This window comes from Chionomys nivalis, chromosome 9 (assembly GCF_950005125.1).
Source record: "Chionomys nivalis chromosome 9, mChiNiv1.1, whole genome shotgun sequence".
Taxonomy (NCBI): Eukaryota; Metazoa; Chordata; class Mammalia; order Rodentia; family Cricetidae; genus Chionomys; species Chionomys nivalis.
The window spans coordinates 51,713,891-51,785,979 of record NC_080094.1 but is presented as its reverse complement, the minus strand read 5'-3'; positions in this window follow the sequence as shown (position 1 = coordinate 51,785,979).

Below are 72,089 nucleotides of genomic sequence, written 5' to 3'. Positions count from 1 at the left end.
TTTCTAATAAAAATTGAAAAAGTCATCTGGGGAAATAACACAATTGATGGGTATCCCTGGCTGAGACTGAATAAGCACACATCTTCAAAAACTTTAAAGTGAATTTTGACCTGAAGCTGGACCCTGTGTGGGGATTGAAACTCATTATGTGAAATGAGCAGAAGAGTTGGGGCAAGTTATTGACCTCTGAGGCTTTTCAGGCTGCTCCTCTTGGTTTTAGGGAACATTTTCCTTAAAATAAGTAGTAGACGCTTGATTTGGCTCATCAGAAGGTGAACACCATGGGTGAAAGGAAACACCTTCCTTCGTTCCTGATCCATATGGTAGGGTGGTTTCGCAACACACTGTGCTGTATGCCACTGAAGCTATCAATAGCTAGGCGTGTCATGCGACTTTGCAGCCCACCCATTAAAGTGAGGGGCATCCCTAGTCTACTGATCTGGTTGGCTACACAACTTGCCTTGGCCCATGAACTATAGGTGGGTTTGGAAGCATAGCTTCACGAGGTAACATGGCTTATTCGCTTATGCTCTTGTATTGATGACACTGTACTCAAGACAAAGTTATCTAGACTCTGGTCCAAAAAGAACAAGTGTTACACGAAACTGACCTGATCCCACTGTAGTCTGAAGTAGCCTTCCACACAAGCTAACCTGTAGTCACAAGGAGACATGGGGTGAGTCTCTGACCCAAATGTGGCCAACCAATAATTTGCAATTGATTCATTATAGCTTGACAGAGAGGCAGGTGCTGGTGGGTCAGCTAGTTGTCCTTTGTGGAGCTTATGAGTGAATTAGATAGAGGCTGGTACCATGGTAGCACGTGTCTGAGTATAGCAAGCTCTGCAGAGATGGGGTGCATAGCTACAACTACTGCGCTGGAGGTGGGTCTTGCAGAGAACGGGGTGGATAACTACAGCTACAGTGCTGTAGATAGCCTTGAGTAGTTTATTGTCAAGTCAGGGTCTTCACTTAGCCTCACCATACCCACTGCCCACCTCTCTTGTTTACCAGGCTTTCTAGGATTCTGTGAGTCAGTCAACATCCTTGAAGCTGATTCCTTTTTGATTTCATTTACCAGTGATATAGTCTGCATTTCCAGTCAAAGACCCTGGTTAGAACAATGGGAATTAGAAATAAACTTAATTCTGTTATGATTATATCCTTTTGCATGACCATTTATTATATGTTACATAGTCTTAAATTATCTTATGCAAGTCTCCCAACAATCCCCCTTTGCCCCAGTATGTCAGACTGACTCAGAGTTCCCATCTATAGCCCAGTTTCCCTTTCAAACCACTGTCTCACGGGGCAAGTTGTGTCTTAGTTTTCTTTGATCAAACTAAGGATAAAATCCAATGGTTTGTGTGCAATTTGAAGGTGATTTAAATATTTCCCATTCCATGACAAACTTCCAGAAAGCATTAATATGAAGAGTAGAGGAGATGACCGACATGATGGGTGATGATACTGTTAACTTGTGAGATAGTGATAGCTGTTGTCTCCTTTCACCAACCCAGGTGCAAATGGTTCTCTCTCCATCATTTCAGAGATTGACAAGTCCCCATAGTGCTGTGGCTCTGAACCTTATCCTAAGTGGCTCACATAGCAATAGCACTCTAGTGGCCATACCTAGATTCTGAAAATACTCCTTTGTATGTGGAGGTAGTGGTGCTTAAATCCATGTTTTCTTTGGTAGCACACCTTAGACCTTTATCTTACTTTTCCTTCGGATCTCCATGCCCTTACTCAAGAATGTGTTTAGAACGATATCCGATTTCCAATGGTATTTGTATTTTCTATCTTGGTGGGTTGACTCGTGAGAAGATAGGGTGATTAACAGAAAATTGGGTGGATGCTGCAGGACAGTGTTCTAATGGTGGTAGAGGAAGGTGTGTCCCGAGAAAGGACACTGGAAGATGTAACCCTGAATTCATCAGGCTGCAGAGGAAGTGCCCACAGGTAGAACTAACTTTCCTGGTGGAAGAGTCCAGAGAACTCTCCACTGCAATACCATGTTACCAAAGAGGCAACCTGGTGATTCAAGGATCCTGCTGGTACCAAGATAATCTTGATAGTTCTGAGCTATCACTTACCTTTAAGTGATAGTTTCTATTTTTTATGATCCAGAACCACTTTTCCTTTGGCAGATAGCTGATACACAGTCACTCTGAATCTCTTCTAGCACTGCAACCTAACATCTACTTCATGGATGTGGGTCAAGGTTCGAGGTGTTCCTACTGCAGGCTGGATTTGGGACATTGGACTTGGTCAACCCATTATGATGAAACTGCTGCATCTCTGCCCTTCTGGCAGTTTTGGAGGCTGAGCATTCTGGGCTCTGGACATTTGTGGCGTCCTAAGCCTGTTCTAGGGTATCATGTGCCCCAGAGCATTTCCTCTTGGGGCCTGGCTTCTTCCTTCACTTTATTGGCATAAGCTAGGATATGGAATCCTATTGAATTTGGACACAGGTCCATCTCTCTGTTTCCACATCTCAGGAAGACCTTTTCAGTCTGGTGGTCACCCTCCTGTTTTCCCACATGTGAGTCTGTCACAGTCCTCTGACTCTCCTCTGCTCTTCTACTTCCTTCCTGCTTCTTCTAGAAGCCTGTTAGAATTCTCTAAGGATAATTTTATTTTTATTGTATTTTCATCTTTAATCACCATAGAGTAATAGTAAAAAAATTCTGGTCTGCAACATGATGTTTTGATACATGTATGTGTTATGTGATAATCAAATCGAGGACAATTAACACATCCATCAGAGCAATCGTTTGTCATTTTCTTGTGACAAAACATTTATGATCTTCTTTCTCTTTAGCTACTTTGAAATACAGATTTTATTTTATTTTTTTAACTCATACAGAATTAGTTTAATTTGTTTGTTAACACAATGCTTTTCCTGGAGCAATGAGCAAAGCAGAGAGCTTTTCACTTCTTTGAATGAGGATGAAAGGAATATGAAAAACTCTGCCTTGGTTTCAGTATTGCCTCCACCTGTTCTAGCCACACGATCTCCAGAGCTGATGAGCAGGCAGTAGCTGTAATCACTGCCAGTCAGTTACTACACAGGCCAATCTACTATTCTGTGCCTCAGTTTCCTCATTCGCAAATCGTGTTTCTGCCAATCACCTAAGTTCAAGTCAGCTAAGTAGATGGATGAAGGAAAATATAAGTGCCTGGAGAAAGGATTAAAACAAAACCCCAGCTCCCACAGACATCTGGAATTCGTATAGGAAAGCCTCAGGACTGCAATGAATGCTGGAATATCTTGTGTTGACTTGTATTTTGATGTTGAGTGTGTGGGGAAATATAATCACTGAGGAGACTTTGAGGAAGTGAAGAAGGAAAGCAAAGCATCATATAAAAAGATAATAATGGCGTTCCTCACATCCAAATCATCTCCAAACTGCCCGTTTTCCTCTCATCAAACAATTGATGGGCAACGAGACTGTGCTTATTTGCAGTTAAAGGGATGGCAATGCTGACAATTAAAAGTACAAGCGGAACAGAATAAATGGGAGCAGTCCCATTTGTCGCCAGTGTTAGTTATTTTCTCGACAGGGTACAAAGAGTGTGCGGTCAGGCTCTGTGCCGCAGGACTTGCCCATGAAATGTGTCTTCTTGCAACTTGAAAGTGTTTGCTTTGGGCCATGGTGCACGCTGGTTGCTGCAGTCACTCTTGGTTAATGGTTCTAAACCTCCTTCCTGTATTTGCTAAAGAAAGTACTGATGTGGAAGAGTCTTCCAGCACAGCTATCACCTTTGGGCCCCGGGAGTTTCCCTGCGTTTGCAAATCAGTGAGTTAAGAAAGTCTTGGGGTCATAGCCCTTTATCTTAATGACTAACAACAACCTCAGGTGCAGCAGTCAGAAGGAAGGCATAAGTCCATGCTCTTGAGGTATACTTCTCATTCAACTTGGTCTCAGCAGCAGCTGTGAGAGACAGTAGCCTGCAGGCTGAGAACTTGCTTCCCTTTTGTTAAGCCTTACAGCTTTCTTTGGTACTGTTTGAAGTTGCTGTACTACAGCAGGCCAACTGGGAGGGGATGCGAATGTTTGAGCATCTCCAAAGATGATGCTGAAGCAATGGATCTTCTCAAACAGTCGGGGAAGGGCTAGTGTCTAAGTCCATCCTCACACTTCTCAGTTCAGCATCTCTCAAAGGTATGGCCCAGCCCAGTAGGCCAGCCTCACTTGGAAATTTGTTGGAAATATTCACCTGCTACTCCCCCAACCTGCTGCTCTGGAAACGTGGGTAAGCAGGTACAGCAGTCCATCTTAAGGAGCTCCAACATGATTCTGCTGCATGCCAAACTTTAGGAATTGCTATGCGGGACATTTCTAGGCTGCTTTCACATGTGAACCACGGTTGTTTGCAGTGGTTATCTGACCAATAACTTACCCTCTATTGACTCTCCCTTCTCCATCTTTCTCCACTTTCTTATCTGTACTTTGAGCATCCTTTCACAGATAAACCATGGAGTCCAAACCCTATTAGGAAGAAAGCCACCATCTGTGTTAGGTGTTATGATGGCTAAACTTCATTGCCAGCTTGACAGGATTTGAAATCACCCAGGATACAACTCTAGGCATATCTGTGAGGGTGTTTCTAGAGAGACTGAGCCAAAGAGGGAAGATCTACTCTAATTTATACAGCACCATCCCAGGGGCTGAATAAAAAGAGAACAGAGTGGAACACTAACATCCATCTTTCTCTGCCTCGTGATCCCGACACAGTGGTGACTAGCCACCTTGACTCCTTTCCCATGGTAGAATGTATCCTTTCAAATCATGAGCTAAAGTCAGCCCTTCCTTGCTTGCCTTCTTTTGTCAAAACAAGGAAAAGAAGGAACGCACACAGGTGCTGTCCATTTATAACCACATGTGATGATATTAAGCCCCAGTAAGATCAGATGGGTTATCAGGGCTCACCACTTGCTTATAAGTGGTGCTGTTGCCTTTTATTCTATTTTCAAAACTCATTTAAAATCTATTCTTTTCTCATACAATGTCTTGACTACAGTCCTCCCCCCCCCGACTCTTCCTAGCTCCTCTCTATCTCCCTTTCCCTCCAGATCCACACCTTTTCTGTTTCTCATTAGAAAATGACAGGCTTTGAGGAGATAGAAACCAAACATAATAAAGTATGATAAGATAAAACAAAAATCATCATGCCAAGGCTGGGCAAGAGCACGCCCACGAATCAGAGACTCCTGTGTTCACATACTCAGGAGTCCCATGAAAATACGAAGCCGAAAGCTACAATATCTATGCAGAGGACCTGGTGCAGGCCCAGGCAGGTCCTGTGCCTGCTGCTTCAGTCTCTGTGAGCTTGTATGAGCCTTGCTCAATTGATTCAGAGGACCTTGCTCTCCTGGTGTTCTCCATCCCCTCTGACTCTTATACTCTTTCCACCTGCTCTTCGAGAGTAACTTGTTAAATCCTTTTCTTACTAACAGCAAATTCATCCCATGCTGACAACTACAAAGCCAGAAAGCACATAAATAGACTGGCTATGAGCCTGAGCTCTGCAGACAGCGATTCACAGTTCCAAAACCCAGATCTAGCGCTTCCTAATCATGTGACTTTGCGAGACATCCTTCACGTCTCTGAACTTCAGCTCTTTCTTCTGTGGGCACCTCACAATAGCACTCACCTCAGCGTTCAGAATGTTCTCCACACTGGGCACTTCCTCCCTCTCATTCCAAAACAGGCAGGATCCCAGGACAGAGGCGCCAGTTGCTACTGAAAACAGAGCCTCCACACAGCCTTGCTCGTGCCTAATTGCTCTGATTCCAACCCTCACCTCCCTCACGCCTTCAAGTGCCTGTAGCAACAAGAACATTGCTAAGATGTTTATTTCTTCTGTTTTCCCAAGAGGATTAATTTGTTTTAAAGTAGTGTGGACACGGACTTTTGAATTACCAAAGTGGCTATGTGTTGGATAGTGTTATAAAACAGAGTGGAAGGGCAAAATCTACAAGATTTTATCTAGGGGCTGAGGAGGTAACTTGGTGGGTAAAGTGTGTCTTGCAAGCATGAACACGTGGACTGAATGCCCGGAACTCTGTAAAAAGGAGCAGGGTGTGATGATGTGAGCAGGGTGTGATGATGTGAGCAGGATGGGATGGTGTGAGCAGGATGGGATGATGTGAGCAGGATGGGATGATGTGAGCAGGGTGGGATGGTGTGAGCAGGGTGGGATGGTGTGAGCAGGGTGGGATGGTGTGAGCGGGATGGGATGGTGTGAGCAGGATGGGATGGTGTGAGTGGGATGGGATGGTGTGAGCAGGGTGGGATGGTGTGAGCAGGGTGGGATGGTGTGAGCGGGGTGGGATGGTGTGAGTGGGATGGGATGGTGTGAGCGGGATGGGATGGTGTGAGCAGGGTGGGATGGTGTGAGCAGGGTGGGATGGTGTGAGCAGGGTGGGATGGTGTGTGCAAGGTGGGATGGTGTGTGCAGGGTGGCATGGTGTGAGCAGGATGGGATAATGTGAACAGGGTGGGATAATGTGAACAGGGTGGGATGATGTGTGCAGAATAAAATGGTGCGAGCTTGTAATCCCAGTTCTGGGGAAGCAGGAACAGGTGGATCCCTAGGACTCATTTGCCAGCCTACCTCCACAGGAGGTTTAGGCCAATGGGGAGCTGTCTTTCACACACAAAAGAAGTTGACAGGGCCTAAGCAATGACATCCAAGTTTGTTTTGTGGCCTCTGCATACTGGAGCACACATACCTGTACACACACACACACACACACACACACACACACAGAGAATTTTATCTATTCTTAAGCCAATAAAATGTGACCATGTTAGACTAACAAAGAGAAAAACTAATATTTCCGCATGGGGTCTTTCACATCTCATCAAATCCTCCCAGAGAGGTTAGGAGTGCAGAGACGCACATGAAGGCAGCATCTGAGAGGCAAGGCAGAGCATGGTGTAAAATATTATCGAATACAAAGGGAAGAGAGCTATTTATGGCTTTGCCATTTATAAATTTGATCAACCCTTTTTGAACCTATTTCTATTTCCTGTGGGTAATGAATTCCACAAATTTATTGCCTGCTGTGTGAAATAATGCTCCCACCAGGTGTACTGGGAAGCCAGGTCTTCCAGCAGGGAAGGTGACTGAACTTCTTGCCACTTATTTCTGCTCATTAAGTGTGGCAGGCCATTTGTGAGGAAGAGGAGTTTTCTGAAAAATCATGTCATTGTGGTGCGTCATTTTCATAAATTCTGTCCCTAGCAGATTTAGGAAGCTTAAGCAATTGGAATAATTCTCTCTTATGGACACTGAATTGTATTTCCATCTTTGGAATGGTTGCTAGAGGGTAGAGCAAAATCTATGGACTTGGAGCTCAAACAAGGGACTGTATGTGTGTGCACCTGTGCGTGTGTATGTGTGTGTGTGCATCTGTGTGTGCACACCTGTGTATGTGTGTATGGTGTGCTACACTGTGTATGATGTGTTGTGTTCCTGTGTGTGCATGTGTGGTGTGTGTCTGTTAGTCTTGCTTCTGATCATTTTTTTTTTTAAATTTCTATTATTTTATTTTTATGCCCTCCATCAAGGCATCTCTTTCATTACTCTCCTCATCTGTCCTGCCCCTAACCCACCCAACCTGATCCTCATGTTTCCCCTCAGCCCCCACCCAGGGTCTTTCGGTTTTCCCTTCTTTCTGTCATCATCCACAATGACTCTAAATTACCTTGCTTTCATGCATGTGACAAATCCATTTGAACATATGATAGGAATTGTCAAAGGGCAGATACACACACATGGGTGGAGGGAGGGAGAAGCGTGAGAAGAGACGTGGGAAGACACAGTGGGATCTAGGAGGGCAGCATGGGAATAATACAGCACCGATTCCGTGGGGCTTACGTGATTCATGCCACCCCTAACCTCAGATACGTCACAAATAGAGCGTGCTTACATTGTTCTGAAGTCTGAAATTTCAATAAATCAGTCTCCGAAGAGTGACTAGCAAGTGATAAAATATTTTAATGACTTGAGCAAATGACAAGCTTGTGGCTAGTTGCAGAGAAGCTTGCTCATATCCCACTGCATTAAAAAAAAGTGAAGTCAGGTTTACCTAGGCTGTGCTTTTTGTTTGTATGATTGAGTGCCACCAAAGGGCATACCACCTGGAGTGAACCTGGACGAAAAGCTGTCCTAGGAACAATGGAAATATGGGCAGAAAAGATGCCAGGCAGGGCTGTTAGTTCTAAACAGCAAAGCTCTCTGTGTACAGATTGGGGGCTAGGTTTGTGGCTCAGAGGCAGAACATTTACTTAGTGTGTATGAGACCCTGGCTTTAGAAAAATTGGTTTTCTTATTTCTTAGCTGTTTCACTTTCTCTCTCTCTCTCTCTCTCTCTCTCTCTCTCTCTCTCTATATATATATATATATATATATATATATATATATATATCCCCCTCCCTCTCTCCTCCTCTGCCTTCCTTCCTTTCTTCCTCCCTCCCTTTCTCCCTCTCTCCCTCCCTCCTTTCCTTCCTTCCTTCCTTCCTTCCTTCCTTCCTTCCTTCCTTCCTTCCTTCCACCTTCCTCTTTTGCTGCTTCTTAGATTTTCTTCCTGATTTTTCATAGGTGCCTGCTGTAACCACTTCTTTTCAGGTCTCTCCCCAGGACACTCCCTCCTCTTAGGCATATAATTCAGTTCTTCTTTATTCTGGCCTGGCAATGGTGACATACTTTAATCCCAGCACTTGGGAGGTAGAGGCAGACAGATCTCCATGAGTTTGAGGCCAGCCTGGTCTACAGAGCTAGTTCCAGGACAGGCTCCCTGTCTTGAAAAAAAAATGTCTTTCTGTCTCCTGGAACCTTGTCTTTTACTTCATATTTAAAGGTTTTCCAGCACACTACAAAACCCATCTTACTGATTACGCTTCTCAGTGTAAACAATGGAACACAACTTCAGCTAATCTAACCAGCAAAAAACATTTGTTGGAAAGTACAGTAACTTTCAGTGTGACACAGGTTCTGGAAGCAGCAGCAAATAAGAGAAGCTCAACAGCCAAGGACTTTAGAGCCACCAGCCAGGTGTGACCTCACAGTAGACCTGAAGTTACCTGGAAGAGGAAGGGATCAGTGGGAGGAAGGTCTAGTGGGCAGAAGGTTTAGGAGGTGAATGTGTCAAAACACACAATTGAATAAAAAATATCTTTGCGAAATCCATCACTATATACAATGAGTATATATCAGTACAAAACATGTTTAAGAAAGGAGCAGTCTGATTAGGATACTCCTGTGGGTACCACTAGAGATGGACTCCTGCTGTTAGTGGTGAGTTTACTGTGTGCAGCATTATGGTCACTGGTGTCTTGATTTCTAAGACCTTAAAGGAGTGAGATAAAAACACCAAATGGACAAGCCTGGCTAGGTCATGTGACCTCCTGCTGGAAGGTAGAGTGGGGAACGAGCAGTGTTGGGTTGGCTCCCTTTCTTCTCTGTAGGTATAGCCTCATACTGAGAATCATGGTAGAGAGTATGAATGACTAGATAGATTCTGAGAAACAGAAGATGCAGGTTTCCTATGGCAGCTTCCTCTTTATTTCCTCACTGTTTCCCATCATATAATGTCCTGCAATTGTGCAATGACCCTTCAAAAGTATACAAACCACTGAGAGGTTTAAGGAAACAAGGACACAGTGTGCTTTATTTAAACAGGATAAGGGAAATAAAATATAATTTGTGGATGGACTGGGGGTTGGTGGGGGTGGGGACATGAGGGACCAGGCTGGGGGAAGGGGGATATGGAGAGAGAGAACATGTCAAGAAATAACTGTAATTAGGGAAATTTGAGGGTGATGTGGAAACAGAGCAGTGAAAACTCCCTGAAATCTACTGGAGTGATTCTAGTGAAGACTCCCAGTAATGGTGGGCATGGAGATTGAACTGGCCATTTCTATAGACAGGCAAGGCTTCTTGCAGGACTGGGGCATCAACTTAGTTACAAAACCTTTGACCTACAGTCTATTTTGCCTGCAAGATATACTGGGATAATGGTGCCACAGAACTTGTGTGAGTGCCCAACCAATGACTGGTCCAACTAGAGGCCCATGTCATGAGAGGGAGCTCATGCCTGATAATACCTGGATATCCAGGAACCATAGGCTGGGTGGCCCAGAGACCTAGAATAGAACCAAACAGGACTGACAAGAAAAAATAAACTCAATGAAATGATCCCTAATGGATATTCTTCTATGCTAATAGATCAGTACCTAGCTCGATTGTTGTCAGAGTGGTGCCATTCACCCACTGTTAGAAATATGCAGAGATCCATAACCAAACACTATGCAGAGCCTGGGGAACCCATCAAAAGAAGGGGAGGAAACATTGTAAGAGCTAGAAGGGTCAAGGGTATCCCAAGAATATGACCCACAGAATCAACTGAGCAGGCCTCCTAGGGACTCACAGAGACTGAAGTGACAATCAGGGAATCTATATGGGTCTGAGCCAGGTCCTCTGCATAATGTTATGGCTGTGCAGCTTGGTGTTCTTGTGGGATTCCTAATAGTGGAAGTGGAGGTATTTCTGACTCTTTCGCCCACTCTTGGTATCCTTTTCCACCTACTGGGTTGTAGCCTTGACATAAGAGTTTGTGCCTAGTCTTATTCTAATTTTTTATGCTGTGTTTGGTTGATATCCCTGGGAGGCCTGCTCTATTTTTTTAAAGAAGGAAATGAAGGAGGAAGAGATCCAGGGGAGAGGGGACACCTGGGAGTGCAGGGAGGAGTGGAGGCCTCGAGGGGAAACTGCAATTAAGATATAATGTATGGACATTGAGACTATAATTCGTGATTCTAGAGAAGCTAAATAAGAAGGTGAACCCAAAGAAAAACATATAAGCATCCTCCTGAATATTAACCTTCATCAGGCGATGAAAGAAGACAGAGACAGAGACCAACATTGGAGCACTGGACTGAAGTCTCACGATCCAAAGGAGGAGCAGAAGGAGAGTGAGCACGAGCAAGGAACTCAGGACCGCGAGGGGTGCACCCACACACTGAGGCAATGGGGATGTTCTATCGGGAACTCACCAAGGCCAGCTGGCCGGGGTCTGAAAAAGCATGGGACAAAACCGGTCTCGCTGAACATAACGGACAATGAGGACTACTGAGAACTGAAGAACAATGGCAATGGGTTCTTGATCCTATTGCATGTAATGGCTTTGTGGGAGCCCAGTTAGTTTGGATGCTCACCTTAATAGACCTGGATGGAGGTGGGTGGTCCTTGGACCTCCCACAGGGCAGGGAAACCTGCTTGCTCTTTGGGCTGAGGAGGGAGGAAGACTTGATTGGGGGAGGAGGGGGGAATGGGAGGTGGTGGCGGGGAAGAGGCAGAAATCTTTAATAATTAACTAAATTAATTAATTAATAAAAAAATAAAATAATAATCTCATAAAAAAGATATAATGTATGAGAGAAGAAAGGAAGGAAGGAAGGAATGAAGAAAGGAAGGAAGGAAGAAAGGAAGGAGAAAGAGAGAGATCAGCCTGTATTTGTAAGTACAAAGGCTGGCCATTTTAGAAACATGAAGTTGCTACTCCCAAGTACATGCATGTGAACTTGGGCTAGTATACAGAATTTCTAGTTATGTGGTGGACTTGGGTCTCCTCATTCAGACTTCTTTATACAGCCAAATTCCTTGTGTATTATTATTTGAGAAAATTTTAATTCAGATTACACTGTGCATACATTTTAGCCTCAAGTCCCTTTGATGGCTTCCCAACAACCAGTCTTGTTCCATTATCAAGGGAACAAATGATAATTAACTTGACATCTCAGAAAAAAAAAATCTGTTCTTTTAAAATGTCTCAGTCCTGGTTTTGCTTATTCTTGCCATTGTGTCTTCTGTTTGCTGAATTTGTTTATTCTCTGTGTGGTAATAGATGTGACCTTCCTAAGAAGGTTATTAGCTTTCATATTAGCTTAATGTTCCCTAAGTTTATATACTTAATAAAAGCTAATTACCTTGCAGTTTTGTTTTGAAAACCATCCCAAGAGAAGTGGATGGAGATGGATTATCCCTTAAGTTAGCAAAATTTCTACTGCCTTCCTTTGCTTTTCTATGGCCGCAGCTCTCCTTTCCTCCCCTTATTAAAAGAATTATTTCCTTAAGTGTAACATTTCCATGTGCCCTTTATTTTTATTCTGGATAATATAATAGTATTTGAGAGTGGGACTAATTTATTTTAATGTACATATTTATAAATGTAAATAATATTTAAAACTATATATTGTGATCAGTTTTGAGGTAGGGTCTTGCTGTGTAGTCTGAAGACTGGAGTTGACTTTGTAATTTTCCTACTTTAGCCTTCAGAGAGCTTTGGATTACAACATTGAGCACTAAGAGGTGCCCAGAGGTGAGTGGACTGTATAGAAAAGTTAGTTTAAGTGTTAGTCATTTGACATTTTAAAGTTAGCATATAAATAATCCCAGCACTTGGGAGGCAGAGGCAGCCGGATCTCTGTGAGTTCGAGACCAGCCTGGTCTACAAGAGCTAGTTCCAGGACAGGCTCCAAAACCACAGAGAAACCCTGTCTCGAAAAACCAAATAATAAAAAAAAAAAGTTAGCATATAAAATAATTGACTTTTTAATGGAATTTTCATATAAATATGTTCATAAGTTTTGTTCATATTGATTTTTCAATCCCCATTGCCATTCTCCACTTCTCTGAAATATTAGTTACTAGTAAACACAAGTGATTTGATTGTTCTTCTTTTACTAGTGGTGCTCTGGTGCTAATTTTCTTTGACACAACCCATAGAGAAGAAGAGAGAAGAAGTTGCTAGGGTTTGGAAGCAGAGAAAGGGGAGCAACAAAAGGTGACTTTAAATTAGGAACTACGTGTCAACAGAAAGAAAGTGGAGTATGCTGACAGCAGGGTTGAAGGAAAGTTGTCTTTCTCTTGGGGATGATCTCTTGACTGGGAATATAACATAAAAGCTATCATGAATATGATTATTAACATCTATACATGAGGTTTTCCTATCCACAAATCAATACAGCCATTTAAGCTAAAATTATTTGTAACTTCTAGTTCATAAATGCGCCACATATATTCACCTCAGGAGGTTTGCATAATACAACAAAACATATTTTGTAAAACTTAAAATGCTTTATAGATGCTGCTTTATAAATGTTGTAAAACATGTCTGTTAATTCTACCATGATTGTTGTAGTAATGGCCATTTTGTTTGCTTTCTTATCATATAGAAGGTTTGTGAAACTCATTTTTGATCACTTAAAAATAATGTCACTAGGATATATCTTAGGAGAAAAAGAACTTGCATGTATAGTGTACATCCCTCCTGGGACAAAGTCATTTCTATCAATTCTAGAGCGACACACCCAATGAACTATTGCTTTGATTGTAGACAGTTGTGATGGCCTGCCTTCTGTGGAAAGCCACGTTTAGAAACATAAAGCATTCCTTGTGTTGTAAGAGGGTTATCTGCCTTCACGTAATCACTAATGTTCTAACCCAAATAACTCCCTTGAGGAGATCATTGTAGTTTCACTGCAGATAACATGCCACTGTGTATTATTCATTGTGTGTCTACTTTCCATCTTTTGCCGGTCACCAGCATGTCTATCTTGGGTGACTGTAATAGCCTCCCGATGGTCTTTCTCTTCCTACTCTTTCTTACCCTTCAACCCACAGCCAGAATGATCTTTAAACACATAGATAACTTTCAAAAAAACCTCAATATTGTTATGTCCTATAGAGTGAAACCTAAAGTCCCTGCAACAGCCCATCAACTATGCACAATCCGGTCCTCCTTCCTTTTTCCAGTGCTGGCCCACCCTTACTCATGTTCATGCTCCTCCCTGACCACCAACTCCCTTGAGCATCGGGGCTTAACAAGCTCCTTTCCATGTTGGGCCCTCTGCACTTGTGACCTTTTTTGTTCTTGAACCATTTATTTTCACAACTGGTACTTCTCAGCCCTGAAGCTCAAATTATCTCCTTGGAGTCTTGGAGTCTTTTTTTTTTTTTTTTCTGGAACAACCCAGGCTCTCTGCATTGTCATGTGTATTAAAAACAGTAGTCCTTTTGTTTGTCTGTTTCTTTCCTTGTTTAGTTTCTATAATACAAACTATAAGAATACTAGTCGACTTTCTATGATGTGGGAGGGCAGTGCCAGGCTGGGGCTGGTGGTCTTGGGTTGTGTAAGGAAGCAGGCTGAATGAGTCAGGTGAAAAGATGGCAGACTCAGGGGTAGGAGACAAAGAAAGGGGTTTATTTTTTTAGAAAGCAAAATTGGAGTTTAGTGAGAAAGGGTTTTCGTACAGATTTAAGCATGGACATTAGCGGCGAGAGGGAAAGATGCAGTGAAGGACCGCATACACCCCTGTGTGGGAGTGCGCTTCTGAAGCAAGCCTTGTGCGTTTATTCCTACTCTTTCCTCTGGGCAGGAGTGGAGATGGTGAGGTAAGAGACCTTGAAAGGTAGAAAAGATATAAAAACTGCTGATGTGAGGGCCGGGAAGGGGACGCACAGGCGGGTGTCCACAGGAAACTAAAGACCTTTGGCGTCTTCCTCCACTCTCAATAAGAAGTGTGTATGTATGACTGGATAATAGTTCTATTGTGTAGATAAGGAGGCAGTCGTCAGCACTGGGCTCTGCTGAGGATTAGTTGGGTTTGTGAGGCAGCCTTTCTTCAAAATCTAATTCTAGAAAAAGAAGAGTGGCACAACCGTTATGGGAGCAACCAGACACTATTTGATCAGATTTAAGACCCGTTCCAAGGGATGGAACCAATACCTGACACTTCTAATGTGCTCAAGAACCTGAGACTAGGTAGGTCGTGAGCCTAGAGAAAAATCTAATGCTATTGTCCTGCTTAAGGAACAAGGTGTTATTCCCAGAGACCAGTGTTCCACTCAACTCTAATCAGAGTTTTTTTCCACTAGGTAGTAATTAACACAGAGACCCACTATTGGGCAATCTGCAGAGAGTGAGAGACCTTGGAACACTCAGTCCTAAAGGAGATGTCTTCCTCAGTACCCCCTCACCCCAGGGCTCAGGGCTCTATGTAGAAAATGAAGTTAGATGGGTAGGAAAGTAGAAGTCTCTGGGAAGGGCTGGGGGAGGGGAGATACGATCAGAATACTATATAAAATTATTATTATTATTTTTTTTTAATCTGTGAAAAGTTTATTTCTTAAAAGATGTTTCATTTTTTTGGGGGGGGTGAATGAAGACCAAAAACAAGGAATTGAAATCAACAAGGTTATTTTTAAAGAAATTATACTTTGGGTGACATGTGGTCCACTAGAGGCTCTCCATTACTCAAAACACAATATATCCTGAAAGACAATTCAGAGTGGCTAATGTTAAATTCGTGTTTTAATTAATTGGTTGATTCATTTTAGAATATATTTATTTCTTTTTGTTGCCTTTTCTTTTTTTTTATTTTTTATTTTTTATTTTTTTTTTACTTATTTATTTATTTTTATTCTTTTTTAATTAAAATTTCCACCTGCTCCCCATTTCCCATTTCCCTCCCCTCCTCCCAAATATTGCCCTCCCCCCACTTCCCTCCCCCTATCCCCACTCCTCTTCTCCTCCCCCCACTCCATTCCCCCTCCCTCTCGTTACTGAAGAGCAGTCCAAATTCCCTGCCCTGCGGGAAGACCAAGGTCCTTCTATCTACGTCCAGAAAGGTGAGCGTCCAAACAGGCTAAGCTCCCACAAAGCCAGTTCATGTATTAGGATCGAAACCTAGTGCCATTGTCCTTGGCTTCTCATCAGTCTTCATTGACCGCCATGCTCAGAGAGTCCGGAATCAACCCATGCTTATTCAGTCCCAGACCAGCTGGCCTTGGTGGGCTCCCAATAAATCAGTTCCACTGTCACAGTGGGTGGGTGCATCCCTCGTGGTCCTGATTTTTTGCTCATGTTCTCCCTCCTTCTGCTCCTCATTTGGACCTTAAGAGCTCAGACCGTTGCTCCAAATTGAGACTCTGTCTCTACCTTGATCCATCGCCAGATGAAGGTTCTAAGGTGATATGCAAGATATTCATCAGTATAGGATAGGGTCATTTCAGGTTCCCTCTCCTTAGTTGCCCAAGGTACCAGCTGGGGACATATTCCTGGACACCTGCGAACCCCTCAAGAGTCAAGTCTCTTGCCAACCCTAAGATGGCTCCCTTAGATAGGATATATACTTCGCTGCTCCCGTATCCATCCTTCCTATATCCCAACCATCCCAATCCTCCGAGCTCCTCCCATCCTCCCCTTCTCATATTTCTCATCCCATTTCCCCTTTGCCCCATGCCACCTCACCCGCAAGTTCCCAGTTTTTGCCCTGGAATCTTGTCTACTTCCCCCTCTCCATGCGGATGACTATATGATTTTCTTTGGGTTCACTTTCTTATTTAGCTTCTATAGGATCACACATTATATGCTTAATGTCTTTTATTTTATGGCTAGAAACCGATTATGAGTGAGTACATCCCATGTTCCTCTTTTTGAGTCTGGGATACCTCACTCAGGATAGTGTTTTCTATTTCCATCCATTTGCACGCAAAATTTGAGAAGTCATTGTTTTTTACTGCTGAGTAGTACTCTAATATGTATATATTCCACACTTTCTTCATCCATTCCTCCATTGAAGGGCATCTAGGTTGTTTCCAGGTTTTGGCTATTACAAACAATGCTGCTATGAACATAGTTGAACAGATACTTTTGTCATTTGATGTGGCATCTCTTGGGTATATTCCCAATAGTGGTATTACTGGATCTTGGGGTAGGTTGATCCCAAATTTCCTGAGAAATCGCCACACTGATTTCCAAAGTGGTTGCACAAGTTTGCATTCCCACCAGCAATGAATGAGTGTGCCTCTTTCTCCACAACCTCTCCAGCAAAGGCTATCATTGGTGTTCTTGATTTTAGCCATTCTGACAGGTGTAAGATGGTATCTCAAAGTTGTTTTAATTTGCATTTCCCTTATCGCTAAGGAGGTTGAGCATGACCTTAGGTGTCTTTTGGCCATTTGAATTTCTTCTGTTGAGAATTCTCTGTTCAGATCAGTGCCCCATTTTTTTATTGGGTTCATTAGCATTTTAAAGTTTAGTTTCTTGAGTTCTTTATATATTTTGGTGATCAGACCTTTGTCTGTTGCAGGGTTGGTGAAGATCTTCTCCCAGTCAGTGGGTTGCCTTTTTGTCTTAGTGACAGTGTCCTTTGCTTTACAGAAGCTACTCAGTTTCAGGAGGTCCCATTTATTCAATGTTGCCCTTAATGTCTGTGCTGCTGGGGATAAACGTAGGAAGTGATCTCCTGTACCCATATGTTGTAGAGTACTTCCAACTTTTTCTTCTATCAGGTTCAGTGTGTTCAGACTAATATTGAGGTCTTTAATCCATTTGGACTTGAGTTTTGTGCATGGTGATAGATATGGATCTATTTTCATTCTTCTACACGTTGACAACCAGTTCTGCCAGCACCATTTGTTGAAGATGCTCTCTTTTTTCCATTGAATACTTTTAGCTCCTTTATCAAAAATTAGGTGTTCATAAGTTTGTGGGTTAAAATCAGGGTCTTCTACTCGGTTCCATTGGTCGACTTCTCTGTGTTTATGCCAATACCAAACTGTTTTCAATACTGAGGCTCTGTAATAGAGTTTGAGGTCAGGGATGGTAATGCCTCCAGACGATCCTTTATTATATAAGATTGTTTTGGCTATCCTGGGTTTTTTGTTTCTCCATATAAAGTTGATTATTGTCCTCTCAAGATCTGTGAAGAATTTTGATGGGATTTTGATGGGGATTGCATTGAATCTATAAATTGCCCTTGGTAGAATTGCCATTTTTACTATGTTGATCCTCCCTATCCAAGAGCAAGGGAGATCCTTCCATTTTCTGGTATCCTCCTCAATTTCTTTCTTCATTGACTTAAAGTTCTTGTCAAATAGATCCTTTACATCCTTGGTTAGGGTTACCCCAAGATATTTTATGCTATTTGTGGCTATCGTGAAGGGTGATGCTTCTCTGATTTCCATCTCTGCTTCCTTATCCTTTGTGTATAGGAGGGCAACTGATTTTTTGGAATTGATCTTGTATCCTGCAACGCTACTAAAGGTGTTTATCAGCTGAAGGAGTTCTTTGCTGGAGTTTTTGGGGTCGCTTATGTACACTATCATATCGTCTGCAAATAATGAAAGTTTAACTTCTTCCTTTCCGATTTGAATCCCTTTGATCCCCTTATGTTGTCTTATTGCTATTGCTAGAATTTCAAGCACTATATTAAAGAGGTATGGAGAGAGTGGACAACCTTGTCGTGTTCCTGATTTTAGTGGAATAGCTTTGAGTTTCTCTCCATTTAATTTGATGTTAGCTGACGGCTTGCTATAAATAGCTTTTATTATAGTTAGGAACGACCCTTGTATTCCTAATCTCTCTAAGACCTTTATCATAAAGGGATGTTGAATTTTGTCAAATGCTTTTTCAGCATCTAATGAAATGATCATATGGTTTTTTTCTTTCAGTTTATTTATATGATGGATTACATTGATAGATTTTCGTATGTTGAACCAGCCCTGCATCTCTGGGATGAAGCCTACTTGATCATAATGGATAATTTTTCTGATGTGTTCTTGGATTCGGTTTGCCAGTATTTTATTGAGTATTTTTGCGTCGATGTTCATGAGTGAGATTGGCCTGTAGTTCTCTTTCTTGGTTGTGTCTTTGTGTGGTTTTGGTATCAGAGTAACTTCAGCTTCATAAAAGGAATTTGGCAATGACTTCTCTGTTTCAATATTGTGAAATACATTAAGGAGTATAGGTATTAGGTCTTCTTGGAAGTTCTGGTAGAATTCTGCATTGAAGCCATCTGGACCTGGGCTTTTTTTGGTGGGGAGGTTTTTTATAACAACTTCTAATTCTTCGCGACTAACAGGTCTATTTAGATTGTTCACCTGGTCCTGGTTTAACTTTGGTATATGGTACTTATCTAAAAAAGTGTCCATTTCTATAACATTTTCCAATTTTGTGGCATACAGATTTTTGTAGTAAGATCTAATGATTCTCTGAATTTCCTCTGAGTCTGTGGTTATGTCTCCCTTTTCGTTTCTGATTTTGTTAATTTGCGTATTCTCTCTCCGCCGTTTGATTAGTTTGGATAGGGGTTTATCAATCTTATTGATTTTCTCCATGAACCAGCTTTTTGTTTCATTGATTCTTTGGATTGTTTTCTGTGTTTCTATTTTGTTGATTTCAGCCCTCAATTTGATTATTTCCAGTCTTCTACTTCTCCTAGGTGAGTCTGCTTCTTTTTTTTCTAAAGCTTTCAGGTGGGCTATTAAGTCTCCAATGTGTGCTTTCTCCGTTTTCTTTAAGTGGGCACTTAATGCTATGAATTTTCCTCTTAGCACTGCTTTCATAGTGTCCCATAGGTTTGAGTATGTTGAGTCTTCGTTTTCATTGAATTCAAGAAAGACTTTAATTTCTTTCTTTATTTCTTCCTTGATCCAGGTGAGGTTCAGTAGTTGACTGTCCAGTTTCCATGAGTTCATAGGCTTTCTGGGGATAGCATTGTTGTTGATTTCTAACTTTAATCCATGGTGATCTGATAAGACACAGGTGGTTACCGATATTTTTTTGTAACTGTGTAAGTTTGCTTTGTTACCGAGTATGTGGTCTATTTTCGAAAAGGTTCCATGAGCTGCAGAGAAGAAGGTATATTCTTTCCTATTTGGGTGGAATGTTCTATAGATGTCTGTTAAGTCCATTTGATTCATTACCTCCCTTAATCCTCTTATTTCTCTGTTAGGTTTCTGTTTGATTGACCTGTCCATTGGTGAGAGAGGAGTGTTGAAATCTCCTACTATTAGTGTGTGTGGTTTGATGACTGCCTTGAGTTTTAGTAACGTTTCTTTTACATAAGTGGGTGCTTTTATATTAGGGGCATATATATTCAGGATTGAGATTTCATCCTGGTGAATTGTTCCTGTTATGAGTAAAAAATGTCCATCTCCATCTCTTTTGATTGATTTTAGTTTGAAGTCAACTTTCTTAGAAATTAGTATGGCCACACCTGCTTGTTTCTTAGGTCCGTTTGCTTGATAAACCTTTTCCCAGCCCTTTACTCTGAGTAGATGTCTGTCTTTGTGGTTGAGGTGTGTTTCTTGTAAGCAGCAGAATGTTGGATCCTGTTTTCGTATCCAATCTCTTAGCCTGTGCCTCTTTATAGGTGAGTTGAGTCCATTGATATTAAGTGATATTAATGACCAGTGGTTGTTAACTCCGGTCATTTTTCCTTTCTTTCTTTCTTTTCTTTGGTAGTAGAGTTTGTGTGTTTCCCTTCTTCAAGTTGTGCTGGTGAAGGGTCTTTAGATGTCTGAGTTATTGTGGGCATTGTTGGACTCCTTGGTTTGTGATTTTCCTTCAATTACTTTCTGAAGGGCTGGATTTGTGGCTACGTATTGTTTAAATTTGTTTTTATCCTGGAAACTTTGTTTTCTCCATTTATAGTGAACGAAAGCTTGGCTGGGTATAGTAGTCTGGGCTTGCATCCATGGTCTCGTAGTTTCTGCAGTATATCTATCCAGGACCTTCTGGCTTTCATGGTTTCCATAGAGAAATCAGGTGTAAGTCTGATAGGTTTACCTTTATAGGTAACTTGACCTTTTTCCTTTGCAGCTCTTAATATTCTTTCTTTATTCTGTATGTTTTGTGTTTTGATTATTATATGACGAGGAGATGTTTTTTTTTGATCCAGTCGATTTGGTGTTCTGTATGCTTCTTGGACCTTCAAAGGAATATCTTTCTTAAGGTTGGGAAAGTTTTCTTCTATAATTTTATTAAATATATTTTCTGGACCATTGAGCTGTACTTCTTCTCCTTCTTCTATCCCTATTATTCTTAGGTTTGGTCTTTTTATTGTGTCCCAGATTTCCTGAATGTTTTGTGATGAGAATTTGTTGGTTATGCTGTTTTCTTTGATGAGAGTGTTTATTTTCTCTATGGTATCTTCAGTGTCTGAGATTCTTTCTTCTATCTCTTGTAATCTGTTGGTGGTACTTGTCTCTGTAGTTCCTGTTCGTTTATTCAAATTTTCCATCTCCATCCTTCCCTCGGTTTGTGTTTTCTTTATTACTTCCACTTCGTTCTTCAAGTCTTGAACCGTTTCCCTTACCTGTTTGATTACTTTTTCTTGTTTCTCTTGGTTTTCTTGGGTATCTTTGAGATATTTATTCATTTCCTCTACCTTTTTGTTTGTAATCTCTAATTGGTTGTGGCAGTTTTTCACCTCCTGTTTAAGGTCCTCTATTATTTTCATAAAATTCACTTTTGAGTCGAATTCTTCTAATTCTTCTGTATTAGGGTTTAGACTTCTCATTTCGGGATTCCTGGATCCTGGTGATGTCACGTTGCCTTTCAAGTTGTTGGGGGAATTCTTGCATTGGCGCCTGCCCATCTTTTCCTTCAAATGGAGCCAGGAGAGGCCTGATGTCTTGGACCAGTCTTTGCTGTGACTAACTCTCTAGGTGTATCTCCTCAGTGTAGGGGCAGGAACCGTTCCCTTCCAGGTGAACTCCTCAACACCAAAACATGGATGCGTGGTATTCCAATGACCCGCGTAAAGAAGGCCGAATGCAAGGGGTCGGGCGGGGTCCAGTAGAACACAGGCGACACTGCAGTACAAGCTGGAGGTGCCTGCGCTCCCTTTCGGGGGTTGCTGAGGCCTGCCCGCTGCTCTGGTTGGGTAGCCTTAGTGTAGGGGCGTTTGTGCTCTCTACCGGGACCGTCCGCCCCAGGATAGTACACACTCACCCGTCCCGATGAAACTTCTTGGCACCTACACAGGAACTCCTGGATGCCCCAATGAGCCAGGGACTAATGGAAGTAGGGCGCAGGCAGAGCAGGTCCAGCAGATCACAGCAGAGACTGCAGCCCCAGCAGCAGGGGCCCGCTTTGGGACCTTGAGGCCTGCCCTCTAGTCAGGGACTCACTGCTCTGGGTTGGTAGCCTTAGTGAAATGGCAGGAAACTGTTCCACAGCTAAGGACCTTGCAGACAAGGCAGGTTTGGGGGTGGGGGTGGGGGCGGGTGTGTAGGAGAGCAAGCCCTGCAGCAGGAGCTGGGGGAGGGGTGTTTGTGCTCTCTACCTGGACAGTCCGCCCCAGGATAGCACACACTCACCCGTCCCGATGAAACTTCTCGGCACCTACCTATAAAATTATTTTTTCAAAAACAGGAAAACATCACAATGAATCAGAACATTAAAACAGGAAGGACTTTGTCCAGTGTTAGATACTCATAAGACTCAGCTGCTCCCTGACAGAGCATGGTAGAATTCTCTGCAGATGGCTTGAAAACCTAGAAAATAAGGGAGGGGAAAGTGTAAAGCCTGGTAATTCCAATTGGGCAGGAAGAATGCAAAACAAAGTGATGGACTCTACGAACAATGGCATCTAGAATTATTCCGGATACGCTGTACATTTCTGCAGTGGAGCTGAGGGATTTTTCCATTTACCCTTCAGTTTTCAGTCAAGAAAGGGCCTAGTGAGAGGAATGACATAGTCAGGAAGTGTGTAGACCTAAAGGGACAGTTGCCTATCAGGTAAGGACATATCAAGAAGCCGGGGTTGTCTGGTTCTGATACTGCCCTGAATGTTATTGCCGTTTATTGCGGGTTTACATAGACTCAAAGCTTGGCATAGAATTTTGAAGCTGGGCGGAATACATGCACATTTGCATGCCAATCTGGGTGGAATACATGCATATTTGCAAGCTAATCTGGGTGGACCAATCTGGGTGGAATATATGCACATTTGCATGCCAACCTGGGTGGAATACATGCACATTTGCATGCCAATCTGGGTGGAATACATGCACATCTGCATGCCAACCTGGGTGGAATACATGCATATCTGCATGTCAACCTGGGTGGAATACATGCACATGTGCATGCTAATCTGGGTAGAATACATGCACATTTGTATGTCAAGAAGGAGCTTTATTTGCCTTTTGTCTCCTAGGGATTGACTTCTGGTCTCTCCAGAGGCTTTCTGCCTCTTGCCTGTGGGACCTTTTATTGACCTGCCTGATCCATCAAGCCCATGGCTGGTGACTGAACTTGAGTCTGTTCTGGCCTGCTTAAGATGTACAGACGTAGTCTCTACAGCACTGAAGCTCGCCATATGGAGAGCTGCCCCTCCTTTCCTCTCCCCCATCTCCACACAGTTTTTCACATTAGATAAAGGAAGGAGACAGGACTTGGTTAATCTCTCCAGGGGTGTGACAGGGTATGAAGAAGTAGTAGGCCCCAATACCAGCAGTACCAGAAGGCTGCTAGCTGGCTCCTCTCACTTTACATCTTCCTGCATGCCTCAGAAGAGGCCTGGGATGATGTCGTTTCTCTTATAAATGCCAAGAACTAGGTGCTTGTATCTGACATCCTTGTATCATCATCCCTGCATAATATCATTACATTGGTAATAGCAAAGAGTTCTCACTAAAGGCTTGGGAATTTTGATATAGTTAAGGTTTGGCCTGTGGCCATAAATTCCTGTCCTACCAATTCCTGGCTGAAACCTTGTTAATTCTCACAAACTAGTCTGAGCAGGAAAAATCTAGTCAAGGCCTTTGGGGGAACTCAAGGAACCAGTTTGACTGTCAGTAGATGGCACTCTGTCCTGCTGGCTACGACCATAGCTTTGCCTTCAGAAGGAAGGTGCAGCATCCTGAAGCAAGAGATCAAAGGAAGACTGCCTTCTAATCTGTCAAAAGCTGGACATCACCCAAGTCCTATCTTATGGCTATTTGAGTGTCAAGTAATGGTTAGCTGTGAAAGCAGATCTAAAAATATCTGGCCAGGACTTATGCACAGAAGTTCAAACTTCTGCCTTGGCCAAGTGAAGGCCCAGCTATTTCTTCAGGCATTCTAGATAGTCAGAGGGGAAATTTTACTGCAATATTTTCAAATTCAAAATTCATCTTTACATATTTAAAACACAAGATACAGCTTAGATCTTACAGGATTTTTGCTGCTTTTATAGGTGTGAATGAATGTCAATGCCGCAAATGTGAGTGTTGGACATCAGATCTTTCCGGTGAGCGTATTTTACTGAGCCTAAGGAATGATATACATAACTTTGTTTACAGAATAATTTACTTCTCACAAGTTATTGTATAGTCCTGGATTTGGATGCCTCTTACTTTTACCCCAGATACATCACCAATTTCTCTGACATCAGGCAGGAATTCTGGGTTAGGAATGATGTCAGTCCAGTAGTAAGTTAATTAAAGAGGAATCTGTTTTGTTTCAGGCGGAATAATTTACAAGATTGAATTTTTGTGTCATTTGGTACTCTGCGTTCACTGTAGGGGAATCAGACAATGCGATAAGTGAAAAGTAAGCTCAAACCTACATGCGGTAGCTTTAAAGTAAGTTATTCAAATTTTTCTCCTTGCCTTTTTTATGTTCTATTTTCTTATCCTCTTCACACACACATACACACACACACACACACACACACATACACACACACATACACCACAGTCCGGGTCTGGCCAGAGGCAGATGGTACATTGCCTACCACACAGCCTAAGACTCTTCACAAAGATGTGGCAGGGCTAAGGGAAACTGACCGAACTTGGGGCTGCAGGGATGGGGCACTGCCACTGGCACAGATGGACTGCATCTGTCCTGCCCTTTGCCTTCTGACTGAGCCTCCTTAAAGTCAGGCTCTGGCAGAAGCTCTGCGGGCCTGGAGGCTGAGGTAGGTGCTGGCTCCCAGGCTTCCAGCCAGACACGGGGGTTGGCTGTAGTCTGCTGCTGGTCCGGCTGCTGTTAAGACAAACTTCTCCACCTGGCTCTTTGGACTCGAGTAACCTCTTCATCTCATGCCTTTGCGGTTCCTCTACCTCTTGATTTTCTGGATGTCCTGCTTTTACCTTATACAATAGTCATAATTATAGCTCTACCCATAAATTAGCATTGTTCAACTTCCACCAGAAAAGCTTTTTTATCCCTAGTAGATTGAGATTAGCACAGAGTTTTACAGCTCATCAAGGAACAGAGAACAAGTGTCTGAGAAATTGTACCCCTAAATGAGGCATCTATATTACACCCCATCTTCAAAGGTGGGTGAATCATTGTGGAAGACAGGCTGGGAAGACAACAAGCAGGAGGAAGTGGATGGCTTCAAGGAAATGATGTTTTCTAGACACTGCAGGGCAGTGGTACATCGAAATTCACAGAATTCATGACAGTATGCTTAAGACCTGTGCAAACTCAAGCCAGACAAAAATCCCAGCATGGGGCGAGGAGGCAGGCAAAGTCTCACCCTGAGTTGAAGAGTTAATAGCAATTAGTAACTGCTCGGAGAAGAGTCAGATTTTCTATTGTAGTGTGGTAGGTCAACCACACTCCAGTGGAAGGGCACACACCCAGGAGTATATGGGCACAGTGTAGCTTGATGGATTACAAATGGAGAATACAGACTGGGGTGGGTAGGGAAGGGGGCAGATCTGAAAGGAGTGGGAAGGGTGTAGGTATGATCAAAGAACCTGGCATGAAATTTTCAAGGAACTAATAAAAATAAATAAAACAGTCACTTTACTAAAGTCGTTTGCATATTGCTGTCTGTAATTTTTTTTGCCTTGAACTCTAACAAATATCCTCATGATTTTTTAATCAGTCCTCACAAATTCTCAGTCATTATATGATTATTGTTATTACCTCATTGTCTAATTTCTCCGCTCTTAGAATTCCAGTAAGATGTATTTTTAAGTTTCTCCTGTTTTCTCTTTGTGTCTCATTGCTTTGTTTCGTGTGATTTCTTCATATCTGTGTTTCTGACAGCCGTCTAGAATTTGTTCTTTTTATCCTGTCTACCGAATTGCTCATTTTCACTCAGAAGTTTTCAGTGGTCAGTTCCAAGTTCATCAGTCTCTCCCCAATCCCATAGGACCCGCCCTTTCCTTGTTTTCCAAGTTCTTTTCTTTTATCACTAGCACATTATTTAATCATCTCTTTTGGGCCCTTGCTAAGGTGCACGCATCTCTTCCTGTCTGTAGTGACCCTAGATCCCTCCTGACAGTTTCTGCTTTCTCCAGTATTGTGAGCCCATTTCCAGCTAGAATGTATTTGTGTATGTGTGGTATGTGTTTGTGTTTGTGTGTGTGTGTGTGTGTGTGTGTGTGTTTGTCTCAGAAAGGACTATTTCTTTGTGCTTTAGAAGGCTTGCTTTGAACAGTTTTGTACTCTTTGTTGGAAGCCCAAGGGGCTTCACTTATTTGGGGTTCATTTTGTACAACAATCTGTTCATTGCAGGTTCCCAGAACACACAGGGAGTATAAATTTAGGCTCTACATATGTGTATGGAACTGGCTAGGGTCTGCTGTGTCTAGTGGGGAGGTCTTCCCCTCATGAAGATGAGTTTTCTTGCTACATCCCTGCCTAGCAAGAAGGAGCTAGGCTCTCCACTGAGGGATAGCTCTTCATGAGCCTTGACTTTATGGTCCCAGTGTGTATTCTCTCCACTGGGTCTTGTGAGGCTAAGAAGCTTCTTCCTCTCACATGCTGGCGAACCGCACACCGGGTTCATCAGCTTATGGATTTAGCTTTATGCTCCTTCATTTCTGGCTAGCGGGGAACTTTGTTTTGCATTTGTTATTTGTATAAACTTACACACACACACACACACACACACACACACACAGAAAAATCACACACACATAGGGGTTGGGGAGAATTCTGATTTTTATTAGTTGTTCTTCCCATTCACAGTCTCTCAATGACCAGTGTATTCAAATGCCAAGTCAATAAATTACTTGGATCAATACTTTGTTCTCTTTTCTCCTTCACTGTGTTTATGGAACTCATTTGAAATGTAATTGGTTCATTTGTTTTTGTTGCTTTGGGTTTCAGGATTTTCCTTCCCTCTTTGTGTCATTGTTGATTTCCTTTTAAAAATTTTAATATGCTGAACATTAAAGTGCTTTGTCAAAACTTCACTACCATGTACTTGGGGCATGTGAGACTACCTCTGAATCCCTCCCACTCTTTCTTTGATCTCATACTTTGTAAGTAGCCTGATCCACTGTTTGCTGGTTGATCTGTCCTGCAGTTCTCATTGTAAATGCTAAACAGATGCATGTATGCTCTTTGGTTTTTCACTTACTTCTTATGCAAAAAATGCTCGTGTATTTTGGGAAAACTCTTAAAGGGAAAGCAAGAAAGAAGGGAGCGTTGCCATCTTCTCCACAGAAGTCTTTGTTTTAAGTTGTACACTTGTGCCTCTCTCAACATGTGTACAGGCAAGGAACAGTCATCTGAACTCAGTGTCAACTTTAGTGTGCACACGAGTCACCTGTGAACTGGTAGCCACAAACACAGCAGGACGTTGTTGCTAGTCTGGGGTATGACTGGACAGCGTCATGCACAGTCTTGCTTGATTTCACCAGGGTTCCTGAAGTGTCTCTCTGGAAACAGTCCCCAGAGTTGTCTAAACTGGTGTGTTTTCTAAAGAGGAGAACATGGCTCATCCATGTGACTGGCCTTTTGTTTGGGGGTGATGGTCAGATACACTGGAACAGATAAACATGAAATGCAATATCCTATTTTGATGAAGTCTAAAAATCTTCCTCAATTATTTTCTCCTTCTGACCCTTTCATACTTCTCTATCCAGTTGATTTGTAAAGTGTGTATTTCCTGACTAGATAGTCAAATCATTTGAACCGAGGGTTTGGCTATAGAACAAACACACCAACACTATTCTAAATGAAAAACAAAAACCAAAATCTGAGCAAAACATGATGTGACTGATTTTATATTGTACTGTGACAAAAAAAAGAGCCCACTTTAAAGCTTAGGTACTTAGGCTAAGCTGTGACCCCAGTCTCTTCTTGTTCTTTGGGTTCAACAACATTTTGACTCTACTTTCCCCAGGAGTTACAGTTCCATGTTTCCACCCTGGACCTCCATTCTCCCTCAGAGCTTTCCCAGCCACTTTTGGGGTCCAACGGTCTCAGGTGTGCTCAGGCTCAGGTTGGTCCGTACTTATTTTCTGCATTCCCCTGGGGTTGATAAGCACATCATTTCCATTACCCACCCTTTACCCAATCACCAGCACACAAGCCCTGGGATTCCTTAGACAAACAGAACAAACCACAAACTGGATTTGCCAACGAATCGGTGTACCAGTTGTGCAAAGGGTAAAATTTAAATGCCAATTTGGGCTAATTCTATGTTAATTTGTTCTTATCGCATTGGAGATCAGAGCATTTTTAGCAATTATTAGCTTTGGATTGGAGAAAGATCATATCTAGACCTGCATTAAGCATGGTCAAGTCAGTTTCATTCTATGAAATGGCGACAGTGGTTGTGCTGGACCTGTGCTTTCAAATTAGCTGAGTTCCTTTGGTGCTCACCACTTCCCCCAATAAACAAGAAGGTCAAGTTGTGACAAGAAAATCCCATGCCTTTTTTTTTACTATGGAATGAGGTTTAAGAAGATAACTAGAGTGCTCGCTCACTGTGTGGGGCTCTTCAGTCCCTAGAGGACAATAGTCATAATCTAAAATCTATTACATGTAATTTCAACATCATTTAGCACAGCTGTCAATCTGCCAAGACAGAGCCCACAAACTGAGCTTCCATGGAGACCAAATCATCTTCCTTCTGCAGATGTCACCTGCACAGTAGGCTGGAGGTCACTTGGAAGAGAGCACAGGGGATTTTGGTTTGTGGTCTTTTGTTCCCAGCAACTTACTGTCTCGCAGAAAAAAAAATGCTTCCAATTTGCAGACACGTCAGCATAAGCTCCTCCAGCAAGTGCAAATATTTACTCAGATGAGAAAAACAAAATAATGTCTGAACCAGAGCTTTTATTTTCTGCTAGACTTTGATGTTATTTTTTTATTTGAAGTCCAAGGAGAATAATAAATTGAATTCTTTTGTAGAAGTGAGGCACAGCAAAGGCTGCTAAAAATCCAAGCTCAGTTTGTAAGTTGGTCAAGGGGAAAATGCTGCCTTTCACGAGCATATGGGGGATCTGTGTGTTGTTTCTTTAGCACCATCTTTTAAAATCTATCTTGAGGGAGTGGGGTGGAGAGAAATGCATTTAGTATGAACAAGTGAATGACTGGCAGAGTTCATGGATGGTGCTTTTGAAGCGAGAACAGTCTAATCTTGGAGACATAGACCCACCCACAGATGTCACACAAGATCTCAGCTGTTAATGCTGTCAATACACCACCTTATCTTATTACTGTTCTCTTTCATTCTGGGCTTTCGCCAGTCATTGTTCTTCAAATATCTGGACTAAATGGTAGATGACGTTTTTTTTTTTTTTTTTTTTTTTTTTTCTGTAGGCAAAATTAAAGATAAATATTGTATGTCTACTCAGATCATCTGAGGAAAACTTAGTAATTTAGAAAGGGGTCTTGGCGGTTACACCTCTCTGTGATCAGCAGCAATAGAGAAAATGAAAATGGTCCCTTTAATGTGTAGTGATGGAATGCCAGGACAAAAGCAACTCAGGACGTTCATATCAGGAGGGACAAACGAAATAAAAAGTCTTGGGTTTTCGGCACTAAACCGTTGGGGCCTTCACAATTCCAAGCCACAATGCACAGAAGCCCTAGCATGTAGACACTCTCTAGCAGTTGCCTTGGTAATGAGGATATAGCTTGGGCATCATGTGGGCACTGTTGGAGTTCAGACTTGCCTGGGCACATCTGCTGCACTGCTAGGATGGGCTGTGAGCAGCTGGCTTTTTGGAGTTCATTTGCATGAAAGTATGTTGTTTGCACTAGTTGTAGAGGTTGAGAGAAGCGATAAGGGAGAAAGAAGAAAGTTGACTGGATTTGGGTGGAAGCTAAAGGAGAATGGTCTTCATGGTTGAGTTGCTGACGGGAGGAGACTGAATATATGTTCTCTGCTTAAAATGTGAGCTTGGGGGCAAACATCTTTCCATTTCTCTTTGACCCATGGTGGGGCTCTAGCATAGGGAGAGGGGAAGTAATGCGCCATTTGGCTGATTGGAAGCTTGGCTTGGTGACATTGAATGTGACACTCTCAAGGGTCAGTCAATGCGATGAAAACCAGATGTTTATAGTAACTGTACTCAGAGCACGTAGAGGCTTTAGAAAAGTCTAGTTATATCACTCAATGTTTTTGCTAACAACTTAACATTGTAATTCTAGGATTAGTGTGGCTTATTCTCTAACACAATGTATAAAATTTAGAGCTGATAAAAAAAAAACCAAGGTGAGGGAGTGTATCAAGCCCTTCATGTACCATCCTGCCTCCTGCTCTGTTGGCCCACCTCTTTCCTGTGGTTGCTGTGGCAACCATCCGTGCTTAGCTGTCATTTGGTCCCATCCTACTTCGGCTGCCCCTTTCAATACCTGCTTTCGGTTCTGCGACATCTCTACCAGTTTCTCACAGGACACCCGAAGAAACACTCCTGCTCACTTGGCCATTTAAAAATTTAAATTAAACATTTAAAAATGGAATGGGAAAAAGCCCATAACCTTTTCCCATGGCTGATTTAGTAAGCACATGGATTAACTGTCCTATCATTTGCCCTGCAGGACATTTTGGAGTAATGTTTATTGTGAATTTCTTGAGGGTATCCCCAATTATTCAAGAGGGAACTGTCTTGATGATGCAGCATATTTCTGATTTTTTATTTTCTGCCACCTGCCGTCATTACTGTTTCCATCAGCTCTTCTCTTGGGTTCCTCTTTTGGGGATGTTTATAACGGATGGGGGAGAAATCAGCTCCACTTGTGTTGGACTCTTTGTTTTCCCAGAAATGGGAAAAGAGTTAGGGCGAGTGGAAAGAGGCAGGATGCTGTCTTATTTAGGGTTTCTATTGCTGTGAAGAGCCACCATGACCATGGCTACTCTTACAAGGAAATCATTTAGTTGGGGTGACTCACGTACAGTTTCAGAAGTTCAGTCCATTATCCTCATGGCAGGGAGCATGGTGGCATGCAGGCAGACATGGTGCTGACTACATCTTGATCAGAAAGCAACAGGAAGTAGACTGTGATTCTGAGCTGAGCTTAAGCAAAAGAGACCTCAAACCCCACCATCACAGTAACATATTTCCTCCAATAAAACAGGCCTACTTCAATAAGGCCACACCTCCTAATGGGTTTATGGGGGTCCATTTTATTCAAATGACCTCAAATGCCCAATGTCCTGTTGATACCAAAAGTCTACCATTGATAAGCTCAGAGGATATTTATATGCTCTACTTCTTTGATCCAGGCCCTGCTTTTATTCAGAAATCCCCAAGGCAGATCCCTGCCACTAGTGAGTTCACACACCATTTGGGGGAGGCAAAGATAGACATATCTTACAAAGTGCAAGGAGCCAGAGAGGGTTGACATGCTCTAAGTGTGCGGAGAAAAAAACGGTTAATTCTTTCTGGGAATAGAAAACCTCTGCAGAGGAGAAGGCATTTGAGTTGGACCCTGAGAGATGAAAAGGCTATTGAAGACAGTGAATTGGAGAGTTGGGAAAGCTTAAAAGGGGTCTGACTGAAATGGAATTGGGGTGTGCTTTACTGTTCTTCCTGCTTAAGGGCTAGAGGCCTGCAGCCCTAATTCCTCTTCCTTTTCTTCCTCTAAATAGTTTTTGATTGCTGCCTTACAACCTGCCCTCTCAGAGGCATCTGGCTCTGCCTTTTCTCTTGGGATGTTTCCTTTGTGTGGGAGGGGTCAACCTGCAGTGCTCCTTACTGCCTGTGCTGGCTCCTGAGCCCTTACTAGTGACACTGGACCCTGAGAAGAGGCTTACTGGTTCTGAGCAGTTTCCATACCTCCAAGAAGTGCTTTAGTCCAGTAAAGCTCTTCGTGCTCGACTACTTAGCACATGATTCACCAAGTCCCTGAAAGAAGCATTCAGGGTCAGGCCCTGTCAGATTGAGGGTGTGTATTTGGGGGGACACATTTGTGGTTTTACTTCGTTTGATTCCATCTTTGCTGCTGCTAATCGTGCTTGGGGGGAGGTTCTCATAGCACTGAAGAGATGATGTCTTTGATTTATTTTCAGATAAGTAGGAGAGATGCATGAATTCCACCAGGTGTGGAGACACCAGAACCAGGAAGAAAGGGCGGACCACACTGTCCTTCACACTTTGCGGTTTCGCCTGATTCAGCCTCTTTCTGACTGTTCTGTCTCACTGACATTCAGATAACAAATTTCGAGTTTAAAATTTCCCAGCAAGGGAAACAGGACTGTTCTACAGGGCAAACTAGAGTTTTATGGCTAGAGCTGTCTCTGCTCAGTCAGTGCTAATTAGCACAAACAGCTCTGGATTATGGGTTGGAAGCTAAGGTAGATAACGCAGGGGGTGCTGTGCCCTATTATGCCCCTCCCTGCTGTGCACGCACCCTTCTTCCTCTGTGTTTGAAGATGCCTGCCTCATGCATGTGTGTCACTGGTGCTAATATTATTTTGCTACTATAAAATAATAAAGTTTGATGAAGCTTATTTTTTAAAGGGACGATTTATTCAAGTTGAGTAAAGCCAAGCCTGTGAATATGAAACTCAGAGAATATGGGGCTGGTGCGGTGCTCCAGAGCATCAACCACTGGGGCTATTGGAGGGGGAGGCAGAACAATTTATAATCAAGGAACAGAGTCAGCCGGAGGCAGCCCTGCAGGCAGGCATCCAGGAAAATACTGATGTTGCTTCCTCAACCCCATTTTCTAGAGGGTGTCCAATGGTCAAAGCTCACCACAGCCAGAGAGCACACAAGCCAGGTTCACAAGCAGCATACACTTCAGCTTCTATGAAGGGAGCAGGGTAGAGAATGGATGAGAGGGGTGATTGGCAGAGGCATTCAACACTTGCTGAAAACAGAGCTCGGTATGAGAGTGCCCACCAGCGTCTGCCCCGACAGTCTGCCATTGCTGTCCAGTCCCCTTGTTTGTCTATAGGGAGTTGCTCGGGTGAAACCTTTCACCCTTCTGCTAGTGGTCGAATAAAGTGAGGTGTCACCAATAGCCCCTGAGAAATAAGCCGTAGCCGGCATTTGTACTAAGCTTAGACTTAGCATCAAGCCTTTCTTAGCATAAAGGTCCAGAAGCTGCCCCTAACTGATTTAAGGTGTCCACCCTCCCAATTTACCATCTTTCACCTATCCAGAAAATCTGCTGCCTACTCATTCTATATACAATAGTGGAGTAAAATGGAATACAATTAAGGTAATAAAAATGGAAAAAATCTTTATATTATTAATTTATTCATTTTTATGAGTTGAGTCTTATTATGTGGCTTAAAGCAGTCTCAAATTTACTATGTAGCCTTGTCTCACCATTCTCCTGTTTAATCTCCAAATGCTGTTTCCTAGAGCAATTAACTAAGAGCCACAACAGTTTGGTTCTGGGTACTTAGGTGCCCAAGTGAATTCTAATATGGAGCCCTTGAAATGAGAATTTCCCACTTTGGGGATTGAAATATTCTAGCCTGTAAGAAAGCTTCTTAAGACTAAAATAACTCAAAACAGCTTCAGGGAATCCCTAAGACTGACCATATTCTGCAGGCCCCTTCCTCCTAAGAATATGCGCTAAAGACCACTGAGCATCACTCTCAGACACGTCAAATTGTGAAGAAGACTGAAAGACCTTTATGAAGCCGAGACCAATGAAGCAGCCGCAAAGAGGCTCAAGTTAGCTGAGTCACTTGGAAAAGACACTTTCCAACCTGGTAAGCTTCTTATAGGCTGTGCAGGGTGTGCCAGGTTCCCAGCTTTGCTGATTGGTCACCCATGCTGGCAAGGGCTTTGGTAAAGAAGCAATCTTTGATTCATTTCTTTATCTGTAAGTGACCCCTCACACAAATTCCTGTAAGCAACCCTAATAATACTCATTGGTTCACCAAGTTTGACTTTGGTGATATCTATATTTTATTTTGTTGTGACCTCCTTATTTTGCGGGGGGAGTAGATTGTATGTGTGTGTGTCTTTGTGTCTGTGTGTGATGTTTCACCAGGAAAAATATATCACACAACACTAGCTTCATAAAGTACACCACCTTTGTGCAGGATGGGAGTCAGAGCTGGGCCTCTGATCAGGCCTGAGGGAGGATGAGGCAGGGAAGGTATTCTGGAGGCAACAGATGAGCTTTTTGGAGAACACTGTTAGCCAGGAGGGAAGGGAAGGCAATACACTCTTGTTGAGGGAAATGTATGTCAGCATGAGTAGACCATGGGTCTGGAACCCTGCAGGAGATGAAGTTAAGAGAGGAAGCCTGAAGGTTGGAACAGTAGCAAGTGAACTTCTTTATATAGAGACTCTTTTTGTTTTCTGGAAGGGGTGGATGAATCTCAATATGTTGTAAAAGCAAAACTTGCTTGGGGGTTCAGTGCAGCCCACTGAGCCTACAACAGATTCCTTCTTATGTACCTGGAAATCAAAGATGAAGATAGTGTCTATTCCATTTTCAGGAAAAACAGCCTGGTCAGATGACCTAAGAACTTAAGACGACTGAGGCATCTGGAAAGGACCTCTTCAACTTGTTAAGCTGTTGCAGGATATGCAGTGTGCTCCAGGTTCCCAGCTTTGTGAGCTGTCAACCATAGTGGGGTGGCCTTCGCTGATGCAACTGAATTTGAGTCGTTTCTGCTCTTAGAGATGACCTAAGGAAGCAGAGTGGGAAGTCCAGTGAACGCATAGGGAGGTTGCTTCCTTAGTAGGCTGTGCTTGGGAAGGCAGCCTTCTGAGTGGCCACAGAGAGGCCGGGTGCTGGTGCTATCTGTGCAGTGGGAGCAGAGACTCAGAGCTCATGGTCTTCTTGGGAAGGCAGGAGGTAGCAGAGGGGCTGGACCCTGGAAATCTATCAGGCCTAAAGAGGACCTGGATATGTACCTTCATTTGGGAGGTTTAATCCTCTGAAATATAATTGCTATTTGAATAGGTGTGAATTTAAACTGTTGGAATTTGAAACAGATCTTATTTCCAGAACTTTCTCCAATATGATCACTGCTCTCAGTGCCCCTCTCATTCCTCCAACCTAATTCATGACTCAACTTGTGAAGTTAGCAAAGATTTAGAGTAAATTCCAGCATCTTCACCAGCAATTGTTTTGGTGAAAGCTGGACGGGAACAAACCTGCCCTCTGTATCCACCGATGCTGTACATGGAACCCAAGCTTGGACTGAGCTCTTCTGTGTCGCTTTAGGTCTGTGAACTGTGAGCCACCTGGATGTAGTAGCATATGCTTGTCATCCCTGTATTTGGGAAGCTAAAGGAGGTGGGTATAAAGTTCAAGGCCAGCCTGATCTACATAGTCATTGAGAAGACGGTAAGATCTTGATTTTGTTTTTGTTTGTTTAAGTTGAACTCTTTCTATATGTAAGGCTCACGGGAACTTGGACTCTCTGCTCTCCATTATGGGGGCCTCTGTGACTTTATGCTGCGGCCTCTCTGGGTGTGTTTGGAGGTTGAATTCAACCGAGATTGATTCCTTGACTGTTTTCTGGGCTTGTGCATTCCTGTGGGGTTTCTGTCTATATTGGGTGTTGTGCCAAGTTACATGAGTAGGGCAGAGCATCCAGACAGAGCTGGGAGGGGGGGTCTCCTTTCTATGCCAGAGTCACAGATGAGTGTGTGCCCTTTCCATTAAAGATACCTATATCTACTACACTGCCCCTGTTAAACACCCAGGAGTGGTAACATTTGTCAGATAAACATTGGGATTAGCTTCTATTTATTTGTGCTGTGTTGAGCTTAGCTACCATCCCTTTAAACCAATTTTTAGGGGCATCTCTGGCTTTCATGAGAACACTGAATAGACTGTTCATACTGTAATAGTGAGAAAATGACCTTCAGGAACCCATGTGGGGAAGACGAAGAGAGCAGCCTCTTTGAATTTAGGTTAGTTTATGCTAGTTGATTTTTCAGGAGGGCTTCAGGGAACAGGAGGCACTTCTTGGATGCTATCAAGGAACAGAGAACTTTGGTGGCAGGGTATCTTGATGAAGTTTGTCAAAATATTGATGAGTTAGAGGCTGCAAATGGAAGAGAAACAGTTCCTTGTGCTGAGACTTTAGTTTGTTTTGTTCCAGGCTATGCAGCCATAGCCTTCTCTGAACACTCTTTATAGTCATTGTTTACATTTATTGTGGAACAGCACTGTGTTGGCTTGGCTTTGTTTATTTTTACTATGGCTTCCTTTTTTATAAGAGCAGTGTGCAGCTGGGCGGTGGTGGCTCATGCCTTTAATCCCAGCACCCGGGAGGCAGAGGCAGGTGGATCTCTGTGAGTTTGAGGCCAGCCTGGTCTACAGAGCAAGTTCCAGGATAGGCTCCAAAGCTACACAGAGAAACCTTGTCTTGAAAAACCAAACCAAACCAAACCAAAATATATAAATAAATATTTAAATAAATAAATAAATATAAAAAGAGCAGCATGCTTAACAGCTTTAGAATTGTGTGGCACAGCCTTTTGTGTGTGTGTGTGTGTGTGTGTGTGTGTGTGTGCAGCGTGACTGGGGCTCCTGAAGCAGTTGTTTACCGTGACCTTTACATTTTGGGGTTCCATGTTAAATAACATTCCAAAAGAAGCTTCTTTGGCTGGAGGAGAGCCTGTTCCCTGCATGCTAATCAGCTCTAGCTCCCTTGACTCACTGCACAAGAGTCAAAGCCTTGGTTTGACTTTCAGCTGTGCCACCACTTTATTTATTAAATTATTTACATTCCTCCCCACTCTGTGTCCAGATTTCAGAGCACTGCATCTAAAGGGCTCTTAGAACAGATACACTGGAAACGTATATGAATGAAAGTCACCGAAGCTTCGCTCACGGTTAAAAACAAGACTCAGATAAATTTGGCCCAACAATTTGGGAGGACAAGAGTGAGGGAAAGCTAGTAATGGATCTGTCTTTCTCATTTATCAAGTGTGGGCTGGGAAATCAAGAGCTTTGTGTTAGTCTATGATTCATCGGCCAAAATTCTCACAATTTGGCACAGACTAAGTTCATTTTTCTTTATTTTCTGTCCCTTTTGGGAATAGTTAAGCTTTGTTAACATTGCAAGACTTGTAAGACTCCCCCTTGCATATTTCTATCATCAGCTATGTACTTATTCCTTGGCACATTTTGTCTCTCTGTACATCTGAAGTCGTTTGGGAATTCTAAAATTTTATGGTTCCAGTTTGTGTCTTATTATGATCATTGACCAGTCTAGCAATTGGTAGATTCTCCTCCGATCTGGCCTTAATTTGGTCTTCCTTTGAGCTGATAATGACATGATGTGCTAGGATGTGCAGTAGTGATGCTGGTTGATTCTGTTTGGCCTGGTGGTTTAACGGTGGGCATTACCTCTGTTTCCTTTGTTCCTTCAGTTCTGAGATGGCAGGCATTTGAATGGTTATGAACTTGGGCACTAAGGGGCAAACACGAGACTAATTTATATCTGATCTGAAAACCAGTGCACCGTGTGAGAGAGAACTCTGCTCCTAAAATGCAGCCTTTAGTTTTCTTCTTTGGACCAGCTTACTAGAAGGAAGCCCTGTTATAGGTTGTTAGACGACTGTTCGGGAGAGGGTGGCTCGACAAATAACAGGGGGAAAACTAGGGCGTACTAAGCTGCGATTCTCAAGGAAGGATTCAGAGAATCACTTCACAAACAAGATCTGTTTAAACTCCAGCAGAGCACAGCAATCTGTGGCACATGCGCTCATCCTCTGGCCTTTGTGTATGCCCCTGAGCAAGAATGAGTGAAAAACACAAAAACAAAAGCAAAAATAAGACTGCTTTGCGAGATGTGAAAATTACTTAAAATCTGAATTTCAACATCCATACAAATGTTTATTAAAACTCCAGCCATGCTCATTGTGGTGGTCTAAATGAGAAATGCTTCCTATTGGCTCATGTTTTGAATACTTGGTCCCCAGTGGAAGGCACAGTTTGGACAGGACATGGAACTTGTAGGAGGAGGTGGTCCCTTGATGGGGAAAGTACAGCACTCTGGATGGGGTTTGAGAGTTTGTAGGCTTACCTCACTTCCTGTCCTCTCCACTTCCTGTGTGAGGATGAAATATAACTACCCAGTCTCTTCCTGCGGCCATGCCTGCCTTTTCCACAGTTATAGACTGTCCCTCCAGACTCTTAAGCCAGAATAAACTCCTTATTCTATTATTTGCTTTTGGTCATAGTATTTTTGTTACAACAACAGAAAAATAACCAATATACTCAGTCATTTCCATTTTTTTCTATTAAAGCTCTTCCTTATCAACCAGAGCTAAGCAGCTGAGAAACAGATCGTATTAACTGCGAATCCTAAGACATTTATAACTTGGCTTCTCTGGGTAAAACATTTGCCAACCTTTGGCTACATGATAGCATCATCTCTCATTGATCTATGACCATCCACTAGTGAGTTATTCAACAATTTCTGGGTGTGTGTTTGATTAGTACATCCTGTTTTATAAATGGGTCCAGAGAAAGCTTTATTTATATTTCTTCTACTTCTTTTTTTTTGTTTGTATTTTTTCCATTCATGGCTATGATCTTTGCTGCTTTTATATGAAAGTAGCATTCTGTATCCAAGTGATTCATTTTTTTCATGACTATTTTGTGCATAACCAGGTTTGTGTACAACAGTTTAACTCATAAACCCTGTGGAAGTAAATGTGTCCAGGCTTAACGGTATCACATTCAAGTAAGGGATGCATGGAAAAAAGATGGGACCCTAGAATATGAAGGTCTAAGGGGCAAAAGACAGAAGATAGAAGTTCTTAAAAGAGTCATGGTGATAATTTGTTGGCAAGGGCAGACCGGCAAAACATTGCCATTTGAAATTCCAGGGAGTTGCTTGGGTTGCAGTTTGCATTGCAGGAAGAATAGAAGTTGCAGAAAATGTCTTATTTTTCCTTTTCCCCAGGTCACTGACAGAATGGATTAATCTTCGACTCGGGGTATGCCCAAGAAAGGCTTAACACATGGAGAGAAATGGGGTAGCTGGGTGAGTGCTGATTGGTATAAGCTCTTGGGAATTTATAAGAAGACATTGACATTTCCAGATGAGAACCCATCCTCAGGGACAAGAATACGAGACAGAGGGGCACATTTTGGATTAGCAGGCTCACCCATCTGTCTTTCCTAATCATGCTTATGGGCTATTGGGGTGAGATGAGGACAGCGCCCATCTGCCTCACAGAATCCTAGGAGGCTTTATGTACTCCATATTGTTGGCACCAATAAAGAGCAGGAGGTGTCTCATGACAAGGCCCCCTAAAAAAGAGTAATCATGGCCAAGACCACTTCTACCTGATCAGAGAATAATTTCAGAGTGTTTTCTTGGTATTCTCATTCTACCCCTAAGAACCCCATTGGTGAGGATGACCACTGTACGGACTCCCAATTTCGTGGTTGCCACCTTATTAATCTTATCTCAATTTGTCAATTTTGAACACTCGCGTTTGGTGTTCTGTAGTTCATCAACTTTGTAGCAAGTAGGTTATACATATGTATACAGCTGCCAGGTGAACATTTGCCTCACTCTTTAGAGGGAATATAGATTTCTAAGCTCTTCAGTTCACCTTCACGGGAGAGTGGATTTAATCAAGCAAGGTGTGAAAATTTCCCCCCAATTCCCCTGTGATATTTGCTAATCAGAGTCACGAAGACACTGTGACCTGCTTTATAAATTTAGTAACTTTCCTGATTTCTTCAACATTAGCATGGCTTTCTTGTTGCTAGAAATGTCTATGAATAATAAAATATATAATAAATACTAAACCATGGAACTGGAGGGTAATATGAGCCAATGTTTTAAAGAAAACACTTTCTAAGGACAAGTGCAATGGAAGAAACTATAAAACAAAAGTTGTTCTAAGCCACACTTTCTCAATTAGTCACATTTTGGGGAGGGGAGTGGGGAATAGTTCCTGTGTGGGGTGAGCACTATGGAACGCTTGGTTGCACCCTTACTCTCTGCTGGTTGGATAAAAACAGCGACCCCTGTTCTCAGAAAGGAGAATTTCAAAAGGTTGCGAGATGGTCCCTAGAGGAATGTCACCACGGGCTGTGAACTTCTGCTTGAGAATTCTCTCAAGTTCAAGTCTGGGGAGCTTCATCATGGCAACAGAAAGTTCCAGGGAACAAAAGCAGAGGAAGGGGCTGGCTATGCGGGTCTCTCTTTCTCTCTAGTGTGACCTGAGTGTCGAAGAGCAGCATGGTCTTTCTCTTGTGCAGCCTCTGCTCTTTTCCTCTCTGGCCACTCTGGTCACTCTGTTTCTGAGCCTGGCTTCCTCTGCTGATGTGTTCCTTGGCAACACTTTCTTCTGGGATCTATTTCTTTCCTGCTGATTGATCCTGCTCTAATGCAAGCTGTTGAGATAAAACTTAAGCCCTTCTCAGAGTGAGCATATGAGCAAGACCATGATGAACAAATCCACTGAAACAGTCTACCTGAGCTAATGGCAGTTCACCAACATCAGATGGACTGGGAAGGAACCAGCATAGGACCAAACTAGTCCCTATGAATGTGGTTGACAGTTGCATGGCTGGGGTAGACTGTGGGGCCACTGGAAGTGGCACCAGGTTTTATCCCTACTGCTTGTATTGTTTTTTTGGGAACCAGTTCTCTTTGGATGGATACCTTGCTCAGTCTAGATATAGTAGGGAGGGCCTTGGACCTTCCCCAAAGCAATGTGCCTAATCCTCTCTGAGGAGTGGATGGGGGTGAGGTGGGGGGTAGGTGGAGGGAATGAGAAGAGGGATGGAGTAGGAATTTGGATTGGTATGTATAATGAAAAAAGATTGTTTTCTTTTTTAAAATAATAAAAAGAAAAAAATCTAAAAAAAAAAACCAAAAATAAGATTAAGGCCTTCTCCCAACAATTGTTACTCTATTAGGTGAATTATGCTGGCCTTCTGGGTAGCAATGAAGGCATAGGTGGCAGGTTAGCCCCTGGAGCTACTTTCCTTAGGTCATGTGCACATGTCTTACCCAAAGCTGGCTACTTCCAAGGTATGTGTGCTGGTACCATACTCTTAGGGTTATTGTGCCGTGTTGGTGGTTGTTGTGTTTGGTTATGTTCACCAGCTTCTTTAAACCTATGGAGTCAGATTGTTGTTTTCTCCCACCTTTGGAAGCTTGCATGATGTTATCTGGTAACATGCAAACTTCTCCTCAGGGAAGAAGCTTTGGGGTCAGATCCAGTCCAAAAATATACACTGCAAAAAAAAAAATCTATAGTGCTGAGAAAACTGGAAGTCCACATGGAGAAGAATGAAATTAGAACAGTGTCTAAGCATCTATCACCTTTCACAGTAATTAACTCCAAATAGAGCAAACTTTTCAATGTGAACCCTGAACTACTGAAATGGCTGGGCAGTACCCTATCTGGTATAGATGCGAGGAAGAACTTTTTGAATAGGACTCCATTTGCCCAAGAATTATGATCAAGAAATATATATTTGGTTTGTTGAGACAGGGTTTCCCTGTAGCTTTTGGAGCCTATTCTGCAACTAGCTCTTGTAGACCAGGTTGCCTCAAACTCACAGAGATCCACCTGGCTCTGTCTCCTGACTAAGAAATATATATTTTTTAAAAGGCTAAAATAGGTATCACTGAAAATGATATATTTAGAAGTGGCTTATTGCTTGTTACAAAAGGTTTCACAAATGAGAATTTATTAGTACAGAGTCTAGCTTATGGGTTTTGTATTTTTCCCTCATTAAATGTAAAAGTGATTTCTCATGGGTACACTAGTCTTGCAGAGACTGATGTATAAAATCAGAATGCCAATGAATTAATCTGAAGCAAAGAATAGGCCAGTGGAAAAAAGCAGACACTCGTGTCCTCTGGACAAAGTAATTTTTCCTCTTTAGCTGATTGTATGGGGAATTAGACAATAAAAAGAACATTGGATCATAAGCATAGAATAAAAAGTAATGTTAATTATAACATTTTATTGTTTGTGACATCTAGTTTTAATTGCATAAGGCAATCAGGGCCATAGGACACAAGCATGCCCATCATGATAAGAGGAGTCTTCCAATATGGACCAAGGTTGAACAGTGTGAACAGGGTTGCTAATGTTTTCTTTGAATAACTGAACACACACATGCAAGCACACACACACACACACACACATGCTTCCATGTACACATGCACACACAGACATACACACACAGAGACACAAGCACATACACACATGCAAGTACTCATTCTAGATTATAGTATTAATATGCTTAAAAATAAATAAAATTTTACCTATAAAGAGGAGTAGAGAGAACCAGAACATATATATGTTTTCTGTATCAGTTTCTCAAGATCTTAGGATCCCATCATGGGTGGACAGGAAGCCAACAGTGATGTTGTCCAAATATAAGCAGAGCTTGCCAGATATTCAAAGATTAATTTTGAGTTACAATGCATTTCCTTTTATCATTGTGACTCTCTCTTCTCTCTCTCTCTCTCTCTCTCTCTCTCTCTCTCTCTCTCTCTCTCTGTATCATAGGAAAAATAAATTAAACTATTTATTCCACGTAGTCTCTTATGATCACCAAAATGTATGTGGTGTTTCATTCACTGGTCAGGTCTTCACATATATAAACCCCAACAAAGATTGACCATAGATTTAAAAGTCCCACAGCCCCTTCCTGGGGGCTTTAATCAATTGATGTAATGGCGCACAGCACTTAGAGACCCATGTTTATTGGCTTATTATTTAATGAAGGGCATTATAACAAATATATCAGACAGCCTGACAATGAGACACGTAGGTTTAAGTTTGGTGCCTTCAGTGGGGGAGTTTATTTTGACATGGAGTTAGGGCACCTCCTTATTCACATTTGGATTGGATTCTTGACAGTCAATCCAGAAGCTCTTTGAGCACTGCTCTCTCTTTTTTTTTTGTGTGTTTATTTGAAATTTCATACTATGTAGTTTTTTTTTTATTCTTTTTTACTTAAAATTTCCAACTGCTCCCCGTTTCCCATTTCCCTCCCCCTCCTCCCACATATTGCCCCCTCCCCCCGCTCCCCTCCCCCTATCCCCACTCCACTTCTCCTCCCCCTAGTCCACTCCCCCTCCCTCTCGATACTGAAGACACTGCTCTCTTTTTGATCTTGCTTTAAAATACCTTATTGAGATCTTTTTAGGTGCTTTCAAGACAAAAGTGAGACAAATGTCTTTTTTGGGGGGGACGGGGTTGAGATGAACTTGCAGTACATTGTATAAGTCGCTTTTGAATCCCATGTCAAGTGATGCTCTGGCTTAGCATCTGTGAGTTGTGGAGACTGAAATATAGGCAGCTGGTACCACAACCAGCTGATGTGGCATCTGACATATACATGTATCAGTTTCTGGCCTCCGTTCCTGCCCCTTAAATTTGCAGCTACTGGGACAACTTAGCAAAGACAAACTTCTCAGGATCTGCTCTACTCCTTATCTTTTGTAGCTGCAAAATCTATAGCAATCAGGAGTCCGGGTTTACTCTCCTCTTGTCACACAGATGAAGAGGAAAGGGCAGGAACAGGCAACTAGGCATCCCTTCCATCCCAATCACCTCTAAGGGAAGATTCCACTTTAGGCCATCGACTCAGGGTGCTGTGTGAGGTCTTCAGAACTCATTCTAGAAAGATGAAAAGGGGACAACCAATGACAACAGCTGGAGCTGCAGCTGGAGATGTACCTCAGTGGTAGAGCCTCAGGCAATGACAAGCATTGGACCCCGATGAACCCCACTCTTTAGGGATTCTTACGGCAGCTTCGTCATGAAGGTATGATGGTCTCTTTACCTATTCTCTAGCTCTTCTCCTATTCCCAGAAAAGGATTGTATAAGATTGGGCAGAGAGATTCATTGTTCTGAGCATATCTGTTATCTGTATAGCTATCTGTCTGTAAATTACATCTTACCATTTTTGCCATGCTGCAATCAAAGTCACATTGTTCAACACAAGGCTCTTCTGTTCCCTAAAGGAAGATGCAGTAGGCTGTGTCCCGATGTTCTGATTCTAGCTTAGGCTCTATGTTATCCTTACAGGTCAATAAGTGTAAAATGAAGATGAGGAATAATTAACAACAGGGTGGTGCCTCAGCTGTCCCCTCCCTGATCTATCACAGAGGTTTCCGGACTGGTCTTGTTCCCCTCTGAACTGTGAGTGGGGACCTGTACCCTCAACTGGGCTCTTTATTATCTTATGAACAACCTAGAGAGAGGAAAGGGTGAGGGTGCAGGAGCCTAGACCTGAGAGTGGACATCTAAGTTTAGAGAAAAAAACAAGGAGAGAGTTTTGGAGTAAATATAGAAGAGAGAAAATGGCTACAAAGGCTGGTTCTATGCACTTAAAAAATATGAACAAAGCCCCAGTCTTTTTCTCATGAAGTGTTTTGAATTCTAAATATGTTTCTTTGGAGATGACACTATTCTGAGATTAGATAGCATATAAAATTGTTTTTCTTTGGTTTATGTTTTGTTAACCTGTGGTTTATTAATATACACGGTTAAGATAAAGCAAAACCAAAATGGTATGATATGAGAAGCATGCCTTGCTCTCATCATTAATCACGAATTATCCATGCCTTTTTCCCATGTGAACACAGGGAAGCATGTTTAGATACCCAACACCTCACCGAAATAAGATATTGAAAGAGTGAGCATTATGTGTGCTGTTGAGAAGCTTCTTCTTAATATTTAAAAACATTTAAAATGGTTCCTTATAAATGCATGTTTGCACATATATGTAGAGTTGTCCTTCGGTATCCTCAAGAGATTGGTTCTACAATGCCCTGCAGATGCCAATATCTAAGAATGTCTTTGTCTCCTACACAGAATGGTGCAGTGTTTACTTCAACCTTTACAATCCTCCTGGATGCTTTAAATCTTCACCTGCAGGTTACTTATAACCTCCTGAAGGGTGGGTAGGACATAGACAGTTGTCATATTGTATTGTGTTCATAATAATAAAAAACCCAGCCTGTACATGTTCAGCTCAAATGCAGTTTTTTTTTTCTCAAATATTTTCAACCTGCACTGCATTGACTGACCCATGCATGTGAAGCTCAGGGAGACAGAGACGGTCTCAAAACACAGTTGCCTTATTAAACACATTAATCATGTTTTCATAAGCATCACAGAGGGATGAATGGGAAGACACCATGTCACTGTTATCTGAGCAGAGCTGTATTTTGACACAATGTGCTATTGCAGGTCACCACAGGCTGGTGCTGTCTGCCATTTGCTTTCATTGGTCCTCACTGTCTCCATCTAGAGAAAAGGCAGGTGAGAGAGAGTGGGGCTGTGAGAGGAGGAGCAGGGCTCTGGAGAAATGAAATGGGAGGAAAGGAGGAGAGGAAGGAGGGCCTGCCACTTTGCTGCTGGTGGTGGCTGTTGATCTCTCACTGGCGTCTCACTTGTAGCTAGCTCTCTGGAGAGCACAGCCCAGAGTCTGATTGCATAATACTCCACGGAGGGACTCAGAGCATGTGACGGTGGAGGCTTTGGAGTATTATCTCAGACAGAATCTGAATAGCAATTTTGCTTTCAAGGGCCCTCCACCGGACTTGCTCATACAACATTCGCATATTTTTTCATGTTCTCCCAGGTAAAATGAAAGTGGTTTTCTCAAGTACGTCTGGATAACCACAGAGATGAAAGTCAGTTACCACTTCTCTCAGTCTCCTCTCTGGACACTGATCTTTACACAGCGGTTATTTGAACCTCATGCCCCAGGGAACCATGCAACAAAGCCCAGTGATTATTCTTTTTAATATCTCTGATAGAACTCAGCCACTTATTTTTTTCAATTATAGTTGGGTGGGGTGGAGAAGAAAATCCCAGTCCGGGGAGGTGGAAGCGATTCCCTGTAAGACATCTTTATTTATTTATTCAGGCTTTTTTCAACTCCCTTCTCCATCTAGATCTCCCTCCTCACCACCACTTCAGCTGAGAAAGTAATTATGGACAACGCCAAAGAGCTTATAAACACTTCCAGAGCCAATTCCTGCTATAAATGAGCCGTTAGGAAGGAAAGGGCTTTGCAGCAGTGTTAAAACTCTCTGAGCCTGGCTGGCATGTCAGGACTAAGGATTTTATCCATAAAAATTTCCCAAACAGCTCTACGGAAATTCTAGCCATATGTTTCCAATGTTAAAAAAAATGCATGTCTGAATTGAGATAGACCTGGCATCCGATGCACATGCTATCGATGCAAATAAACCACTTTCTCACAAACACCATTTACTTAAATGAAGAAATATGTTAAATATGGAGGAATGGCAATGTTTTATTTTGGCAGACTGCCTGGGAGAGAAGCCATAGTTTTACATTTTGCTTGGGTCTCATCCTGTACTAGGCTGCCTGAGTGTCAACCCTAGGTGAGTATTCCTTCGTTGGGCTTGACTGGGCTTTGATTCTTCCGATTATAGGGAGAAGCCTATTTTCAGACATCTAGAGTCAAAGAGCAGCAAAGGGGATTTAGTTATCGTTTGTTTCCTATCCAATCCCTGTCATATTGCCTTCAGATAATATCTGCACTGTCAGATACAGCCTCATCCATTTCTCTGAATTCAAACTTGGTTCAGTCACTTCTGAACCATATTAGCATACACACAGGGCAGGAATTGTCTGTATCCCTTTCAAAGATCTTCTACCTTCTAGAAACTGTCAGATGGTTAGTGTATCAAAAGGTGGAGAGATGTTCTGACCTCATTATCTCCCTTAAACCTGACAGACATCCAACCATAACTTTTCTTTTCCTTATCTTATGAGAGTTACAAAAGAATGTTTCTCCTCCTCCTCCTCCTCCTCCTCCTCCTCTCCTTCCTCCTCCTCCTTCTATTTATTTTTACTCATGTGTGTAATTATCAAGCAAGCAAAATTTCTTATAAAAATGCAACTAGAAAGTAATTTTTAAGTGTTAAAATTTTATTTCTTGTTAAAAATGCATCTTTTGCATTATTGTATATTGTATGTCTCTATGTGATTGGCAGTACTCTGCTTAAGGACAGGTGCCCCACCTGTTCCTGTGAAAGGAAACACCACTACAGGATGATGACAAAGACTGCACGATCCCTTTAGGAAATGGAAAGGTCATTCAACAATGGTCAGGAGCAGAAAGCCTTAAGAGATAGGTTGAACTGAATAGTATTGATTACAGAAACTTGCTTCCTGACAACAATGGCATTTAAAAAATGTGTGTTGATATCAAACTTGAGGTATATAGTAATGCCAACAGGTCAGGAGATAATTGTCAATGAAAAGGTAGTTTATCACTCACAGTTCAGGAGTGGGCATTCTGTGCAGGAACTCACATAAGGATGCCCACTGTATTCAGTTAGCGGTCAGGAGATGAGAAGCCAGGTCAGAGATGTGTTTCTGGAGGAGAAGATGGCCTAGTTTAAATAACTTCATTGATGCCATTGCATAGAAACTACCGTTGTGCTAGATGGTGTTTGGCCACAGGGTAATAATGGTTGGTGTGCCATGTTCTTAAGGGAAGTGGTTGGAGTTGTAAGACTTGGCTTAGTTGTCTTGTATTTGAAGCGTGTGCTTCTGAAAGGAAATCTCTTTCTGAGGATGGGGGATGGTAAAGAAGATAGGAAGGCAAGACAAGGTGGCTCAGACATATCACTGAATTGCTTAGTCTAAGTGGTTCTCAACCTTCCTAAGGCTGTGACTGTTTAACACAGTTCCTCATGCTGTGGTGACCCTACTAATAAAATTATTTTTGTTGCTGATTTATAACAATAATTTTGCTACTATTATATATCATAATGCAAACATCTGTATTTTCCAGTAGCCTTTTGGTGGTTGTGACCCACAGGTTGAAAGAAACTGACTTACAATAATGTAGGTTTTCTGTGCCTAATTCAGAAGGCATAACTTTTTCTCTTTCACTTCTCTCTCTCTGTACTCTGGGAAGCTGGAAAGATTGACAACTTGTACCCCGGGGTTTTCTCTTTAAAGACTAATAAAATTGTTTCCATGTTCTTACAAAAACCAACCAAACAAAAAGAATAGTGTAGACATGACATATGGGTACAGTGCATATGTTAAAGCAAGTTCACATAGAAGCATGAACTATGGAAAATACCAGAGGCTAAAGCGAGTACTCCAGAACCAGAATACCTGAGCATGAAGCTTGGATCCTGTGTTAGTTACAGTTGCTATCACTGTGAAGAGACACCATGACCACAACAACTCTTATAAAGGAAAATATTGAATGGGGTAGCTTACAGCTTCAGAGGTTTAGTCCGTTATCATCATGGTGGGTCATGGCGGCATGCAGGCAGACATGGTTAGAGCTGAGAGTCCTACATCTTGATCAGCAGACAATAGGAAGTGAACCAAACCACTGGGTGTAGCTTGAGCATATATGAGACCTCAAAGCCCCTCTCCATAGTGAGATACTTCCTCAAACAGAGCCACTTACTCCAACAAAACCACACCTCCTAATAATGACACTCCTTATTGAGCTTATGGGGGCCAATTACATTCAAACTCTAACAGTTCCTCATTACATATAGGTCATGTAACATGTATACATTTTCATAATTTATTTGATGTATACAATAATCCAAAGGTTCAAAATTGACTGTGTGTACCATTTTATATACAGTATAAGTGCGGTCTAGAAATGACATATGTGAGTGCTTAGAATAATACCTGGCAACTGTGTTTACTGTGTGATTACTATTTTCATCTTTGTTATTTTCCATTAATTTAAGTCAGCTGTGAACCTGTTTACATACATCTGATGGGTGTAACCAGTGCTATTACTATTTGGAAGATTTATAGATAGTGTTTGATTATATAGTGTCAACCTCCAGACTTTTCTACAAAGCAAACAAGTGACCCAGTAGAAGGGCCTTCTTGGGACCATTCACATGCAGAAGATAGATCACTCACTGATTGTGATGTGAATTCATGATGTGAGACTCTGCCAGTTCAGTCAGGGCGAACATTTTTGAGACTTTTGTTTGAGAAGCTGCCTGTAGCTTTGGCCTGGGAAATGATAGAATTTTCCTTCAGACGTCAAGTCTTTACCAAACTAAGCATCTTCAAACTAAGCATCTAGAGACAACCAAACCTCTGGGCATGAGGATGGAATGAACAAGAAAGGTGGATGCTCTCATAATATGTCAAAGGCCAGAGGTGCACAGACACAGTATGCACCAAGCAGTGAAGACTCAAAGTGGCAGTTGCAGGAGACTCATCCGAATTTCAAATGTGGGATCCAGCCCATACCTGGCTACTGTTCTTATTTGGCTCCTCTGAGACTTTATTATATTTTAGTTCTGAGTACTGGGACACTTCTGGTTTTTCATCTGATATTTGAATGGAGACTCTCAGGTTATTCAAGGGAAAAACAGGTTTGTGGACAACAGCTTCTGGTGTTTAAAAACTTTTCATTTTGTCTAACCATGTTCTTTGTTACCTTTATTTCTTAGGGGAGGTGGGAGTGGAGGCAGATGTCTTTCTCTTTCCTAGATATTTTGCTTGCTTATTTATCCAAATATGTAGGTTTAGCACGATAGGGTTGGGTTCAGTGGGAGAAGGGACATTGTGTGAGACTGACCATTTTTTTAAGGAAAAGCAGAAATAATTTAGAAAACTGGTAGCATGTGTTCACACAAGCCAGATTTTTCTTGTCCACAGTCTCACAGGAAATGGTGTGAGGGACCCTGTGGGGACTGGTCTGGGACCAGAAGGTTCTACTGATCTGATTACAAGGAGTCCTAGACAGTGAATAAGTAGGGCACTAGATGCTATTTCTACCAACCTCCAGTGTGGTAATCATTCTTCCTGAGAGGAGTACCTGGTGGTTCTGAAGCCAGTGAGATGAGCCCTGTGGAAACAGAATGCATGTTTTGGAGATGAACAAGCTTAAAATAGCCAGTAACATTCTAGATTTTAGTTGCTATGCAGTGCTATTTTAAATAAGGGTCTCCCATCCAAGTTCCAAGGGAGGAGTTCCTCAGGATATTAATAGCTCTTCAGAAGGAGCCCAGATGAGAGTGTCATCTTCTTCAGGAGAGCAGAAATGATATTTGTACCTAGCATATGAACTTGTAGCAACTGTTAATTATAGGATATAGTGGGTGATATGTCCTTAAGACATAGAAAAGTACATTCTAGCTAGCATAGAAACATCTTGAGTCCCTTTATCCAAGACCAAATCTCTTTTGAAATTTACAAGCCAGGGTTATTGTTAGCAGTGTGAACTCGAGCAAATCATTTTAATTCTCTGCAAGTCCAACTCCTTCATCAAGTATCAATTTACCTTATAACCAAAAAACACCATGTGCAAAGCTGGGAAGTGGTGGGAGGCACTTTAATCCCAGCACTTGGGAAGCAGAGACAGGCACATCTCTGTGAGTTTGAGGTCAGCCTGATCCACAGAATGAGTTCCAGGACAGCCAGGGCTACACAAAGAGATTTCTGTCTCAAAAGACAGAAACAAAAACAAGCAAAAAACAGACAAACAAAACAAAACAGTAAAACAAAAACAAACGAAATTAAAAATCAAAAATTTTGTTATGCTTAAAGTTGGAAAATCAAAGTGTATAAGGAGCAAAAAGCAATTAGAAATTAATAATCATTTCATATCTCAGAAAATCCAATCAATAGTTGACAAATGTTTCCCCCTCCTATTCCTTCTTTCTCTGACTCTCCTTTCTTTTTGTTTATTTGATTGCCCACCCATCACCCAGCTATCCACCTGGCCATATTCTCAGGCACCAGCTTTCCATCTACCTAGCTCGTTAACTTTTTGCACACTCAGGGATCCTACTATATAGAAGGTTGTGCAGCAATTTTCTTTCTGAACTCAACAATGTTCCTTAACCTCCCAGCATCACAATTGTGGGCTGTCTTCTAGTCTGTAGAGAAGGAGATCTGGAGAGCCCAATACCACCTAGTAATCAGCTGCTTCTAAGATGTGTGTGTAGATAAGTATATATTTGTTTTTCTCATATTTCTCTTTTCCTTCTAAGGAATGAAAAAAACCTGACCCCAGTTTTGGGATCACATCTTCTAATTTTTCACCTACCATCAGATATGCAGCTGGGCTTTCAATGTCAAAAATGACAAAGTTCCTACTTAAATTAAGGTTTGTATGCTATCCCAGAGATTCTTGACATAATGTGCAATTTGGATTATGATGTTATTTAAAACTCCCCTTGATACCAAGAATTCATGGTTTATGTCTTTGTCATCAATAACTTCATCAGCAAGGTTCTCATACTCTACAGTGTGGGAATACAAAAGCTATGCATAATGAGTTTTACTTGGCAAAATCTGAGTTTATAAAGAATATTATGATATGTTAATATTATATGTTTTCCTGTTAAAAAGGTAAACATATTTGGAAAGTAGAGAAAAACATACAGAGAAGTCCATTTCTTTGTTCAAAATTTGCAGTTGTATGTCATATATAATCACTTTAAAATATGTTTGTTTATATTTTTATTAATTCTTTGAGACTTTCACACAATGTGTTTTGATTATATTCATCTTCATTTATCCATCTGATTGCTCTGAGATCCACAACTTCACCCAAAATTTCAGTGCTTTTTTTTTTTTAAATCAAACAATCCACCAAGTCCAATAAGTTCTGATCATATACTCCAAAGTGTGGGGTCATCCACTGGAACTTGGTTGACATACTAAGGCCCAAATCTTTAAAGAAAATTGGCATGTTCTATCCCAGAAGCCATCATCTATCTATAGCTTGTCAATTAGGGGTGTGGGCTCTTGAATCCCTCTCCATTCTATGTTAGGTAGGGCATTACTGACTCAGTCTTGTGAAGGTTCTGCGGAGCAGGTCTTTTTTTTTTTTTTTTTTTTACATGAATACAAAATTTGGTATTTATTTTGCCCTTAAAAAGCAGTACAGTTTAAGCCAAACATGCTGGTGCATGCCTTTAATCCCAGCATTTGGGAGACAGAGGCACGCGGATCTCTGTGAGTTCGAGGCCAGCCTGGTCTACAGAGTAAATGCCAGGACAGGTTCCAACACTACATAGAGAAACCCTGTCTCAAAACAAAACAAAACCAAACAAAACAACAACAACAAAATAAACAAAAAAAGCAGTTCAGTTTCAATGTGACTAGTGAGTTCATTTGTGACCAGCAGAATCACACTCACTATCTGTCACAATATGTATGTTGTGGTGTCTGCCATGACAAGCCACTGCTTTGTGCTGTGCCTTGCCCCTTCCACTGACTATCCTTGTTAAAATTCAAACATCTCAGCCCTATGTCCAAATATAATGTGTATGAATTAGGAAGAATGATTTCATTAGATTGCCTCCTCTCTTTATTGGTGAAATGTTTGGCCTGGAGCAGGTCTTAAATCCAACCAGAAAGTGGTTTTGTGTGTCAATGTGATGCAGGCTAGAGTCAGCAGAGAGAAAGGAATCTCAGTTGAAGAAATGCCTCCATGAAATCCAGATATAAGTAAGGCATTTTCTCAATTAGTGGTCAGTGGGAGAGGACCTACCCCATGGTCAGTGGTACCATCCCTGGACTGGTAAATAGGCTGAGCAAGAAAAAAATGTGAGCCAGTAAGTAGCATGCCTCCATGGTCTCTACATCAGCTCCTGCCTCCAGGTTCCTGTCCTGTTTGAGTTCCTGTCCTGACTTTCTTCAGTGATGGACAGTCATGAGGAAGTATCACACAAATAAACTCGTTTCTCCTCAATTTGATTTTTGATCATGGTGTTTTGTCTCATTAATGGAAACCCTAACTAATACAGTTACCACCATAATATTGTGCTACTATCACACCATGGGCATATCTTGCTACTCTTGTCATTCTTATAATTCACAGGGTTCCTAGCTGGGTAAGCCTGTTAATGACCCATCATTGCCCTAACCGCCTGTGTAGCATCTTACCATCAAGTTCTGATAGACAACCACAAACAAAGACAAAAGCTTGTATTGTTTTGGAAGTCTCTGGGACATCTCAGTCCAACATTTGGAATTGATTTGTGTACAGAGTGGGAGAGAGGGACCAAGTCTCATTCTTCTACATCCAGGAGCTATTCAGTTTCACCATTTGTTAAAGATACTATCTTTTTTTCAATGTACATTTTTGGAATCTTTGTCAAAAATCAGCTGGCTTTAGGTGCATAGATTTATATCTTGATTCTCAATTCTATTCCATGGAGTGAGGTGTCTGTTTTTGGACCAATGCCATGCCACTTTATTGATAAGGCTCTGAAGTCAGGAATTGTGAGACCTCCAGCTAGGTTTTTATTGTTCAGGATTGTTTTGACTATCCAGAGTCTTTTGTGTTTCTGCTTTTCAATTCTGTTCAATTGAATCTGTAGATTACTTTTGGTAGAATGGCCACTCACAGTATTGATTCTACCAATCTGTGATCTTGAGAAGTCTTTCCATCTGCCAATCTTTCTATGGTGTCTTCTTTAATTTCATTCTCCAGTGTGTTAAAGTTCTAATTATAGAGACCTTTCATTTTCTCAGTTAGGTTTAGTCCAAGGTTTTATTTTTTTCTTGAGGCTATTATGAATGGGTTTATTTCTGTGATTTCTTTCTTAATTAGTCGTTTGTCTTTGGTATGCCAATTTGGTATGCTGATTGTGGAACTTATTGTTTTGACCAAATGCTTATCAATGCTAAAAGTTTTCTGATAGAGGTATTGGGGTATCTCATGTATAGAATCATGTCATCTACAAATAGGTATACTGTGACTTTCTTTCTTATTTGTATCCCTTTTATTTCCTTCTCTTGTCTTAGTGTTCTAGCTAGGACTTCAAGAACAATACTGACTAAGAATGAAGAGAGTGGATGATTTTGTCTTATTCCTGATATTAGTGGGAAGGCTTTTGGTTTTTCTCCATTTTACATGGTAGTAACTATTGTCATAGTCTTTATTATGTTAAGGCATATTTCCTCCATCCCTAATATCTATGGGACTTTTTAATCATGAAGAAATGTTAGATTTTGTCAAAGGTTCTTTCTGTGGAAATGATTATGTAATTTCTGTCCTGGATTCCATTTATATGGTGGATTCCATTTACTGTTTTACACATGTTACACTACACCACATCCCTGGAATGAAACCAGCTTGATTATGGTGAATGATCTTTTCAGTATCTTCTTGAATACAGTTTTCAAGTACCTTATTGAGAAGTTGTACATGAATTCACATCAAGAAGATTGGCCTATAATTCTCTCTTTCTTTCTCTTTCTCAGTTGGGTGATGTGGAATTCCCCTCTGTATGCTGTGAATACCATTGGTTAATAAAGAAACTGTCTTGGGTCTGCAAAGAGCAGAATAGAGGTAGGCAGGGAAAACTAAACTGAATGCTGGAAGAAAGAAGGCAGAGTCAGTGAGACACCATGTTGCCACCAGGAACAGACATGCTGGAACCTTGCGGGTAAACCACAGCCACATGGCAATACACAGATTAATAGAAATGGGTTAAATTAAGATGTAAGAGCTAGCCAATAAGAAGCTAGAGCTAATGGGCCAACTGGTGATTTAATTAATATAGTTTCTGTGTGGTTATTTTGGGACTGAGCAGCCAGGAACAAACAAGTGACCTCCTACAACAGTTGAGTCTTTCTCTGGTTTTGGTATCAGTGTAATTTTGAGCTTATTAAAAGAATTTAGAAGAAAAATTACTCATTTTCTAGCTTATTGAATACTATGAGCAGTGACGCTGTGAGTTCTTCTTTGAATATGTGGTAGAATTCTTCACTCTCAGTCCTTAAGATCTTTTCAGTTAGGAGATTTTAAAATTAATTTTCTGTCCCATTGGTTGATATAGACATGTTTCATTCATTTATTTCATTTTGGCTTAACTTTTGTAGGTCATATAAATCTAGGTATTTGACTATTTCTTTAAGATTTTCAAATTAATAGAATATACATCAGTGACTGCTGTAACGTGTCCTCTTTCCATCTCTAATTTTAATTAATTTGGTCCTTTCTCTTTTGTTTGGTGACTTAGCTAAGTTTGCCAATTTTATATTTTCCACATATAATTACATTTTAAGTAAAAATTCTTATACTACAAATTTTAGGAGCTGGGCAGTGGTGATGCACGCCTTTAATCCAAGCACTTGGGAGGCAGAAGCAAATGGAGCTCTGTGAGTTTGAGGCCAGTTTTGGTCTACAAAATAGATTCCAAGACAGCTAGGGCTGTAACACAGAGAAACCCTGTTTTGAAAAGTCAAAATAAAAAAAAATTCAGATAGTATAATTAAGTTTATTTCCCAACATTTTCAAGCTTCTTTATAAGGACTCATCAATCACTTTAAAATGTTTATGGACTCTGCTTAGCTTCACACACACTATATATTCTTCAAAGGCAACTGTAGGAATGGGATCATGCTATTCTTTTATGCAAATTATGACAACTTTTATGTGTATCATCTAACTGATAGGCATAAATCAAAAGTTAAAACATAGACCAAAACTGTACTTGCAAATCAGAAATCTCCAGTTGCCTTCAAGTTGGGCATCAACACACAAAAAATGTGTTTCTTTACATTTTAAAGTATAGTTCTGATTGTTTTAAGCTTAAAAGACAAAAATTTCTGAATATATCATCAGAAGTAGTCATTGAATAAAGTTCATTATTGGCAACCTGCCTTTCATTCTACTCATAGGAAGTTACCCACTGTCCTTTTAACCCAAGTTTCAAAAAAGTCATACACTTTCTAAATTTACTAAGGATCTATATGGCCTCATAGAAATTGGAGCTATCAAGGTAAATTATATCAATGAATCAAAATATTGCTGGTTACCAGTATATCCCTGCAGACTCCTCAGGTAGTTTGGTGGTGCTGTTTAGAAGTGGCAGCCATGTAAACTTCTTAGGCAGTCCAGTGGTGCTGTTAGAAGTGGCAGTCAACACTGGTTTTTCTCTCTGTCTTTATTTGAACTCATATAATGTGACATATGTAAATTTGGGAGTTAGACAGTTTTGCTAATAGAGAAGCTCTGGAGGTGGTACATGAATGCTAATTATCATCCTTAAAATAAACCCTAGATACAAAAATTTTTTTTGAAATAGCTCTGGGATGATAAATATTTCTGCAAACCATATTTTTGTGAGCATGATTCATGTGTGTATATAACTTTTGACAGTGTGGCAAGAGGTAGGAAGTAAGAACACATTGCTTCTCTTTCTGAAGTTTCCTGGTGCACAGACACAACTTTGGAAGTTCTGGTGTACCCAGAATGACTGGTTCTGACATTTTATTTTAGTTAAGAGATGAGTTCATGACATAGTTATTCTGATAGGTGTTACCAAATTTGACTGTGTGACACTATCCCTTCTCCTACTGCAGCTGTTATTAGGAAATTATAATTCATTGCCATTTGCTAATTTAGTGAATGAAAAAGCATACTTGCTTTGCATAGATCAGATTCAAAGGAGTCCCAGTGCCCATGATTCTATAATATTTCCTCCTGTTAGGTCGGTGATGGAGTCTATTCTGTGTTAGGAGCCTGAGGTGTGGCTTGTCTGAGCTTGAAAGCTCAACTCAGAAGAAAGAAAAAGAAAATGAAATATTCCTCACCGAGTATCAATCACCAAACTCTGAAATGATTCCAGGGATGTCACTGTTAGAGATTTCTTTTGAAATCAGAAAATTTCAAAATCCAGAGACTTCTATTAAAGTAAAAATACTCTTTTTGACCCTCAGCTATAATCTGACATCTATACTTCACAGATCGGAAAACTAAATTCTTACCTTCTGCCTTCTTCAACCAGGGTCACGGAACTAGGTGGTGGCAGAGCTCAGGCTAAAATCAGGTTTCTGACTCCAGCTCTGGTTCTCCACACTATCAGAATATAAATAGGGGTTATTTTAATATAATCACAGCAAGAGATGCAGGAGTTAGGAAACCCCACATAATTACCATGGCATTTTAGTAGAATAGAGAAAATGGAAGCTAAAAGCACTAATGTTTAATATTTGAGAACAACAATTTGTATAATTACATCACCATGAACATTTATCAAGTCAAATGCTGTAGCTATGGGTAAAAAAAATGCTTATTATTATTTTTTAAGGAGAAGCCTGAATACTTTGTCTTTCTTAAGGGTTATAGTTTCTATGCCACTACATATAGTCCATATTTATCTATGTCATCTACAGACATATTTGCACATATGTTGCATATTAATGATGATCGTCATGGTATAAATACCTTAAGTGAGTGGTCTACCCACTTTTCAAATTTCCCACTTAAGCCAATAGTGTGTCCTTCAGAGAGTCCCCAGTCTGTGGCTTCTCAGCAATGATAGCATTGCTTTGATTGTATATATTCTTGGTATAACTGATTTACACATGTGACTTCAAATTTCTAGGATCTCTGAATATTGATACATTTTTTTTCCAATCTTGGACTTTTAACCAAAAAGAGAAATCCAGGGTAAGATGCCCAAAGGGCCCGTTTCTTAAATGTAGGTCACCAACTCTGGCCTCTCAGCTCTCCTTTAATCCTAAATAGTAAGGATTTTTTTTCCTGGTTTGTATTTTCTTTGAATTCTCCTGCACTTTCTTTAGGCAATTGCTAGGACGTTTTACCAACTCCCCCACCATTTTCTCATTTATGTATAGATTCTTTTCAGTATGAACTCAAACATTTGAGATCATTTTGAATTTTTCATAATCTTTTAAAATTGTAAATCAAAACACATATAATAAAAGTAACACAAAGCTGCCAGGTAGTGGTGGGAGCACACGTCTTTAATCCCAGCAGCTGGGAGGCAGAGGAAGGCAGATCTCCATGAGTTCAAGGCCAGCCTGGTCTACAGAGCTAGTTTCAGGACAGCAAGGGCTACACAGAGAAACCCCATCTTGAACACCCAAAACTAAAACAAAAAAATGCCATCTTGCTCATTTAAAGTACTCTCACCATCTCTCTATTTTCCATACACTTTATTCAAGTACCCAGTGTATTTTCTACTGATAGCCTTGTCAGTGGTGGCATGGCTGCAAGGCAAATTGCTAGGTCTTCAGCATGCCAAATATTCTGCAAATTGGCAACAGATGCAAGACGTTTATCAGACTTAAGAATTTCAGCTTAAATGTGGGTGATGTGATCATTAATAGCCAGGCATGTAATATCTGGTTACTTAACATTTTTGTAAAATCCAGTTATTTATTGAGAACAGTAAGACATATACCACATGCATGCTTCCATGTCCTTTGAATCACCTTTAGATTACCTATTATATACCAGACAACATAAATTTTATATGTAGGGCTATTACATTGTACTTTCAAAGCAGACAGTAACAAGGAAATGCCTGTATATGCTTAGTACAGATGCAATTCTTTCTGAAGTTCTTGATTAACAGCTTCTTGAATCCATGGATTCAAAAGGCCTACTGTTTATCACACTTTGAACATGTGTGTTCATATATGCATTACTAAATGCGTAGTTATGCTTCTTTGTTAAAGTTTTTTTTATTACTCTAGGGTTTAAAATGGCTTACTACATTTTCACTTCCAAATTATGTTGTGTAAGTACCTTATTATAAACAGCACACTCTTATTTTGCCCGCTCATTGCTTTTGCTACTACTTTCCATTTCACTTTATTTTACCAATTTTACATTTATTTATCTATTTTCTTTTACTTTAGATTATCAAACATATCTTAGAGATAGGATACACACAGAAAGTTTTACTTGCCTATGTATAGGAATATATTTTGTTCTTCCTTTATTTGCATAAACCCCAACTTTCATCTGGTATCATCTGTTCTCCTGAGGAATATCCTTTAGCATATCTTATATACAGACTGGGGGCCCTGAATTCTCTTCTGTCTTGAAAGGACTTCATTGTCATTCATTTTTGAAGGATGATTTTACTAGGTATAGGTTCTGGAATGACTAAGTAAATAAAATCTCTTTATTTAATTTATATGTGTGTGTTTGCCCACATGAGTCGATGTGCACTGAAAGCACACAGGAACCTGTGAGGCCGGAACTAGGTGTGGTACCACATCTCCTGAAATGAGTTGTAGATGGTTGTGAGCCACCACATGGGTGCTGGGAACTGAACCCAGGTCCTCTGAAGGAACAGTAAGCATTCTTAATCACCGAACTATTTCTCTTACAGCTTTATACCTTTTTGTTTTGTTTTGTTTTGTTTTTCAAGACAGGATTTCTCTGTGTAGTTCTGGCTGTCCTGGAACTCCTCCAGACTGGCTTCAGGCTTCAAACTCACAGAGATCCACCTGCCTCCTGAGTGCTGAAATTAAAGGTGTTAAGACATGTGCCACCACTGACCAGTGCTTTGTGTCTTAATAATGTGACTTGTAATGTTTCTTTTTTGGCTTTTGTACATCTCGTGTTGATCATGGAGAAGGAGGGAAACAGAATTTCTGCCTAAAATGAGCAGTTCTCTTGGTCTTTGCCTATTATGATGAAACATGCTTATTGCCCCAGCATTTGGGAAGCTGAGGTAGGAGGATCAGTTGAACCCAAGAGTGTGTGGTCAAGTTTGGCAGCATATCAAGAATCTCTCAACAAACAAACACACTTCCTTCTTTCCACACTCTCTTAGTATCCAGCTGTGGGTCCCCTGGATCTGAGACTGTAATGGGACTTATTTCATATGCCAGCCACCCTCTGCCTCTATTCATGCCTCTTTGCATGGCGCATCTCTGAAGGGAGTCTCTCCATACCTCAGCCCCCACTCAGAGGCAAACACTGTACTCAGTACTTGTTGCTTGGCAATTACTTACGATTAGGGAATTGTTCAATTTTTTTTTTAAAAAAATGCATTACCTTACCCTTCAAATATTCTCTAGAGAAATTTATATTGTTAAAATTTTTCTTTCAAAAATACACAATCCTAAAATATTATCCTCCCTTTTATATTTCCTGAGCATGGGACTCCACTCATATTCAGGAAATATGTGGGCTACAAGTCCATTTATACCAAGCTTCTTCTTATTTTTATGCATGCTTATGACTGTTAAGGTTTTGTCATGGTAGCTGGAGAGATGGCTCAGTCACTGGAGCCCATACTGCTTTTGTAGAGGACCAGAGTTTGGTTCCTAGCACCCACAGCTGCTGGCTCCTCACCACCTCAGCTCCAGAGGATCTGATGACTTCTTCTGACCTGCATTGTACTCATGTCTACAAGAACACCCCAAAATATATTTAAAAATAAAAGTATTTTAAAAAGAGATTACTAACATGAGGTTTTATAAATAAATACTTTCTATTTGGTCAAAACAGAGATTATTTCCTCCACTTTTGAAAGTTGAAATAAATGTCCAGATAAGCCATATATCAAGTCTTTGTCATTCTTTTTTGCAAACATTCAGAGGTTAAATGATAACTGGGATAAGTTCTGCTTTGTGCAGAAAATGATTTTGAGGTGGGAATGACTGCCAGACAGAAGGGCACAGAGTCTTGGCCACCTGTGCCTCCTATGGTTTAAATACACTGTCCGAGTCTTCAGTTCAGTTGAGAAACAAAAGTAATATGCTTACTCACTTTTCAGCAACAATTTCTTGAGAGTCTCCTAAATTGTAGGCATTGTTCTAGATATATAATATTGTTCTGAGAATATAAAAGTGACTAAATGGGCAAATCCGGCCCCCAAAGAGCTTGTGTTCTGCATTCATGTAGAGGCTCCTGAAGGTTAGATGAGATCTAACATAAAGCATAGTTTAGAGTTGGGGCACGGTAGCTCTTCGATAGACGTTGATTCTTTCCTGCCACTTTTAATAAATGCTTTCCCTTACTCCTAAAATTGATACTTTAATTTGTTTAGTTCTTTGGCATTATTATTTCAATAGTCAATAGTTTCCTAAGTGACATCCCAAAGGATAGAATCGAGGCATAAGTCAATGCTAACAAATTTTGTTTTGACTCACAGCAGTTTAAAACCCTGTCTCTATTGTCATTGTTTCCAAATATCTGCAGTCTCCCTCAAAGACTTATCCTTATGCATAGGGAACTCAGGAACCAGGACCACCCTGAGCTGGTCACGTGAGACCCTCTTAATGGACATCTAACTCACAAATTTTGAAGTCTTATATAATCACCCTGTCTTCCCAAAGAAACATTAACATATTTGGATTCAAGCCAAAGAAACATAAACTAGTCACACCAAGGCACATAATAATCAAATTGCTGAACACAAATGAGAAAATATAAGTGATTTTTATAAGAAATCAAGACAAAGGAGATGCTATGATGGTGGGGGCTGATTTCTCCTGAGAAACAACAGCATAAGAGAAAGAAATGGAGTGACATCTTTAACCTGCGGGTGATACTTCAAACCCTCCAAATCCTGACAGGGTGATTATTTAAGTCTTCAAAAGTTTCTGAGTTGAGTGTCCCTAAAGAGGGACCAACATGACCAGCTCAGGATGGGCCTGGTTCCTGAGTTCCCTATGCATAACTGGATGTCATTCTGCACGTCACAGACTTTACTCATAGTGGGATGGGAGAGTTTTGTTATGTTTGTAGCCTAATTCAGTGGGCAGAACATTCTCCTTACACCTTTCTTAGCTTTGGTAGCTGGGGTGTGGGATGGTGTGAATACATCTTCATCTCCCTTCAGTGACCTTGGCTTTTCATTTTACCTAAGCTTTTGCCTCCCTCTAAAATGTACAACTTTTGCTAGCCAAAAATTTATTTTCTCTTTTTCTCAGACAAGTGGGCCTTTTGTTTGTTTTTGGTTCCTGTTTTGTTGTTGTTGTTGTTTGTTTTACTTTTTGAAAAGCACATTTCTCCATTTCCATAGTTTGAATCCACCTATGTAGGGGTTTGCCCTGTTTTTATAAGACAAGAACTCTTGGGATCTAATCACAGATCTGTGCCTACCTGCTATGGTTAAACCCAGATGTGTCAGGAAGATTCAAGATTTTGGTTCTTATGCCAAGAGTTTTTGAGGTAAACTAGCAAAGGGATTTAAATCTCTTAATGGCAGAGACGCTGGCTGGAAGTTGGTGCTCTGCCTGAGGGACTGGTAGTTCTCTTCTGATGGTTTGAGAGGCCATGACATCTGAAATACGGGTTTTTTTTAAGCCGTTATTTTGATTTCTCACCTTTTGTAGATGTGCAGCTTAGGTTCTGATCCACATTATCTGCCACATTTCACTTGTTATTTAGAGCACCACATGAGAAAATTAGGGTTGACCTAATTTTCTTAAAAGTGAAAAGTTATTTTGTCAAATTTCACGTAAAAGAAAGTGATAAGGCCAACTAATAACTCTAGTTCCTAGTTTCAAGGTTAGTTCTATTTCAGTTGTACCTTATTGATTCTTGTGGCTTTTGTAATATCTGCTGGAAAACTGTTCTCCCATGTTGGCCTGATGGTGCCTTGAGATCCTATAATTTATCTCTCTCATCTCTTTTTTCGCACACAGGTAAGTACTTGCTCCCAGGCTTTTTTGTTTCTGCTTCCAGATTTTTCCACAGACTCTCTGATCCTTACAGCTACAGCAATCTTTAGTGATGCTGAAGTGACCTGTGCCCCATTGTGCTTATGCCACAGTTCTTATGAACTGAAGAATGGGAGGATGCCCAGAAGCCTGCTTTCTTGAGCATATTCTTGAAGCTGTATGTCTCACAACAGGGCATCTTGGGAAGACAACATAATCTAGGTCTTCACACAATGAAGGAAGGGCACTGCAGAAAGGGGAACAGAAAAGGTGACAAAGAAAGCTTTTGGGATTGTACTTTCCACAAATATAAGAAGGCTCAGCCTAGTCTAAACCAAGACTAAAGTTGATCTCTGAACTCAAAGAAACACAGGGGACTCCTTGTTGTCACCTGATGCTTCGGGATAATTTGTGTATACATTGGATTTGACATCACTGCCTTTTCAGCAATGAAGAGTATTCTCTCAGAGGAAAGCGTTTTTGAATAAAATAATTCTTTGTATAAGAACTGAGCTGGTCAGTGTGGTGGTTTCAGGATGGGCCTTCGGATTCTTTGACGCCTCAACTACTCATCCTCCTCTTAGTGAATTGCTGCTAAGGAATGGTACGTGGTGTCTGGGATTAGGATGTAAATGGCATCATGATTTCTTCCTGGTCTTGGATCACTTACATTTGGGACATTTTTTTTTTTTTAAATTAAATCTTTATTCAAGTGTCTCTGTGGAAAGACCCATGTGACTGGGATGAAGCCATTTATCAACAGCTAAGGAACTCTCTTGCAATTCTTGTGCATGTGGGAAGAATATACATACTTTATAAGTGAGGGCAGCTGTGGAGGCCTTAAAGTATGTTTGTATGTATGTTAGTGCTCCTTTATTGAAAAGCAGAATCCAATTCTCTTTCCCCAATAATAAACAATATAGCCAGCTTCATCAGGGATGAGTTCATGGAGTGGGTTCTTGGTCATGCCACCCATGAATTGCTGGGTCACATGCTCTTAAGGATGCTACATACTTTGATGTGGCTTGACGTTTTCACTCATTTTAAATAGGAGACTACATGAACCTATTTTGTACATGTTATATAATCAGTCTTGAACTGCTTTTGATAGAGTCTTGGGGTCACTGACTATCTTGATAGTTGCCTTCTTCCCACACACCCATTTATTGGTGTACATTTATTATACAAAGTAAGAGTTCCATTATGACACATCTGTAAATGTATATAATGTGTTTTGATCCCAACCACAGGCTCTAGTGCTCCTTTGCATGGTCCCCTCTTCTGGGAGCAGCTTCATCCACGTATAGCAGGAACTGTCACTAATAACTTATCTAGTTATCAGATTCCTTATGGCTTTTTTTCAAACATCATTCCTCTTTTCCCCTTTCTCTGTATTTTTTTCTGCCTGCCTCTCTCCATTCAAACCTTTCCACTCACCCCCATTGTTCCCCACTTGTGTATCATACATGTTTTGCTGTCCCCACATTCTACTTTATGGAATAGCTTCATTCTCCTTTCTAGTTTTCTGGTCTCTGTACACACTCATTCATACATGAATTGCACATAAGAGGAAAAAAATTAGCCCGCTGTCCATGGCTTTCTTTTATAAGTCTACCAGCCTCTGAGCTGAGGTCTCTTTGCTGAGCTAGCCTTATGCATAGAACCTACCATGCTGAGCTAGCCTTTTGCATAAAGTCCCCTCTCCACTTCATCTTTGGCTCTTTTTCACAGGTGCTACTCTTTTTGTTGGTTATTAGTGCCGGTGATATTTGCATTTTTAACTCTGCCTTAGCCCTTGTTTACCAGAGGACCCAACTGAGAATGGTTCCAGGAATGTTTGGAGGAAACAGGTGGTACGATGAGGCTTGAGCTTGGATCACTAGCAGCCTTGCCCACAATGAAAATACCATCCCAGGTGGTACTGGGGGCACACAGAGTGTCTCTGGCATAAGGCTTTGGCCAAAATGAAAAAAGGAAACCTTTCATAAATTGAGAGAATATTGCAAAGCAAAGCTCTGGGCATTTGAAAACATAAAAGAAACAGTTCATGCAAGGAAAATGGGATTGGCTGCTTGTCATAAGGTTTATTATTGCCCTGTGGGAAATAATGGAAAGCTGGAACCATTTACAAATGGAAAACCTGGGTCCGAAGTCCTCTTGGAAGTAGTTTAGAAAGAGGTAATTATTATCAGTATTTGGAGAAAGGACAAAGACCCAATTTAGGATTAAATAGAGTCTTATGCTTCAGAAATAATTAGGCGAACAGGTGATGTAGATACAGTGTACTAAGATCTGAGCCCTGGATGAGAAGAACTGGAATTCTGACACAGGGGATGAGGAGAGTGTTGGCTGTCTCCCGCACAATGGCTCTCAGAACTTCTCTGCATTCTTAGAGTATGGGGAGATCGCCTCTTCCCCTATCAAGACCTAATGCACAAGTTACATAATAAAACATATAGGTCTTCTTCAAGGGAATATGTCTACCTCACATTTCCAGATATTGTCATTCTCTTGGCTACCAAGCTCCTATTAGGTGAAGTTTCAAAACCTTCAGATCCTTATGTCCAAAGATAAGAACATTTAGAAAAAAAAGGTCTAACTTTCTTCTTGGGGGCGCCTGAACCTTCCTACCAGGAGGAAGTAGGGCTGGCTTGGTATGTTAGGCGCAAGTCATCTGCTGGGGTGTCTCGTGGGAGGTCCTTTCTCAAATTTTTCTGTGAATGGACAAAAGCAGGAAGCCCGGAGTCCACATTACAATGGGAGGAAGGTTTGTCCATATCAGCAGATAGGGTACCAGGACTGGCAACGCTGTCTAAGCTGGGAGTTTAGGCTGCATAGCAGAGCTAGGCATCAGTGATCATGTAACCCTAACTTCCACGTATGGGGGAAGATAACAAGTAGTTGCCATTATCAGTCTGGCTAATTTTACTTAACAAAATTATTCTAGTTATTCTTTTTTTAAATGACATAATTTTATTAGCCGTTATGACTGAGTCAACTTCCATGGTGTATTATATTTCTTTATTTATTCATAAAAGTTAATATTCTTGGTTCTACATAGCCTTCAAATTCCTCCCAAGCTCCAAGAAAATGATTCATGTTTAAGGCAGAATTTCCCAGGCAGCCAGAGTGACTGGGATGGCTGTAGCTTTAAGCATGGTATCCCATGAACACTGGTGACAATCCTGCATTTATAAAGCAGAATTTTCCTAAGCCTAGGAAAAATCTTAATCAATTAGAGAAGAGCCTGCCATATAATATGGAAAATAAATACTTAAGACCAAGAGGCTTATGCTTTGGTGTGCTTCAAAATGAATATATAAAATGAAGAAGGATAAGAAAGAATACCAAGCCAGAACAAGAAGACATTGAATTCAGCCTGTTGAGTAATCAGGCTTATATCAGACACCAGCAGATAACCAACTTCCTGAATGAGTGTGTGTGAGAGTCCTTCAGTCTAAATAGGAAGACAGAACATTTTTATATGCATACATATGTGTGCACAAATGTGTCCATGTCTGCATGTGAAATATCACAGCTTGTCATAAAATCTGAAGTCCCCAATTGTTTAGGTAATCTGTGCTTCATGGATTCTAGATGGAGGCATACTGGCATAATTAGAGACAATCTGCAGATTTTGTACTACCCTGGTCCCCAGTTACCTCTTCTTGTTTCCAGCATTATCCTCTCCCCCCGATGCTGCAGGGTTGGATCATTTTCTTCCATTTATGAACAGATTCAGCCTTTATGCAATGTGAAATTTGAAGCAGATAGGAACTGTGGCTAGGGAGGTAACAATAAAGAGATTAGGAATGTTGATAGCAGCAGTGTTTAGATGTCATTTGTAAGCTCTTCGAATTAACCACATTAGTAATTCTAATGTCTTTAACAAACCGATGAGGAGGTAACAAAAACAACATTTATAAAATCCACAATGACTATTTATCCCTTCTTAGTTCCCAAGGAAACAGAACCTTAGACAAAAGGCATCGACACTGTTATTTTGTGAGGAAGTGCAATCTCAGCTGGAGTGGCTAAGCTGAGCAAATACATGAAGCAAGGAGAACTCACATGATGCTCTCAAACCATCTCAAACCATGCACTGCATCTCTTGGGGGTTGTTCAAATTGTGTCTCAGATCTCTCCTTAGATTAAGAGACAGAGAAAAAAATTATCTACTGACTTGCTTCATAGTGTGTTAACTTCACCACATTCCCTAATTGTCCATTTGTGCATGCAAGCACCAGGTAAGTTTCTGTAGGAGATCTGGAAGAGCAGCATTCATATAGAAGAAAGGGAAAAGGCGAGTATCTTAGTTAGGGTTTCTATAACTGTGAAGAGACACCATGACCATGGCAACTCTTATATAGAAAAACATGTAATTGGGGCTGGCTTACAGTTTCAGAGGCATAGTCCATTATAATCATGGTGAGAGCATAACAGTATGCAGGCAGACATGGTGCTGGAGACGGAGCTGAGAGTTCTACAGTTTGATCCACAGGTATCAGGGGAAGACTGTCACACTGAGCATGATTTGAGCATGTATGCGACCTTGACAGCCCACCTCCACAGTGATGCACTTTCTCCAATGAGGCCACACCTCTCTAAAAGGACCAAACCTCCTAATAGTGCTATTCCTTCTCAGCAAACATTCAAACACATGAGTTTATGTGTTTATACCTATTCAAACCACCACCTCAAGGAAGAGTAGATAATACATTGTCAAAACACAAATGGTCAAACTAGGTAAGCATGCAGAACATGAAGAGACGGATGGAGGCACAGAAACTGGCACAGTAAATCATCAGTAACTCACATAGTTCTCCCTCTCATCATGTGGACAATGGCTTTATCTGTCATAAATCTCACCAAAGGCAACACTTTCTTCTCTCAGTAATGACGTTGAACCCAGGATTTCATGCATAGTAAGCAAGTTTTGTCTCCAGCAAAGGGAACGTGTGTGTGTGTGTGCGCGTGCCAATGTTTTCTGAAAGAATTTCAAGTTTTACCAGTCACACTGTCCTTTCAGGGGGACAAGCTACAATGTCTCAGTGATGTAAGGCGAAAGGTTTAACGAAGAGAGGAGTCACATTGCCATTGCATTAGAAATGTCAGTTTTAGATGATATTTCTAATCTCCTTTGTCTACCTCCAGTTTTTGTCATCCTGACAGTCTTTCTGCTGCTGTGGTTGGTTGGCCTATGGGGTGAGATACCCTAGAGGCCTCAGCCCTTAGTATCTTGCTCTTATTTACCTGGTTTTGCTATAGCTCCCCATTATGTGTATCGGTGTTGTTGACTGTACGGACACAAAGAATTGCTCCAGAGCATGCTGGAGATTTTAGACTCTGTCCTAGTTCCCACTCAGTGGAGGCAAATATGCTTCCTCCAGTAATCCTCTTGACTTCCTCCGTGTTTGCCTGTCTATTGGCATGAACGATCAGTCAGTCAGGTGGGAGTCACAGTTACAGGCTCCACAGAATCCTTCCTATGTACCTTCAACAGAATGCTTCTATTTCCCCTTGAATTTGAATCCAGTAGCACGTAAGATCATGTGTGTCTAACTTTAGGACACTTCAGTACTTAAAATTCACTGTTATGGGAAACCCTTTCACTTTTGCAGAGTTTTTCTTTTAGCTTACAATATAGTGTGTTTTTCTAGGTTGTCCAAAGTATGAGTACCACATTAATACAATAGTATAGCATCATCAATACAATGGAGCAGCAATATGTCACATTCGGGGACCCTGTTGGCTATGTCTTGAAGGAGAACAGGACAGTGTTCATGATCCTTGGGCAGAGTAGTTAAAGCACAATCCTCTCTCTGGCACAATACATTAAATATCCTTTCTGATTCTTTCTTTTAAAGATATTCCACATTCACCAGATAGTAGGTGGATAGTAAATGCTCGAGGGCTTGTTGTTTTTCTCCAGTACAGATAGATACAAGTCTGAAAACAACACCTACACTCAGGGTTTAATTTTATGGTCGTCCACTGCCGTCTGCCACATTTCAGCTGCTTTTCTCAGGTGCCGTAACACTGAAAGGAGTTATGACAGAAAACATTGCCTTTTCTTCTTTGAAGTTTTACAAGGCAGTGTTAATCTCTGAAATTCCTCTTGGGATACAGTATCACCCGTGATTTATTCTGGGTAAGTCTGTGGCAGTGTGGGAGGCCTTGACTTGCTCTTTCCTGTCACAGTAATGGATTGTTGAAGTTAGAGGACAAAATGTGAGGATTCTTCTAGCAATATAGTAGTTAGGAATATTTACTCCTGAATAGGTGGGGACATCTGAGAGACTGCAGGCATCACCTGGCTTCCACAGACACCTACTTTAACAGGACAACCATGATGATATTTTGTGTTTCCTATATTTGTGGAAAATCAGGTCCTGTATCTTGGAATCCTCAAATAACAAGGCGATTACAGAAATTATTTTTTTATGATTTATGGCTACCTTTTGGAATTTGGGGCTTGGGGATATTTATTAAATATACTTGTGGTGAGTTATATAGTTTTTCCTTAAAATTTCCATTTGTTTTTAATAAATGGGCTCCAAATCTAAGAAAGAGGACAAAACAAGAAAATAAAAATGTCATAGACTCCAAGGAATTGGTGTCATTTTCTTCAACAAATTTCTTTGGTCATTAGGTGAGGCTGTCTGAGCTCTGGAAAGCATAGGGCAGGTGCTGGCATGCATGCTACTGCAGCATAGGCCCCCACATGCTTTCCCATCTTCTTATTCATCCACCACAGGGAAGAGAACAAAAAGGTTTGTGAAGGGACTAAAGATGCTGTCTGATCCCCCTTCTTTCTTCTCTGTAAGTCATATTTGGCGAGTCACACTCTTTAGATGGAAGATTATGAGACCTAGAACCAGAAGGGGTCTGCTCCATGGTTCTGTACCTTATCAGTAGGTCACTGCAGACAGACAAGGCCAATATTGTCTTGCAGTTGAGTGTCTTTGTCAGGAAAATGATATATTGGATAAGACCATCTCTATGATTGTGAGCAAACAGTAGTTCTTTGGATCTGTGGCTTCTGCACTGGCAGATTTAACCAAATCTAGAACACATTTGGGAAGATTATATCCATATTGGACACATGCATATTTTTCCTCATCATAATTCTCTATGCAATATTTACAAAGCTACTTGCATGTCATGCTAGGCATTCTAAGTTAGCTAGGGGATATTTAAACTATACAGGAGGATGCATGTGTAGGCTATACACAGATATGGTGAGTATTTGCAGAATTTGGTATCTACTTAGAGTTCTGGTATAAAATCATCACCCCACCCATATACTGAGGAATGTCTTTAATCTGAAATGAACTTATATCAAGGTGACACTCTCTGATTTGGGAGAACTAGCTAGAAGTCTGTTACTTTACCAGGTATGAAAGCCGCTTCCTGATTTGCCTCATTTTCCTGGGATGTTAGATTAGGCTTAGTTCTGATTGAGACAGTCCTTATTCCATTCTTTAAATTTTACTATAGATTAATATTGGTCCTGATGATTAGTTCCAGTTCTCAGTACCTCAGGGGAACTCCATCAAGTCAACACACGAGGATATTCTTAATCTGAGCCAGAGTGCACAGCAGGCCCTGTGTACTCATGGCCTCCAGACACTCTGGCGAACACTCAACTGAAGCGTCCATGAATGGAGCTCTGGTGTATAACTTCTATCAAAATAACATTTTCTTTTCTGATCTTAAAAGAAATCCTCTGAAGAGCAAGCGAAATATTCACACCAAGGAAGAACATTTTATAATTATAATTACGATACTCTAAAAGGCTATAATAAACTTTAAGCAAGTGCTTCCTATTTTATTTTTACTGAAAACAACTTATAAGCAGAACTGTCCTCTTGACGTGATAATGAAGGAGCAGTCACACATGTCAGCTGGGGCAATTATGTTCTTCAGATGTCTGCCGTAAGTATCATGTGATTCCTTCCTGCTGACACCTTATCAACGGTGACATGCATATTAAAAAGAGCACCCAAGAGAGCTAACTTTAACTACCCGAGTACTTTTAAGAAGTTCCATCTGTGTCAAAGAGTCTTGTTTTACATCTTTAAGGCACTTTTCTCTTTGGTGTCTATTTTTCTTGGGCCTCAAGTGGAAACACATATTTTGGTAGTAAACACAAACTAATGAATCATGGCCTTAAGCATATACCTGGCATCATTTCAGTGAATATAGACTTTGGAGACAGGTGGATATAGGTTCAAATTATTTATTTATTATTTATTTTAAAACAGTCTTTTCTCATTATACATACCGATCCCAGTTCACACTCCTTCCCCTCCTCCTGCTTCTCCACTCACACATCCACTCTTCAGCGAGGGTAAGGCTTCCCATGGGGAGTCAACAAAATCTAGCACATCACTTTGAGGCAGGATCAAGGCTCTCCCCACTATATCTAGGCTGAGCAAGGTATCCCTCCAAAGAGAATGGGCTCCAAAAAGCCAGTTAGTGTACTAGGGATTAATCCTGGTCCCACTGCCAGTGGCCCCAGACTGCCCAAGGACCAACATAGGTTCAAAATTTTGCACTATCTCTTCTTTGTTTTTCGACTGTCACAGGTCACATAACTGGGGAGAGCAAATACTGGCCTATTAAGTTTGGGTATTTCATAGGAGCAATCTAATGGTAGCTACTCTTTCCCTCATGTTTTAGCAGGGTCCAGGGGCTACTCTGTGTACATAGCCATCTAACCTGGAGAATTACTAATCCTTAAGGCCTTTCTGTCCAAAAGTCTCATGAGCCTCCTCCTCCCTTCCATGAAAACCGTCATCCACAGTTCCTTTTTCTGATGAATGGTATCCATCAAACCTTACCCATGCTGTCTGGACTGGTCCTCCACAAGAAGAGCATGTGGGTTGTCACATGCATGTACATGAAAAAGTCCAGATTCAGAGAAGAATAAAAATGGGGCTGAGGTGTTAAAGAGAATAATTCCCACCCACCTGGACTGCAGGATAGCATCTTTACAGATGTTTTTTTAATGGTTTTCCAAGACAGGGTTTCTCTGTAACTTTGGGGCCTGTAACTGAAACTTGATGGAGGAGGGTCATCTGTCTATGTGTTACTTTCATTGGTTAATAAAGAAACTGCCTTGGCCCTTTGATAGGTCAGAACATAGGTAGGTGGGGAAGACAGAACAGAATGCTGGGAAGAAGGCAATGGGTCAATCGCCATGAAGCTCTGGCCCAAGACGGACATGGGTTAGAATCTTCCCAGTAAGCCACCACCTCATGGTGCTACACACATTAAGAGAAATGGGTTAACCAAGATGTGAGAATTAGCCAGTAAGAGGCTGAAACTAATGGGCCAGGCAGAGTTTAAATGAATACAGTTTCTGTGTAATTATTTCTGGGGCAAAACTAGCCATTCTTAAGCCGGGCAGGATAAAAAGCAGGCCTCTTTCTACAGAAACTCACTCTGTAGACCATGCAGGCCTCAAACTCACAGAGATCTGCCTGCTTCTGCCTCTCAAATACTGAGATTAAAGGCGTGCATCACCACTGCCCAGCACGGACACTTCACAGGCTCTATGGACTTCTTGAAGGCCCACACAACCTGGCCTAGTTCCTCAAACTTTCACTAGTCATTATCTGTTGTCACCGTCCTTTGGATCCCTGGGTGTAAATGTCCTTATCATTCACTGGACTGCTGAGACCACCCAGTGTGACTCCTCTGTGGTGTCTGACTCCCAG